At 39.0% G+C, this 72089-nt stretch overlaps 3 protein-coding genes across 3 annotated transcripts in view; all 3 read left to right on the forward strand.

Moving 5' to 3' along the window:
- Positions 1-4566, forward strand: part of LOC131351235 (pro-neuregulin-3, membrane-bound isoform) — a 305849-nt gene extending 301283 nt beyond the window's left edge. The window contains exon 9 of the mRNA XM_058386559.1: positions 2941-4566. Coding sequence (XP_058242542.1) covers positions 2941-3463 — 523 coding nt within the window. The 3' untranslated portion in view covers positions 3464-4566. The remainder of the gene's footprint in view (positions 1-2940) is intronic.
- Positions 4567-22783: 18217 nt separating this feature from the next.
- LOC131349521 (uncharacterized) lies at positions 22784-28892 on the forward strand. The gene is made up of 14 exons (XM_058385280.1): positions 22784-23162; positions 23852-23926; positions 24866-24967; positions 25132-25230; positions 25325-25462; positions 25676-25777; positions 26214-26324; positions 26730-26822; positions 26978-27061; positions 27217-27309; positions 27636-27734; positions 27977-27995; positions 28129-28171; positions 28524-28892. Exons 1-14 carry the CDS (start codon positions 22784-22786, stop codon positions 28554-28556), a joined length of 1470 nt encoding a protein of 489 aa, XP_058241263.1. The 3' UTR covers positions 28557-28892.
- A 663-nt stretch (positions 28893-29555) lies between these two features.
- LOC131351399 (uncharacterized) lies at positions 29556-34234 on the forward strand. Its single transcript, XM_058386840.1, has 5 exons — positions 29556-31274; positions 31383-31484; positions 31557-31649; positions 31733-31825; positions 32678-34234. The coding sequence occupies exons 1-5, from the start codon at positions 30791-30793 to the stop codon at positions 32770-32772; spliced, it is 867 nt and encodes a 288-aa protein (XP_058242823.1). The 5' UTR covers positions 29556-30790; the 3' UTR covers positions 32773-34234.
- Positions 34235-72089: the final 37855 nt, after the last annotated feature.

A 72089-nucleotide genomic window follows, 5' to 3' on the forward strand; every position in this document is an offset into this window, starting at 1 on the left:
TAATTGAAATGAAGTTTAGAATATAGCTGGGCTCTAGGTGTTCAGGAGTTCAGAATCTGGATGGAGGTGGATATTCTGCTGATGGCAGACTTTCAATTATAAGTGATGTTTAGTATGTAGGTGAAAGTTGGAGTTGAGAATATGGGTGGGTGAGGGAGGTGGAGGTTCTGCTCGAATAGTGTATGATAAATACACACACAAGTCTTGTAACTTAAATGAAAGAGAGCTGTTTTATTAGATTTTATAAGTGGCAAGTAAACCTACGACTTTTTCCACACCCTAACCAGAGATTTTTTCAGAGCAGGTATCCTGAGGTTTATAAAACCTGCAAGCAGGCTGTTCTTTATGTTGTTCTCTCATACTATATAATAAACTGGTAGTACATGGATCAGCATGGGTATTTGCCATAGGGCCATAGCGCTCTCAAGCACTACTGGATAAATGTGTTTGGGTGTTTACGAGTCTGCATGTGTCTCTGCGTTAATGCATCCCTGCGTACAGCAAACTTACTTCAAATTTTTCATTGCAGCTGAAATTCAAATGGTTGTTTACTCTCGGTAGCTGGGATGCTATGGACTGTGTATCACCACAAAGGTCTGATCACCGGATTGCACGAATAGATCATGAGAGCGGTTTGTAAATGTTGACCTATTTCTAGCTCTGGTCCTGGCAAAATCACCAAACGTGCACGAGAATAACACTGGGCTGAAGAACAAGCCTGTTTCCATGGAGACAAGCCGGGATGGAGAAGAAAGGAGAAAAAGAGAGAGGGAGAGGGATTCAGACTGTTTTGCATTTGGCCAATAAAAGAGAGAGAAAAATATGGCCAGGCTTGTCAGGAAGGCTTGCTGTAATTGACATGAAAAGATTAAATATGGAAAGCAATTCAGTTCTGTATTATTATTATTATTATTATTATTATTATTATTATTATTATTATTATTATTATTATTACTATAAATGTAGTACATTTGTATTTGAAAACTAATTTAATCACAACTTTTTGACTTGGATTAAATTGATGTATTTTTTAAAATAGCATCTAACTTGATATCTATAATATTTATAAAAATAAAAAATTATAAAATACTTTACAAATAATTTGCAGATCCATTTAAAGCACATTAAAAGAGATTATGCATTACAACACTAAAATAGGATTATTTACAAATAAAGTTATCGCTCAGAATAAATCTTTAGTATTTTATAAAACTTTTTTATTAAATAGGGGGAAAAATCTAAAGTCAAAATTAAAAGTCAAATCTATAATAAAAGCTGCGTTTTAATTTGTTAAATATTTATTGAGATTTGATTCATTCTGCCCCCAATTTATGTTATCGAATATCAGCTAATAATATTAATATTAGAGAATGTCATTCCCAGGAATTACGCACATCCTTTATTCTAATCCTTACTAACTGCCCACTTCATTTAACTAAATTATTCAGGAATTGCAATGAAACTAAACGGTAAGATTGTAATTACAGGACTGAGATGTAACTCCTGAGAGTTTATGACAGACAAGCTCAAGTCCATCTCTATTTCAGGCTATTCCTCATTCTTTCCTCAGCAGGTGAGAAAGAGAGAGAGAGAGAGAGAGAGAGGGAGAGAGGAGGGGGGGTATCTGGAGTGACATGCTGAGAAGGAGATTACAGGTAGTGAATCATTAAAATGAGATGAAACACTGCTGTACTTCACCCAGGATGACTTTTATTCCTTATCTTATCTGAAAGGCAGCTCATTTAATCTCAGCCTATGAGATTCTACTCATCCTCTAAGAGCTTTAGTCCTTGGAGCTTTATTGACAAAAAGGAAACTCATTAAGAGTGTAAAATATACATTCATAGATATGGGAAGTATGGATGGATCATGGATATCATTCGATTTTTTTTTTTTTCTTAGAAAAATCTCATATTTATGACTATTTTTTTTCAAGGCATCTATCATAAAACACCAAGGTTGCTTATAACTCCGCTAATAAAGCACAGCGGAAATGAAGGCTTGGGTTTTTATGATGGAACTCGTCTGGGAAGAGATCTATATTGAAAAAATAAACGATCCATAAAAAAGACTAAAAAAAAAAAAAATAATAACATAATAATGTTATTCAAATCTCAATATTAAGAAGATTATAGAGAGATGGATGTATAAATATATCAGTAATCTATTTATTAAAGCATTATTGGTTGTGACCATTTGCATTTTCTCTTGCATGCATCGTTAATCGTTAACTGCCACAAATGTGTTCATCCATTTACTTTTTGTGGTATCTTCGCTTACAGGCTTTGAGAGCCCTTAATATGGAGGTTTACATCTTATTAAGTATTTCAAAGGGAGAAGGACGCGGTTAAATACTGACACACGTTTTTGCATGGGATTATGGTCCCTTACCGGGAGATAAGAAGCAAGCAAGCACAATGCAGACAACTCCTGATTTGAGGCGATAATGTTACACAAGGTCTGTTTGTCACAAACCTCTTCCCTTTCCATCAACCATGAAAATGTTGCGCGTTCAAAATCCCTGCAGATCAATTTGTGAGTACATCTCAAGGAGAGACAACAAGCTTCGAGTCATGTTTTGTCATTCAGCTCTGAAAGAATGCAAATGAAGGGCGTCTTACGGGTACTGAACAAATGTCATAATTAAGCACTAGATGCCGAGCGGTCTCTCATGCGTTTGTTCATTCCGGAAAAGCCTCATCACTCAGTTTGTCACATTGGAGAGGGTGTTTACCTTTGTTGAAGCAACATTGAAGGTAGCAATTTAGTCTCTCAGATTGCAATTCTTTCATTTACACGCTCGAGCGACTTGCGCTTTTCAAAAGAGCATGACTGGTTTGTGATTGATGGATGTGCATCTTTCTGTCTTCCCACACTACAATCTATTATAAACACCGAATTCTGTTCCATTCTTTTCATTTTCTTTGTCTCTTTCCGCAGGAATATGATGAAGCCTGACGGCACCCTGCACCGGGATACTTTCCAATCCTCCCAACCCTCTCAACCGTGGTCGCCCCCCAGGAACCCTTGCTCCATCTCGCCGGGAAAGAGATCCCTGGGTCCATATCGGATCCCGATCATCCCGTCTGTCCACTCGCATCAAGACGAGACCTCATGTATGCAGACGACTTCCGCGGATGGTATGCACCAGAGTTTACCACGTCAAGGGGGTAACGGGGGTAGAGCGGACAACCCGGTAGCCAATCCTCTCTGTGACAGGGTGGGGGAAAAGTGGAAGGAAGGGGTCCGTGTACCAGAGGAGGCTCGGGAAAAGCTTAAAGTCAACACCAACATGAAGCAGGACGACATCGTGTTCTCTAATCCTCACGTGGCGAAAGAGACGGTTTGTATTCTTCTTGCCAACGGAGCTGGACACGGAGGCACAGCTCCTAGTGGACCAACAGAAACTCAGTTAGTGTATCCCAGAGATATTCACAAGGACTTTACCCAACCTAGACAATGAAAGGATCTTTGTCACACCTTGTGTCTTGAGAACAAGGCTGCAGAGTGTTTCTGCCAAAAATCAATGAATGGGAGTCTACGGAATACTGCAAACTCTCAGCACTGATGGTTTGAGATAGTAATTCTTTTTTTTCTTTTTTTTGAAAGAGTGACAGTCTAAAAACTCAAAAAAAACTAAAAAAGATAAATTATTTATATGCATTTATTAAAATGAGAAACTTAGAAAAAAAAAGAAACCAAATAGTCTGTCATCTCTATGGTGTTTTTAATTGTATAAAATATATATATATAGATATCTATATATAAATGGCTATAAATATATCTGAATGAAAATGGTGGTCACCAAGTGCACAAAAAAGACAAGGAAAATGGGAATGATACGATCTTTTTGTTTATTTTTTTCGCCTTTTTGTACCACCACTACCGCCGCCACCACATTGTGCAGTCTTGGTCCATTTTGTTTCCCGCATTCTCCCAAACGTTTTAAAAATTCCGTGTATTCGCGAGGGCTGCAGCTGAAACGACATAATGTTTCCAAGCTTCCCTGCCAAGGAACATCTCATTCTGCCTTGGAACTGGTGCACCACTTTTCAACTATGGACATGATTTACTAAGGAACTGAATTGAAATTCCGTAACTTGAGGCAGTGGGAATCTCACCCTTGAACACTGCCCCAAGACTTCACTCGGTTTATGGAAGTGTATCCTGTCCAAGTTATTTTTTTGTACTTTGGTGTTTCTCTCCTTTTTTTTCTTTCTTTTTTTTGTTCTCCTCACTTGTCAAATGGGGTGTTGGTTTCGATAGGAACAGCTCGAGTCCTTTCACACACACTTCACCTCATCCATCTGGAGCTCAGACTTTGGGCAGAGAAATGAAGTTCCGACCCCTGAATGAGGAGCTTCTGTGTTTTTATTTTATTTTTTTTCCGTTCGTTTCTGGTGAATTATCTGCTGCTTTCTTGGGGAGGGTAAAAAAAAAGGGGAGGGAGCGGTGGCTAAAAAAAATAATAATAATGAAGATGTCTGTGTGGTACTTTCGGATCGGGATGAATGCTTTCTGTTTGAATTTACAACCAAATGTGGGGAAAAAATAACAATGAATCTTTTGGTGAAAATATTTCTCTGTCTTTTCTTTTTCCTGGCTACAGTTTCTTCTTTTTTCCTGCATGTTCACACCATGGTTTAGAGCGCCCGTTTTTTTGGGGGTTTTTTCCACACTAACATTCGGGATAACTCACATGTACGATGGAAATGCTGACAGAATTTACTGAGATCTTAACATTGCACAGCAGGTCTATAATTAAACACACCACTTACAAAATGAATTAAAATATGATGGGGTGATAAAAAAGGTGGGGAAAAAACAGGTAAGAAGAGATATCTGTCTTCTATAATTTCTGTTTTCGGCATGGATTGCAGCAGCTGGCCCGCTTTCAGCAAGAGTTGCCAGTGCATGAGTTATTCATGCTTTTATTTGTTTTTGAAATGGTTTCATTTCATTTGTGGTTAGTTTTCTTTAGTGTTTTTTTCTCAAAATCGATAACACAATACGTGACTCCTTACAGAGAAGTGACTTTGTAACACACCAGAGGATCTGAGAGTGAAAGAATACACAAAGGAATAGAAAAAGAAGGAAAAAATAAGAAAAGAGGGAAACTTAAGTGCAGGAAGGGAGGGAGGAAGAATTAGTGGTAGGAAGGAAGGAAGGAAGGAAGGAAGGAAGGGTTGAAAGATGGATGGATGGATGGATTGATGGATGGATGGCCAGGACGAAGAAAGGGAAAGAAGGAAGTAAGGAAGGATGGATGGATGGATGGGCTGAAGGAATGAAAAAAGGAAGAAAGAGAAAGAAGCATAGAAGGAAGAAAGAATGGGTCTAGGAAAGGATGGATGGAAACATAGAAGGAAGGAGGTTAAAAGGAATGAAAAAAGAAGAAACAAGTGAAAGATGGAAGGAAGGAAACAGATGCTGGAAGCAAGCCAGGGAAGGAGAAAGGAAGGAAAGGAATATGGAAAAAAAAAACTCATTCAGAGAGAAAATTCTAAAAAATAAATCTAAAATAATGGAGTTATGGAGTGCTGTAGTTCCCACATTCCAAACACACTTCAGGTGTGAATGAGTGTGTGTGTGTGTGTGTGTGTGTGTGTGGTGCCCAGGGGTGTTTCTTCCCTTCTGCTCAGCATTTCTTGGATTAGCTCCAGCTCCACCGGGATAACAGTCTCTCTGAAGATGAATGGAAGAATAAAAGGTAAAGAAATGATACGAAGTGATGAAGCATCAAGGCACAAGATGGCTTCCTGATTAACGAGGTGCTGAAAGTGGTGGAGTTTTTCTAACGGTAAGATATGAATATTCTCAGCGTTTCAGAGAGAAGATTAAACGAGTCTCAGATTCATCTATTTTTTTTTACATTCCTCTCTAATGTTACATATAAAAAATTAAAAAGCCATCATTTGAGCCAAGGGATCAGGTGAAGGAACATTTCACCTTGTTCACCTTATTCCCTAAAAACAAAAAATATATATTTATTTTAAAAAATAATGTATTTCTTAATTTCAAGAAATATTATAAACATGTATAATTAAATATTTTTTTATTTATTATAAATATATTATAATGAACATGTAAAGGTCTGTTTCACCTTGTTATTCACTGGAAAAATAATAAAAAATATGAATAACATTTGTTTTAAAAAATAATTTATTTATTTATCTAATTAAAAAAATGTATTATAAAAATATTTATTTATTATAAAAATATTTTTAAACAGAAAGAAAATGAATGAATCATGTGGCAAAAATAAAGCAACGTGATTTATGTGAAACGTCATGACATCTTATTTGTTCCAGTCTTTCGCAGTCATGTAAAATCACGCGCTTAGTCACGATTCACAGCTGGAACAACGAATGAGCCCTGATGGCAACTTCGGGTTCCTGGAACAGCTTCAATGAGCTCATGCTGTGTCTCATTTCCTCCATCAGAGGGCACAATTTTATCATTTACTGAAGTCTTGACGCAGATGTGGGCTCAGGCTTCTTTAGCTTTTATGTGCATTAGATATGTAGTTTGTACAAAAAAAAAAAAAGAAGAAGAAGCTTGATTTCAGGATGAAATCATTTTTGCTGGTAATATCCGTTCCCTAGAGGTTAGCTTCTGAAGGTTTGATCGCAGTATAAAAATGTAAATCAGTGTCACGTTGCTTTCAAAGAAAAAGAAAACAAAATTCCTAAAATATTCCTAGAAAGCATTAAAGTGAGCAGTCAAGACATTTAATTATTTTTGAATGTAAATCTGTGTTTAATGGAATGATGGACTGTTTCTTTTTGTTTGTGTGTTTGTTTTGCTTTTTTTAAGATTAACACCACAATTAGTTTTAGAAATTGATTTTTTATAGCAGCAGCTTTTTAAAAAAAGTTTTATATCATTGCACTTGCTCTCATACGTTTTAAAAACATATCATTAATATGGTATTTATTTTACATTAATTCTGTATAAATAAATATAAATATAAATATTTATATTTATTTTGAAGCTGAAACAGTATTTTTTTAAGTCTGGTTTTGTTTTCAAATGTGATTTTTCACATTTTTTCCCACAAGATTTGTTTCTTTTCATGTGATTTTAAAACATAAGCATTCAACACTTGATTTCCCCTTGTTACATGATTCTATTATTTAAAAAAAAAATAAAAAATAAAAATAAATAGTAATAAAATTTTACCTATGATTTTTTCCATAGAAAATGGAAAAGTTTTTTTTAATATTTTTTTTTCCAACATGTAATTTTCGCGTGTTATTTTATTTGATTTTTTACATTTCATTCACGATTCATTTATTTATAATAGTCATGAGTATGCAAATGAGAAGTGAATTTTTTATTATTATTATTATTATTAAAAAATCAATTTGGTTGTAGGTTTGAGACAGTGTTGTAAAAAAAAAAAAAAGACACACACACACACACATACAAAAAAAAAAACTGAATGGTGGTTTTTCCAAAATCAATGCCGAAGACCAATTTTCCCTTCAAGCTGATTAAAAAATGGCAGAAATTCATGTTGATAAAGAAGAGCTAATCATTTCTAGATGACTGAAGTGCAAAGCCACAGGAAGGTGATTAAGAGAACACATGAGACACACACACACACACCAGGCTTCATTTCCAGTCAGATTTTGGAAGTCATTAAAATCCCTGACACAGGAATATTTGATTTCAGAGTCAGTGAATTTAGTGTATCCCCCGGTGTTAGTTTCTGAGAAGGAATAAAGGCTGTAATTCTTTCCAGACTAAAAGGCACCTTTGGAGCGAACCATCATTATTCAGCTCCCATAAATGTTTCTGAGAGTCCATGAAGGGATGCGTTTTATAGCATGATGAAGACGTTGTGTTCTGTAGCTCAGTGTTTGCTAGTGTAATTCCTCAGGGCTGGTCAACATTCATCTAGGTGTTTGTTCAGTCCCAGCTTCAGGTGTGGTCAGGTGTTGGAGGAAAAAAAAAAAAACTATGAAAGATTATGGAGTAATGAAACACTGCTGGAATAGAGACACTTTACAAAAAAAAAAATCAACTTGATTTCATTTGTGATCAAGTGAGCAGACTCTGAATCGACTCTTCTGGATCATCTCTGCCATGTTTTTTTTTTCTTTTCTTTTTTTTCTTTTTTTTAGCATACTACAATTATTGTGATTCGCAAAATGTTTATTTATTTATTTATTTATTTATTTATAATGATTATTTTAAAATACTAGTTATTTACACTACCAGTCTAAAGTTTGGACACACCTTCTAATTCCATGGTCTTTCCGGATGTTTATTTCTTTCTACATTGTAAAACAATGCTGAAGGCGGCCGAAATCCACAATAATGTCCTTTGAACAGTTGATATTGAGATATGTCTGCTACTGATGCTCTTTAAAGCCTTCATAACGCCTCTAATCTGAGGTGTTGTTAATTGGTGATTTCTGAGGCTGGTCACTCTAAATGAACTTCTCCTCTGCAGCAGAGGTCAGTTTTGGTCTTGCTTTCCTGGGATGGTCTTCATGTGAGCCAGTTTCATCATGGTGCTTGATGGGTTTTGCAAATGCACTTGACAATACTGTTCTTACAAGAACTATTCCAGAACACCTGACCTTCGTGTCTTAAAATAACAACTGACTGTTTTTTGTTGTCATTACATATGGATTACTGAAGTCCATGTGTGTTATTTCATAGTTTTGAAATCTCCAGTATTGTTCTAGAATGTAGAAAATAAATCCCTAAACAAAAAAACATTGGATTAAAAGGTGTGTCCAAACTTTTGACTGGTAGTGTATATTATTACCTAGTCATTTAGGCATTTTAGCACCAGCTTTTTGTTTTTCACACTCAGGTGACTTTTCCCTGAGCAAACAATGAAAAGCATCAAAAATTACATCAGCTTTTTTTTGTTTTACCATTTGTTTATTTATTTTTTGTTAATTTATTACCATGATTTGCTTTTATGTGCAATGTGAAATCAAACACAACCAAATAGCAGCTGAAACCAAAGTATAAATTTTGCTCTGATTTGTATCATTTCTATTTTAATGATCTCGTTTGCAAAACAGCAAATTGGGAAAAGTTCTGAATGATTTTCTTAGCAATATTTCAATCAGATGTAATGAGAATAGTGTAAAGTCGTTAACTCTCTAATTAGGCATTTTATTTATTAGTCACATTTTAGAGTTGATACTAAAGCTGTCTCTGATGCTTTTATCTGTAGGTAGGCTTTCCCTTCTTGACTTCTTCACTGTTTCACCATAAACAATCCTTTCCTAATTAGTGCTATCTAATATATTTCTGGATTTTTCTTCCATCATACGGTGACTTTCTTTCCTTTCTCCAAATAATTATCCAGCGTTGTCTGTTTACCTGCTTGCCCTTCATCATCTCTTTGCAAATCAGCTTTTTAAAATCTGTTAACAATTAATTGTAGCTAAAGGTCAACCATTCCAGAGTAATGAATGATTTATGACATCTATAAAACTGCTATAAAATCTTCGCTTTCGATTGAAAGTATGCTAATTGTTTATTATTTTATTTTCCCAATGGCACAAAGTGCATGATTAACAGCGATAACACAGAGGACCATAATGAGGAAGGAGAGAAAGAGAATCCTTTTAGAGGTAATAATTAAAGATCATTCGGGGTTTTTTTTTTTTTTTATTATTATTATTTCAGTCAAGTGCTCCTTATTATTCACAACTTTGTATTTCAATAGAAAGTGCATTTAAAGTGTGATCATTTAGCCTGGTTTTAATTAATGAACTAAAGTTTATTGCAACTCGAGAACTGAAGAATGCAAATGAAGTATCAGAGGTGATCAGATTCACTGTATGAGGCTCTTCGTTGCCTTTTCGGCAGTAATTAAGATGAAAAGACGGTCATTATCGCCCATCAAATATGTGCATCGTGACATAATTGGGAAAAAATGATGATGGATGTTGAAACGTTGCTGGTCATCTTCTTTCTTAAAGTTTCACTCCTTTCTGCCAAGAACAAGAATCTGAGGCTGTCAAACTCTTCAGTTGAAGACCAGGAGACATTTATAACCTGTTTGTGTAATCCTGTATACCAAAGTGTAATAACTACGACTGGTCAAAATGTCTTTGATGGAAAACCTAGAAATGTATAAAACTAAGCACAGGTTGATGAATCAGAGTGAAATAACAGACAGAATCAGGACTCTTCCTAACTGTAGTCCAAAAAGCAGTGGCTTATGGCCTCCAAGCCACAAGGGGGCTTTCTAAGTTCAAGAGTTTATTTACACACTAATCTAAAATTATTAGCAGGCTACTATCCAGAGTGGCATTACCCCCCTCGGGGCTTCAGGTGAGACCAACCAGAATTTCTATCTCTTTCCTTCTTTCTTCTGGATTTAGGGTCCCTCTGGGTAGAAACCTACTAGAACAGGAAGAGATCTTTTATCCACTGAGCCATCAGAGCTGACTAAATGCATTTATTTATGATTTTGCTAATAAGGAAGTCAAGTCAAAAAGCTTTTATTGTCATTTCAACTGTATATATTGCTGACGCAGTACATAGTGAAATGAAACACTGTTCACTCCAGAATCCTGGTGCTACATAAAACAACATAGAGCTACATAACAACACAGAGCTAAGGACATAAAGTAAGGTGTCCTAGCTCAAGTGGGCAACATGGGCAACCTAGTGCAAGACAAAAAGACAATACAAAACAAAACAGTAAAGGACAAATACACAAAATACACAAAATAGTGCCAATCAGTATACATTCCCTATAATATTTTATACAGTACAATGTGCAAAATAAGAGAACTGTAAACAAAGAGAGTTCTTGTAAACATATACACTTCTATATAGCAGCAGTTGGTGGCAGTATGAAATGTGTGCAAAAACAGCAACAGCAGCAACTGAGTAAATAGGCAAAAAACTGGATGTTACCAGTTGTAATATGGGTGGTGCTAGGAACAGAATGTAATGGTTTCTACCATGGTTTTCTGGAAAACCATGGTTTGTGGCCTGCAACTTGTGAGGTATGATCGAGGTTGGGGGAGTAAGTACAATATCACTTATGTCCTCCAAAGATTCATAAACTACCTGGTCTGCTACTCTGCCCAAGACATGAAACACATTTACCTTTCTGCCATTTGGCAGACGCCCTTATCCAGAGCGACTTACATTTCATCTCATGTTTTATACAACTGAGCAACTGAAGCTTGAGGGCCTTGCTCAAGGGCCCAGCAGGGGCAGCTTGGTGGACCCAGGATTCAAACTCACAACCTTCCAATCAGTAGTCCAAAACCTTAAACACTAAGCACCCAGAAACACTGTTTTCTTAAACATGAAAAAGGCGCTCATTCCGGAGTACAACCAGTATAATGCAGAACTTTGCTTTTCTTGGCTCTTTTCTTTTCAGACATATTTTAAATCCCTGAGTTTTCCAGTTTGATGAGCATAATTATAACATACCTCATCATTCATCCAACTTGGCAAGAATGGTTTCAGATGATCAGTCCACTTGTTCTAGCCATCCCGCCAGCTTATTTATTACCAGTTTGTCCACAAGTTTCAACCCACTTGTCAAACCTGACCTTTCTCAGGGCCCAATTCATGTCATCCAGCCTCGTCTACCCCTTTTCACCCCCCATATACCCTCTTCCTTCTGATACCATCATGTCCGGTGTTTTATAACAGCTGGTGTTTACATAAAGAATCCAGTTTAAAGCAATTTTCTGTGCCCTGGTAATTGCCAATCTGGTAGCCCCTGGGGTCATCATCATCAAATCCTTTCTTACCTCCCCTGAATGTCGTATGCTGAAAAGGAACAGGTTATGACCTCTTTCAGGTTGGTTGCCATTTATTTATAATAGCTGAACCTCTGAATTGTTCTGTTTATTAACATTTTTTCAGAGGTCTCTTTTATGTTATTGCCCACCAAAGCATCTTATAACAATATGAGGTCAAAGATCTTTCAAGCATGAAAAGGCTTTCATGGTTAATGACAGGACTGGGTTTATTTACGTGTGCAGCGTTTTTATGAAGGCTTCAAGAAGAACCCCTTTGGAAGGGTAAGAATGTATAGCTCTCCATAGAACCTTTGAGGAACCATGGGAATGAGACAGAATGAGAGTCTAAAAGGTAGGAACTCTGTTTGATATCATGTTTGTATATTCAGTTTGTCCATGTGAGGAATGTGTAACGTTTCTATGTAGAAGATGGTAGCAAAATGTCTACTTTACAGAACATGAAATCAAGGATCTCTTGAGCAGCAAAAAGTGCATTCTGAGACAATGATGTTTACTTACTGATGTAGAGTCTCTGATTTCATGCCAGGAATCATTAACCAAACTAAAGGCTTAAAAACTTACCAAAATAAACTGGAGCAATGTGGAAGTACACAGCAGAGATCCAGGATGTGGATTAAATATTAACCAGAGTGTATTTTCTAGGTAATATATACTTAAGGTGGGATAAACACGAACACCACCAGCTGAACACATTTGACTAACAAGCGAGTCTTTGCGAAGTCTCCTCCAGACCCTTGGTCTTAGTGACGTCATTACATCATACTGTAAGTCTGGAGGTTGTCATGTGTGTTCAAGTAGGCGGGACTGGAAATATAATGGACACTGAGAAAAAAATCATGTCAGAAAACGTATTCATTTATATTTTTTGTCTCACCCGACGGCAAGAAATTTACAGTGGAACCTCAGAATACGAATTTAAATCGTTCTGGAGATTTTTAAAGGCAAAAATTTGTATTGAGAAATGAATTTTTCCCATAAGAAATAATGTAAATGCAGATAATCCGTTCCGGCCGCCCAAAAATATGACCAGTGTGACCAATACGAAGCGTATGTAAACTGTATGGCTGCTTACAAACAACTGACCCAAGCCAAGCATTCCATGTCAAGTCTCCTCACAGGAAGTCGTGCCACCAAGATTGGGCTAAAAATAGAACAGACCACCCACGCCACCAATCTGTCAGCTTTTGAATGCATGCTGACAGTAACATAAGTATCGTGGGTTAACTCTTCCAAACAGATTTCACTGTCTGAAAAAGTAGTGAAATTCGTAAACTTGCTTCAGTTGGCTTTGCTTGGATTTCCACTGATGCTAACAAGTTTTGAACGGCTCCTGGACATATGCGCAATTTAGCCCCCGTTCCGTACAGTTCGTATGCCAAAAATGCTCCGCATCCTTGCAAAATTTCAAGTCTTAAGGTGAAAGAGAATTCGTAATGCCGAGGTTCCACTGTATTTTATCATGCACAATTACCAGTTAAATCTTAGCATCTGTTCTTGGAGTAACATTTAGGAGTAATTGTTACAGACACGCCCCCAGCTCGGAAAGTCAGGGATCGTAGAATGATATAATTATGTTGTGGGTTCAAGTGCTCTTGCTTTGTAATTACTATATTTCTGACAGAACAAAATTCAATCAAAAAAAAAGAAATTGAGATTTTTTTTTCACACTAAATGTGAGCCAAAAAATAAACACCTCACAAAATTTTTTTTTTTTTTAAATAAGACATACTTTTGCAGAACAATTGTGTGCAAAGTGCAAAATGTTGCTCAGTGCAAAATATCTCAAATGCTTTATAATACAAGTAATCATGATTATTGCTCTCATTAGCCATGAATTTCTCGTGACATGCAATTCGCTATTAAGCAATACAAAAGAAGTGATTATTCCAGATGCTGGCACCATCTGACACCTTTTACAGAAATAAGACTTTTAATAAATATCAGATTCCCAACACATTAACGTTACAGTAGTCATATGCATTCCTGTTTGATGCCTGAGAGTGTAACATGAAGAAAACCAGGTCATTTCCCTCACATCCACACGTCCTCATTAAGACTACCGCATGCATGAGTGAGTGACAAATAATGAGGGATTGAGAGAGGAAAAAGGTCCCAAGTGTCTTTTTTTCAGCATGATTAATGCTTAACACAGATTAATGAGCAACTTTGAGCAACAAACACTTTGATTTTACACAACCAGGATCACAAGCAGGATTCTCTAATCTTTTTTTCCAAAAACACACCCTGTGCTCAGACAGAGTCTTCTTTGGCACCGTGTCATAATTATGACATCAACAGACGGTCACTCAGAGGTGTAAAACTGGAAGATTTAATGCTTCTCTGAAGTCGTCATGCTGGTTATTTGACTTTCCTCGAAACAAAGACGAGTTAGTTCTCGTAACTCCTCGAAGCAGCCTGCTTCTTTTATTTTATTCGCTCCTGGAGTTAATAATACAGGTATGTTGTGCTACTGAGAAACCATGAAGACTTTCTCACTGGGAAAAAACTTCACATCAACAATTGCATACGACTGACAGTCTGGCATTCCTGCTAAGATCCTGTGATCAGATGTTACTAATAATATTAGATATTATTCCTGTAGAACGAACGTGTCAAATAAAAACCCAGAATTTACAGCTTCACTTTCATCAGAGCTGATGAATCAAACAAAATAAATGAATCAACACATAAAGGTTTAAGGAAGTGTTCATTTACGTTTACATATCTACCCGTGTTATTTCACACCTCTTCATGAGGCTGTTTGCTTGGAACGGCGGCACGACACCGCTTTTATCAGACCCCTGACGGATTTGGCAGAAACATATTTCTCCCTCGGAGAAGTATTGATTTCTCCACTAACTTCCCTTTGCTTCAGTATCGATTGGGTAGTTTAGCTTGAGGGCATCTCAATAGGAGCTTTATGGTGAAGCCTTTCTCTGGAGCATGCTTTATTTAGGTGCACTCTCCTGCTATACACATGAATGCTGCTTAATATCCCCGGTGGCTCACTAATGTACCCCAGGGATCGATATTTGAAATGATTTGAGAAGATAATACTCATTTCCTTTGGAAAAAAAAGAAAACAGCTACAAGGCAGACATTATCGTAATTTAATTGACATCGTAAACAAGTTCATCGAAGGTTTTTTTACCACTTTCTAAGACATCACAATCATTTTCAGATGCTTGAAATTTTACTTTGTTTTTTTGAGATTTAACAAGCGCACAAAGGCTTTTTATCACGCCAGAGCACTTTTGCAACCTTAAAAGTTTATGATGAGTTGTGGAATTAATCTTTGGTGGCTCTCAGAATCAGATCACAGCTTTGCAAAGACGTTGCGTCCTTGACTGAGGTTTATTATGTATCAAGTCTGTTATTTTATTTTATTGATTTTTTTTGTTGTTGTTGTTGTTGTTGATATTTCTGCTTTTATTTAAAATAAGTGGGATTTCAATTTCTGCACCTATGTGCACACATATGCATGCATGGTCTTCTGATAAGTCAGCAGTTAGTAATTAGTAATTAACTAGTAATTAGTTAAAATTATTAATCTCAAATCTGTCTTATTTGGGTCAATGTGGAACATAAAACGAATCATTTTTATCAATCAAGTAGTGTATCACGAGTGGAACAAAATTTTGTTTATGTGTTTAGTTCTCTGAATATTCATATATTATTTGCATAAGTAGGTGTGGCCAGCAGCCTACTTATGCAAGATTTGTAAAAAAAACTACATTTGTAAACACTTTATAGCTACAAATGTCATTTCGTAACAAATTTATTTGCCATTTTTTTCCAAAATAATAAAAAAAAGAACTTTAATTCAAATTGCTTGACCACGACCTGGCATTACTAAGATTAAAGAAATAAATGCTTTAGCTGAAAATGAATGCAGCATTCACATGTACATTAAACAACATGGCACAACAAGTTCAATTCTTATCCATAGCCGCATTCATCTGTTCGTTTGGAATGAAGGATTAGTATCCGGTTACCTTCTTAATCAAAATGCTGTCTGACTGAATCCCAGTAAACCATTCTCACTTTTTTTTATGGCTCAGCCCAAGAGTAAGACCATCTTGGGAAGCCGTGTCTGGAGTGCAGTAATGGTAAAGGATTGATTTTACTCGCAGGGTGACAAGGCCAGAGTCAGTTTACCATCTCTTGTTAAAGCCCTATAAAAGAAACCTTGTAATAAGTATGATAAAGTATGATATTCAATTCATATCATTTCAATTCAATTCAATTCAATTCAATATATAATGCCTTTTTCAACGGACATTGTCTCAAAGCAACATATATATATATAGAGAGAGAGTTTAAGTAAAAGTTACTGTTTTATTCCTAATGAGCAAGCCTGTGGTGACGGTGGCATGGAAAAACTCCCTGTGATGATCTGAGGAAGAAACATTGAGAGGAACCGGGCTCAGAAGGGAACCCATCCCATCCTCATTTGGTGACACTGAACAGTAAATAATGTAAAAGTAAATAAATAATGTCTTTTCTACTACAGCAACCTAATAGGACCTAATAGGAACTAATATATGATGTAATTGCAGCTGTTAATTTACTACTGTTGCTTGTTATTTTCCTTATATGGTAATGCTTCCTGATTTTGGTTTCCCTTGACAAATCTTGATTAATCAAACTCTCTGTGTTTATATCACACTGTATGTACCACAGCGCTCTTTAATTCCCAGTTCTGATTGCTCAGAAGGTTGATGATCCAAAACTCAATATCGCAGGTTTTTATTCTAATACGTTGTTGTTTCTATAGCAACAGTTCACTCAAAGATACTTCTAACTGGATGTAAGTTGGATATAAAACATGTTTTTAAACATGTGATGATGGGTTGAGATTTTTATCGTTTTCTCTAAAGAGACGTTTGTTTACCTTTGTCACCAGGTTTTTTTTTTTTAGATTTAGCTGTAGCTTGAACTGCTGTGTCCCGAGCAAGAAGGTAACTTCTCAAGGTCGAAACAAAAACATCATTTTATTTCCTGGTAACTGAATGTTCCCTTCATTACAGTTTGAGGACGCGGTAAATAAAAGCGTGAAATTTAAAAGTGGAGTGTTTTCGTTTTTACATGCCACCATGTTTTAAGGCCCAGAACTTAAACAGGTTTTTCTGCCGTACCTGCTCTGAGATATTTGATCCGAACCACTGAGTCAACGGTTCGTACATCAATACTTAGTGTTCAGCCAACTAGGAGATTACATTATGGAGAATTTCGATTGCCAGGGCAATGTTTTGTGAAATGAAAGCATAAAAATCAAAGTGATATTACATCTCAGAGGAGAGGAGCTGGCTGGGAGACAGGGTGTGTACTGTGTGTTGGGATGATAGAGCTGCGATGGTTCTAATGAGTGTTTTTAAGGATTTAAAGAAATCTGATGGTTAAACTGATTCTCTAATAAATAAAAATGCACCAGGATGAAAGGGCTGGAAGGAAAGTAGTCAAGAAAGAAACCACCATATGGTCAGATATTTGCCCTTGAAGCCTCTGTAATCTGTAACCATGAATGGAAAAATAACAAGCAGGGAGCTGATTGGTGTTTGTGGTATTACTAACAGATGCCTCCACACCTATGCGGTGACCCGAGTTCAGGCTGGAGGATGCAGGCCGTCACATACCATCATATCAGCGGCTCGCACCAGAAGGTTTTCGAGCAGGGGGTAAGTGTGTACTTTAGACAGTCAGCTGATGCATTCACTGAGGGATTGGAGAGCGACCTGTTTCTAATAAAGTGCATCCGGCTTTATTTTACAGTTAGTTTCTTATCTTGTGCAATGTAAATTGTCTGGATGATGTTATATCCTTGTTTAAAATGACAGAGAGAGAGACAGAGAAAGATCTCACAGACCCTCTAAGGTAACTGAAATGGGAAAGGTGGTGGATTTGTATTTGAACGACTTCTCACGTTTTGTCAATCCCTGCACACCTGCAGCTTATCCACTCTATCGCATTAACATTTAAAGATGCGCTCTTTGTGTTCTCCAATCTCTCTTAAGCCTCTTTAGAATCAGGAAATCTAATGAGAAAAGAGCGCAAGTTTCTCTCAAATGATACTCATACTATAGAGGTAACACTTCCTTTTTTTCAAATGGATTTTTTTTAGAGAATCTGAAATTACACATTCGTGTTTTTTCCCCATCAAGAGATTATATGAAAAAAAATACAAGAGCATTTCATGATATATGCGAAAATTAAATAAATCATGTGACGTGATGTTGGGAGTTTATTATGTGAAAAATGAACACTGCTTAAAATAAGGAAAGTGTGTGTGTGTGTGTTTAGAATGGAGTCTGTGTGTTAGACTCTGTATATATATATATATATATCATGAGGAGGTAATGAGGATTAATTTAGAGGATTAGAGGAAGCTGAAGTGACCGTATGTTCTGGTGATAAGAGACCTCCCACCATGCTGGGGGAATTTGGAATTGCCAGGTTAGGCGACTCTTCACAGGAACCACAGACTCCTGAAAATTTTTAAAATGGGATGCATGTATTTAAATAAAAAACTTCAAATCAGCAGACACTAAAGATTAAAAGATCTATAATCCATGAAGAATTAATTATCGGAGCCACAACTTCTTCCAACAGACTTTATAATGATATCATGTGGTGTCTGGATCTCAGCCGTTCTGTCACGACGACTCGTGTTTCACACTGCCGGGAGGGTCGACTGTTCTGCACCCGCTGTTGCTGCCCATGGGACAGCGCTGAGGAGGAGGTCTTTAAATAAATGATTTCCTCATGGGACAGCAGGGTCTGTTCCTGTGCAGAGTTCATATCTCCGGGCGTTAATCAGTTGCGGACGAGAGGAAGGAGGAAGGCATGGGAGCAGATTGCAGTTCGCTCGAGTTGAGGCAAGGTAGCAACTTCCAGCTTTAGTTCAAATATTGGCATTGTCTAATTTTATGTTTTGTACTGTCATGGGTTCTGAGGCAGTGGACAAAACACAAAAATAGGCAACGATTTGAGAAAGTATTAAAAATATTTTACCACTCCCACTTATTAATGTTAATAAACCACACCCACTTATCAAGGCTGATAAATAACTCCCACTTATCAAGGTTGACAAACCAATCTCACTAAATAAGATTAATAAACCACTCCCACTTATTAAGGTTAATAAATGACTCCTAATTATCAGGGTTAATAAACCACACCCACTTATTGAGGTCAAAAAAACACTCCCACTTATCAAGCTTAATAAACCACTCCCACTTTTCAAGGTTAATAAACCACTCCCTCTTATTAAGGTCAATAAACCACTCCCAGTAATCAAGGACAATAAACCACTCCTACTTATCAAGGTTAATAAACCACTCCCACTTATTAAGGTTAGTAAACCACTCATACTTATCCAAGTCAATAAACCACTCCTAGTTACAAGGAGTTATCCAAGGACAATAATCCACTCCCACTTATTAAGGTTAATAAGCCACTCCCACTTTTCCAAGGTTAATAAACCACTCCCACTTATTAAGGTTAATAAACCACTCATACTTTTCAAGATTAATAAACCACTCCCACTTTTCCAAGGTTAATAATCCACTCCCACGTATTAAGGTTAATAAACTACTCCCACTTATTAAGGTTAATAAACCACTCATACTTTTCAAGATTAGTAAACCACTCCCACTTATTAAGGTTAATATACCACTCCCACTTATTAAGGTTAATAAACCACTCCCACTTATTAAGGTTAATAAACCACTCCCACTTATTAAGGTTAATATACCACTCCCACTTATTAAGGTTAATAAACCACTCCCACTTATTAAGGTTAATAAACCACTCCCAGTTCAACCAGAAAAAAAATAATTTCAGTTTGAAAATCAAGATATATACAAAACACAGCTATGCTGATAAATATAGATTATGCATGGCATAAATGTTGCAGTTTTGTTTCTAAGCAGCAGGAGAAATTAAATGTCTTATGCTGGATGTTTAAATATATGCAGTTGTAGATCAGATCGCATCCATTCTTAGATATGTAAATATCTAAAAATCTTGGTGTGCATCTTGGTGTGCAAAGACCTTTACTTCAGAAAGACAGTAAACCAGCTCATGCAAATGTGCTTTGTTTTAGACCTGTAGATTAGCTAGTTATATCTTTCTATTATTTATTCCAGAAAGCAAATTTATGGACTTTTGTTCTCCTGATTGTACAAAGGTCAATGTGAAGAATCCCAGCCCTGCCATTCGTTTCTCAAAGCTGTTGGTTTTCCTTTTGAGGCGATTCTAACCCTTCTAAAAGTCATACTAGACACTAGAGTGTGTAGTGTAACTGCATGGTGTATAGAATGTCATTTAGGACACTGCTTGTGTTCCATTTGAGATGTGCACCCTTCTAAAAGTCATACACTAAACAGTTCATAGTGCATAGTGTAAGTCTGTAGTTGGTCATTTGTGACATATTTCGAGTCTTTTGTTTTGCCAGCAGGTGGCGTCAATGGCCTTGCAGGTGAATTAGGAGGAAATAAAGTTTGTAGAATGGATTTCTTTACCGAATATATCCAGGAAGCAATGCAGGACAATGTTGAGGACTGATATTGTTCTTTTTCACACTTTAACAGGTAAATGATTATATGAATATATACCAAACGCATCATGTTTTTTGTAAATCTAATGATTACGTAGGCTATGGATATGCTGTTTTTGTGAATGAATTAATAGAAAAGAAATGAGCTAAGGATCTACAAACTAGCTGGCTATTTTGCAATAGACACATTGGTACGTCATAAAACAGGTAACAAATATAAAGAAACACACAGAGTTCGATTTTGTTGTGATTGATTATTTCTGTCTGACTGACTTAAATGAAATGCATAGAAAAAAGTCTTGTGTCTGGATATTTTCATTGTCAACACAGCACAAGAGTTTCATAAAGTTATTACCAAACACTGGCTTTGGTAATTTAATACTGGGTAACTTTAGAAAAGCATTATAATAATAGGTATAATAGGTATTGGGTACAATAATTTCAATAACCAGTGTGTCCTTTCTGAATCTCAGCCAAACACTGTCTATAATAGTGAGCTTGTTTACTGCTTTAATAAACTTGTTTTCCTTTAGGCCTTTCTAAAATTACTCTTAGATGACTGCTTTGCTTGAAATATTTTGTAAATTTGATTAAGAAAAAACAAGAGATGCCTTTAAAATCGCAGCTAAGGCTTTTGGTTGAAAAAGTTGACCACCCTGTCTGTGCTCGCATGCACCTTGTTGCTATAGCAACTTTGACAGTAAGCCAGGTAGGATTTCGACACCTGAGGGGGAAGAAAAGTTTCACCTACCTGCTCATATGATTAAAAAAAAAACTTCTCACTATTTATTTACAATGAAATTTGCAATAAAATGGAAAATAGAAAGCAATATTTGTTTGCATAAATGTTATACTGTATATGTTGTGCAATAAAAATAGTATGCATTAAAAAATTTGTATCAAGGTAGTACTGATTTGTGTATGTTTTCATACTTTTTTAAATTGTATTAACTTTTATGTTATACAAAATTCATAGTTTAGACTGTACGCATTTCATGTTTATTTATTCGTAAATGTTTCACTCTGTGGAAGACTGCTGTTTAAAGCTTTAGTATACTAGTCTCATGAAGTTTATAAAGTCTTCTGTACTAATCTTATCTTTATCTGTACTTTAAACTCACCCTACTGGTTCACTTCACTTATTCATTGCATTCTACCAATTGAAAAAAGCCAGTTATATTCAGTTTCCATCAGTCAGTGGCTGACATGCCTGACATTTTTCACGTAGCTCAGTTTTAACTCACTGGATTGTTATGCTGAGTAAAACTGATGTCTTTTCCTTGTTCTTAGTGCTTGCATTTGCGGATGGACATGAAGGTAAGACTTCAATAGTTTGATATAAGATCGGTTACAGGTTTAACTGTAATTCTGTGGAAACCAGATATCCACCAATGGCAGTGTTTAACACCTGGACATGCTCTGTTGGGGTTGTGGATCATGCCATCGGCAAGTGATGTCCTACTCAGGACTTTCCTCAGGCTTTCGTTAAGGATCCAGGCGTTTTATTCTGTATAGGTTTGGATCCAGTGTGGCCTGTGAGCCTTTGATGGGCTTTGAACATTTGGTTTGGTTCTCCAGTCTCCACTGTTCTTCATTCAAGATTTTGAAACCTGAACTCTTATCATTAGGGCTTTTTTAGCCACAGGCCCAAAGAGCAGCGCCCTTTCCAGCGGTATAGAACATACCGGCTACACTAAACACCACATACTCTCAGACCCTCTTACTACGAATAGCTCTAATGGTTGTGAGTGAGAACTATGCATCATACCCTGATGGTCTAGCACAGCTTTAGAGGGCAGAATAAAACGTAGTTCTAACTGAGTCCTGAACCGGATCTTCAGATCTGACATGTTGTACAGCATGTATCATGATGTGAAGGTATTTATAGCAAATACTATGTCACTGTAGTTTATTATGTCATCTTTGTCCTGCACTTACATGACAAAAAAAATCAGGTGTTCAATTATAAGTTGTTGGTGAAGTCTTGGAAGCAGAGGTGTGATTAACATGGGTGTTTGCATGTTGATCTTGCATGGATCCAGGTCTCCATGTCCACGGCCCCTTGGGTCCGGTTGTGGCCCAGCTGGGAGGTTCAGTCCTCCTGCCATGCTTTATTGAAAGCCCACTGCCTCTGGAAGGTCTGCAGGTGGAATGGAGAAAGAAGGATTCAGATTCTCTAGTCAGCCTCTTCCAACAAGGAAAAAGTCGACCAGATCTCCAGAGTCAGGTGTTTAAAGGCAGAGTCGACTTTTTTCAAGATGAGCTCTTGAAAGGGAACTTCTCCATCTTACTCAAAAATGTGCTTTTAGAAGATGCTGGAGGTTACAGATGTAAAGTAAACACAAGCCAAGGCTTCACTGAGGTCATGATGGAAGTTAGAAATATCAGTAAGTAACCATCAATCAATTATCTTTGTTTATCTGTGTTACAATTACCATATAATACAATCTTCTTCAAAATGTCCGTTCTTTCAGAGTATTTAGTGGTGACAGGGGCAGAGCGAGCCATCTTTGCCACTGCGGGTAAGGACGTGGTGCTAAACTGCTCTGTAGATCCACGTGTACCAGCCAGCGAGATCGAAGAAGTGACCTGGAAGAAGATGGACAGAGAGAAACAAAGTGACATATCTGTCCTGCTTTATCAAGACAAGAGGATCTACTCAGACTTCTCACATGAGAGTTACCAGGACAGAGTTCATTTCTTTTCTTCAGAAATCCCGAAAGGAAACTTCTCACTAAAGCTCATGAATGTAAGGATGGAAGATAAAGGAGAATTCGTGTGTGAGGTCCACACCAGGAACATGTCAGGACTTACCACTGTGTTTCTGGAAAGAATTGGTAATAGCACTCATTTGTTTTTCATTGAGACATGTGTGCTAAGAGTTAGCCAATTAAAAATTACCACTCAAATTTTCTTCAGAAAATGTAACTTCTACTTTATCACATTCCTACAGGTTTCTCTGCACTTCATGTATCCATATTAGCTTTGTGCTCTGTTGCACTGTTGCTTTCAATGGGATTGTGTCTTCCTGCTTTCCACAACTTGAGAAGGAATGGTATTTTCACTGCACACTGTATATATATTAGTAGGAAATAATCTTGCTATCATATCAGTATGTAAATTATTTTCTCTCTCTCAGTTCCTAACAGGAAATGCATGATGATGTACGCTTTGCTTATTCTTTGTCCAAATATCTGCGTCTGTGCTGCTTTTGGATTGTGGTCATCAGAAGGTAAATTCATGTCCAGTCATTTTCATTTCCTAATAGATTTTGCTCTTTATGCATAATAAATATCAGAAATTTGGTTTGATTTACTGCTACAGGGATTTTCTCAGAGGTCATCATTTGTTCAGCTGTCAGTATCGGACGACCCATCATGCTGATGAAGACCGCGCCTTATCTTGACAGATTACCCTGTAAGAATCATTTAAGTATTTTGGTCTTATGATGTATAAAGCAACATGTTTGTATAAAATTGCATTACTTTTACATTAGAACAAGTAACTTTGCTAATTTATTTAACAGAGCATGTGCAAAAAGTTGTGAAGTCTTTGGCTGTACCGCTTTACTACTCGATTCTAGCAATAGCTACATGTTCAGGTGAGTAAAACATTTTATTTGAAATACATGTTGCTTGTCGTTGCTTGTCTGATAACATGTGCTAGTAAGTATATGTAAGGACGCGCCAGAGGCGGAAGGTTCAGAATCCATTTGCAGATTTATTTATACAAAAAACACAGCAGGCAAAATCTCTCTCTCTCAAAATCTCTGTGTGACGTGACAGTATAGAGAATTTATATGCAAACTCAGTATATAATTTAAATATAGTTTATATACAAATTCTGTTCTTAATAATGAAGTTTCCATTAATTAATGATTAAAATTTAACAAAGTTTAAAATATATGTGGATAATCACCCCTTTACTTGTGGCACACTTCTTACCATCAAAGTACACTAAAGCTCAATTTACGGAAATTTACTGAAAATCAAATACACAAATGCTTTATTCATAAAAATTATTCAGACCCTTAATTCAGTAGAATTTTGTAGAAAATGTCCTTTGGCAGCAGGTACATTTACTAATCTTGATTACATCCCCAAAAGCTTTGCACACATTGATCTGGGCAGTTTAAGGGTTCTAAATACCTTCATCGTGTATTAATCTGTGCCTTGACCCTATTCTGGGACAGACAAAAATACCACATTCTGCTATACATGAGATAACACGTTACAGTAATATACAAAAGAAGAGCACTGTTGGTTCAAGTGGTTAAGACTCTGGGTTGTTGATTGGAAGGCTGGGGGAAGCCCTTTTTCTGCCAAGCTGCCACTTTTGGGCCCCTGAGCAAGGCCCCTAACCCTGTCTCCTCCAGAGGCACTGCATCGTAGGTGCCACCATGCTCTGATCCGAACATCCTAAGCTGGTACATGTGAAGAACAGAATTCCACAGAGATGTAATGTATGTGTTGCAGTAATAAAGACTGCTTTTTTGTGCCCTTTTTATTATTGCTTTTCTTTGTTTTTACTTCACTTTTAGTTTTTTTTGATAAACTGCTTCAGGCTCAGACAGCATATGAACATATGATAACATTAATGGCGGTGGTAATAACCGTGTCTCTCATCGGCGCTGTCATTTTAGGTAAGGAAGAATATGCATTGTGTCTATTACATTACAATGTTCATGTGGATTTCTGGAAAATAACTCATTTCATTCTCTTACTATGCTGGTAAGAGAAGTTTAGATGGAGGAAGTTTGATGATTTTTATGTTCAACTAAGACTTCTTTCCTTTATTCTTCTGTAGCTATATTTGATCTGAGGATGTATTCGACTGTGTGCCTCGAAACCTTCAATGGCGCTTTGCTTGCTATTTTTCTCCATCAATCTAGAAAAGATTATTTTGGTAAGTCCTGTTTATTGTTTTTTTTTTTTTTTAATTTACACCAAAATTTGGGACGCTTCTGGATATTTATTGGTCACTTTTTGCCATCATTTAGAGCTCTGTTCAATCCGTATTGTGAACAATCCATGCATCGACCACATACCGATAACTGCAACATTGCCACCCCTCATCATTTCACTGATGATTCTTCTGTTTTTTCAAAAACATTACTTTCAACGGAAACCTTTCAGGTGTAAGTGTAAATTATTTTTAAGATATTTTAATATATAGTATAGAATATACTGTAATACATTTAGTATATTTGGTACATGACACATTAATACTAAATGTGACTAAAATAATTTAGTATATATTTTACTTTTCTTTGGGTATTTTTTGACTGGTGATATGTCAGAAACTGATCCGAAACATGATGCATGATGAAATAAAGGTTTTATTTTCTCAGGTCTGCATATTGCTGTGGCATCTGCTTTTGTGATTTCATACAGCCTGCTGGATATATCCTTTTTTGTGCTCATTGGATTTATCATTAGAGATTTTGCCACAGGTAAGATAAATATTATTAAATTGTTAAATAAATAAATATTAAATGAAATATTCTTAATCTTTCATTATGTACATTGTGTAATTTGTCGAGAACAAAATGATGTGAACAGGGGTCAATGGAAACCAAAATCATCAGGGAATCACTGAGTTCCTGGACTGTCAGTGCTGCTACTTGTCGACTTTTGGGGAATTATGATTTGATTTTACCATCACATTTTTATTAAAAATTCTGAGAAATACCAGTATTCTTGTAGGAAAAGTGGATAATTATTGATTACATTATAAAACATGGAGTGGCACACATTCATTTTAGAGAGTTTATTAAATATAGTTTCTATAATCTCATATCATTTCAATACAACTAAGGCTATTTATGTATATTTATGTAAATATACATTTTTTATCTATGTAATTCAAATCTATGTTCCTGGTTTCAGTATGGATTTTTCCTGTTGAGTCAGTAATCTATATCCTTGCATGGCTAGCAGTGATTTGTCTGCTGCGAAGCCAAAGACTGGGATGTTGCGCCCAACGGAGAGGGCTTGGATGTAAGTATGGCTCTCTCATAATAATCTCTAAAATTGTTTTATTTTTTTTATTTTAGCCAACACCCACCACCACAACCCCACCCAGCACCCCATTCACTGCCACCATCTCCACCACCTCCCCACCCAACACCACAACCACCACCATCACCACCACCAAACGACTCGATCACCGCCACCATCACCACCACCTCCCCACCCAACACCCCAACCACTTGCCATCTCCATCACCACCACCAAACACTCTACTCACCACCACCATCACCACCACCCTCCCACCCAACGCCCCAACCACCACCATCACCACCACCTCCCCACCCAATGCCCCAACCACCACCACCACACAATATTTAACTACAAGCTATAATTTGTAATTATGTTTTTGTTTATTTTTTCCCCTTTTTTCAGATTTGTGTTGCGTTGTCATTGTCATGTTTCTGATCATTGCAATCGGTGCACTCTGCCTTCATTTTTCTACAGAGGCAATGGAACATAAAAAAGGTACTGAATAACCAGTTATACACTTACTGTCAAAACATTTTCTCTGTCATACTGTCACTTATCTAACAGATTTTGTGGAAAATTAAAAAAGACGCTTTTGTCAGTTTAAAAGTTGCTTTTTATAATTTACATGAAATGTCTCGTGATACTTCTAGATCATGCTGGATATGTGGCTTTGGTAGTTTTACTTCATGTTTTAGCAGCAACATCCTTGTTCAAACATCCAAAACATTTGCCTGGTTAGTGTTAAAATATTATTATTATTATTATTATTATTATTATTATTATTATTATTATTATTATTATTATTATGTGTGATTTAAAAGAAAAAATAAAACATAGTTTTTTTTTTTACTTTAATTTTTCCTAAACTTTACTTTGTTCTTTATTACAGAGTTTCTTCACATTATGATCTACATGTTCGGATCCGTAGGACTCGTTGTTTTAAACTCACTCATTCTAGTCGTGGAATTATTTCTAAAAGCAGGTATCAGAACACTGTGTCATCCTACATAAACAGAAATTTTGGTATTCAATACTAAGTTGATTGCAAGATTGCCATGTCTTGGTAGTAGAGCATCAGTTTGGTAGATCTTCTCATCTGGTTGATGTATTCAGGAATGAAATTTTATTTTGAAATTTGTCTCTCTTTTTTTTTAAACATTATTTGATATAGTTGCCAGCTCATGTCCTGTGAATTGTCAGGTGTCATGTCAAGAGAACAGGAATCTTTTAGAAGAAAGCTATTCTAAAAGTTCAATGCCTGTGCTAATATACTGTTGGTATACAATAAACTGTGCCAATGGCTTCTAGGGAAAGGAGTACGGACTGTAGGAGATCTGCGTGTGATTGTTTTACCGTTTGAAACAGTGTTTGTTTTGACTTGGCTCGCTTTGCTAATCTGCAGTGCTTGTGAGTACTGTCCTGAACAATCAATCATTTGTTATATTTACTTTTATTAAAATCAACCATCACTATTGCAGTTCCAAACTAATTATACTGCTGTACTGACTTGATTGAAACTGTATTTAAAGTTTGAGATGTATTTTTAGAAAGAAAAATGTAGCTTAACTGGTATCTAAAGAAAATTTAGAATTCCTACAGTTTTGACTGGAATTGTAACAATAATTTAACGTGTTTTGTATATAATACAGGGAAGAGATTACAAGTCCGGTAAGTGTTTTTTTCTTCTCTTTTAACTTATATATAAATTTAAGTAAAGCTCTGTTGATCCCAGATAAAAAACTGAAGGGAAATTATGAATGAGTGACCTTTCCAAAAAGTCTCACTCTTATTCTTTAAACAGAATAAAAAAGAATTTTGAAGACGGGAAAGTAGCAGCAGCTGAGGTATGGTCTTTTTTTCTTTAATATTTATTTAAAGGTCTATTCATTTGATTTTGATTAAATTGATTTTGCATTTATTTATGATTTAAAAGTCATAATTTTAAATATAAATTATAAAGGCCTAGGCTAATATAACACAGAAGGCTTAAAAAACATTTATAACCTCCTCCATTTTTGTTTACCTGTTTCTAAAAAAAAAAAAGAATTCCTTAAAATTAAGAATTCTTTTTTCTTAAAAACTAAGAATCTTATATCATGCCAATCATTATCCAGAAAATAAAAAATGGGAAATTTTAATCTTACTATTCATTTGTTTGGTCATGTGACTCATTTGTTTGTTCCTGAACCTCCTCAGGAAATAGAGGTCCTTCCTGTCCGATCATCCTGACGTATCCAAGGAGATCAATAAAATATGAATCTGCCTGATATACTATACCTCATACCTTGTGAATGGATTACAGACGAATCTGGACAAATGTAGTAATGGAACATTGTGAAATTGTCTCACATTTCCAGTTCCTTCAGGACTTTCAGTACACTTTCTGTCCTAATCATTTTAGTTGAACTCTGCCTTAACAAACATGTGTACAGATGTGTTGTCTTTAATAATCTACAAGTAAGATACTTTCATTTAATTGTAGCTGTTTAACCCGTTCCATTTTGTTACCTCTTTTCATGTTGCTCCTGTTTTGTTTAATAAAAATAAAAGTTTGTTGTTTACAGTATATTAGATTATCAAGATGTCAATTCTATCCATGTAGAAATGGTGTTTATTGGAAATGTTGCAGTGAATGTGCCACCTGCTGTGCTGTGGGTGAGTGAACTTGATATTTTGTAAGCAGGACTATGAGAACCTTAATAGTCCAGCAGTAGAACTTAAAAACAACTGGGTTCATGTGCTCTAAAATATACTTCGGTGAAGCTTTAGCTAGTAATGCAACTAATCAGTAACACATGCTACAGTCCAATCTAAAGGTAAGAGATTTGATTCAAAGTAACAGGATAAGTAAATGTTTTATTTTGGATATTTAAATATATATAGCTGCAGACCCGATGGCTTTCATTTTAGGCATGTAAATCATTTTATATTATTAAAGGCATTTCCTTTAGTGTGCAAAGACTTTTACTTCAGAAAAACATAGAAACTCTAAGAGGTCATTAGAGTAAACCAGGTCATGCAGAAAGTCAGGCTACAGATTGCATTTGTTTATGTACACAACTCTTTTTATGGACAACTGCCAGAGGTGGTGTTTCAGGACCGGTATATCTTGTTTTTTGCATTTGCTCACATGTCATAGTGTGACTATACTGTATAACACTACATAACACTAGACTATAAAATGGCATCAGTTATGGCCAATATTTCCTCGCTGAGAATCTGATGGATATTCGAGGTTGATAGAACATGATGATGTAAATAATCTAAATTTCTTTTACCTCTCCTTTTAACCTCCAGGGCCTGGATGAAACCAGGAAGCTGTCAAGAAAAATCACTTTACTACAGAAACAGATGATTTGGTTTTAATGTCACATGCCACCATGAGCTTTCGAGAACAAATGCAGGAAGTGCAACAAAAGAAGTTTATTGGGAGCCAGAGGGGCAAAAGCAAAGGGGCAGAACAAAGAAAGGCACACACTCAATAAACAGAAATATAATTGATATCAATAAACCAGAGCACACAACCAGTGAGTGGAGAAAAAAACATTAAAATCGAACGTCCTGAAAGATGTATTAGAAACTTGTGGAAGTCACATAATCGGTGTCTTGACAGGTCTGTGGCCTAAACTAGCATAACTTTTAATCAATCAATATCAGCTTCCATCACAATAATATCATGCTTATGACCATGGTGATGACCTGCACCTCACCTAGTGACCCAAACCTCTGCGTAGAAAGGCATCTTGCTTGGTTCTGTGACCAGTTAAACCCATCATATAGCTCAACCACAAGGTTAAAGGTCTCCACACTAAAGTATGTACATGCAAGCAGAAGGTGTCCAGGTGTTTAAACACCACCTGTGGCAGTTTGAGGGGTAAGATAGAATTTTTCCTGCATTGGCATATCTTGGAAACTTCGCCTCACACCTCCAGCATCCTGGGTTCAAGTCTCGCTCCCGCTCACTGTGTGTGTGGAGTTTGCATGTTCTCCCAGTGCTTGGTGGGTTTCCTCTGGGTGCTCCGGTTTCCTCCCACAGTCCAAAGACATGCTTCTAGGCTGATTAGACCCGAGTATAGATCGGATAAGGGATATCACAAGATCCTGGCCTAGGGATGAATCTCCAGGGATGGCCAGCAGGTCAGTTTGCTGGGAATGAGTTTCAGCTAATGAGCCACCATACATAATGATATGTCCACCAGACATGCTGAGTTTGGAGCAGAAGTTGTGGTATCTGAAAGAGGGAAGCAGAATATAAGTTAAATTTCATCAGCATAGCAATTGTAAGAGAACTCATGTTAGGATATAACTTTGCCAAGAGAGTCGATATAGAGGGATAAAAGGAGAGGACCAAATTCTGATCCTTGTTGGACACCAGTGGAGAGTCTGCATGGAGCAGATGTCGATCCCCTCCATGTTACCTGATATGACCGACCATCCTGGTAGGTAGGTCGCAGGAAGTTTGGATGTTTCCAGTGTTCATGTTTCAAGATCTACTCAGGGTCAATTTAAGCAACAATACAAACAGAGCAATAAATACTGTGTTTAGATTTTACTATCAATCTTATCCTAGAATCCTATGCATTCTTTCAGGGCATCTTGTAGTGACAGGATCAGACCAAGCTGTCTTTGCCTACAGAGGTGAGGATGTCATACTGAACTGTTCTGTAGATTCACATGTACCAGCCAGTGAGATCGAAGAAGTGACCTGGAAAAGGACAGACAGAGACCCAGAGATCCTCGTCCTGTTTTATCAAAATAGTGAGATCTTCCCAGACTCCTCACATGAGAGTTACCAGGGCAGAGTTGATTTATTTTCTTCCGAAATCCCGAAAGGAAACTTCTCTTTAAAGCTGGTGGATCTAAACATGGAATATAAAGGAGAATTCACATGTGAGGTCCACACCAGGAACATGTCAGGATGTACCACTGTGCTTCTTCAAGGTGTAGGTAATGTGCCTGTCTGATCACTAATGAGATATCTTTTTGAAAAACAACTAAAAGTTCAGGTCTTCATCAGAAGTTTATGATGATTATTATTCATGCTTTTTCCTACAGGTTTTGCTGCCCTCCATATAGCAATATTAGTGTTGTGCTCTGTTGCACTGTTACTTGCAGTGGGATTTTGTGGACCTGTTTGTATCCTGCTGAGAAAGAAAGGTATTTGCCAGGAATTGTTTATTAAAAACACTGTTTACTCTTTACAATCTAAATATCAATCTTTTTTTTTAGTTGCTAGCAAAGAGGGCATGAAATGGCACATTTTTCTGATTCTCTGTCCAAACATCTGCATGTTTTTGAGTTTCTGCTTGTGGTCATCAGAAGGTAAATCATTTCCCTCTCTATTTTTATTATACATGGCACCTTCCATGTTCCTGACTGTGGATTGGTTTGATTCATTTTTCTAGGGTTTCTATCTGAGGTCATCATTTGTTCAACTGTTAGTATCATGAGGCCTGTTATCTTGATGAAAACATCATCTTATCTCGGCATGTTACCAGGTAGGTCTTTATTTAGTCACTAGTTTATTTTAGGATTGTGAGGAACATTACTTGGACTTCCTACTTGCCTTCGGTGCTACTATTAATTTAATCTTCATTAATACTGCATGTATACAGAACAGTCAATAGGGGGCGCTGGGGTGCTGTCCCTTTAAAATTAGCCAGAGAAGACTGCTGCTTTAACACTTTTACAATAGATTATTTATTTTAATAACGAAATAAAAGCATTTAGTCATATTATTCCACTGTTAGCCATATTATCATTTATTTAAAATAAAAAAAAATGCAAAATCAAAACTTTATTTCATTCGTGTGTGTGTGTGTGTGTGCGGGTGCTGGACAAATGAGTGTGTATGTAGGTCCATAAACTTTTGAAAAGCATGTGACTTGAGGCTCAGCTCTGATTGGCTTGATTAAAATTTTCCTCGCGGCACAGCACTCTCCGCTTGTTGAATCAATATTGTTTTTTTATATTTGGCCTCATGTGATTGGACCATTCTCAAAAGTCTCATTAAAGCTCAGCAAATGGTCAGTTAACTGGCAGGTACTGATTAATGTGGAAGCAAGTGAAATATCTCAAGATGAAAGAAAATTCGGTTACATCTTTACAAAAACAATACCCTTTCACAAGGTGTTCAGATGAAGAAAAGAAAAGAATCATGAGCCAGATCAACCCAATCTGCAAATTCAGCAGCAGTCAGGTGATGGTGGTCGAGCATCCACTCGGTGCTTTTCCAGCACTTCTGAATGCATTGGCCATGCTGTCCATGGAAAAGATTTTAGTACAAATTCAGTACGACATGAATGATTTTACAGAATATGTGTAAACAGCTCAATTATTTTATTTCACAGAGCGGATACAAAAAACAGTGAAGGCTTTGGCTGTTCCACTTTACCACTTAACTATATCAACAGCTGCATGTTCAAGTAAGTTTACACTGAAGTAAGTGTATAGTGCCTTTGTGCTCCTTTAAACTACAATCTCCTTCCTTCCTCGTTTACTTTCTTTCTTTAGTATTTAGTATATTGTATAATAAAACTCACCACAAGAGCTACAGTCGCGTCCTATAATATATGTTAAAATCATCATATTATTAAAAACTTATAAAAATATTCTTTGTTATTTATTTCCCTAATGGCCGAATGCAGCTGCTAGTCACATCAGTGATCCAAATTAATGTGCTCTTTCTTCAATATTTAATAAAAAAATAGTGAATTTTGCTTTGGTACAAAAGAATTATTTCTTAGTTATGGCTACATTTGTGTACACATACACAAACTGAATAAGCATACAACATTCCCTTCATTTCCTTCATTTTTTTCATTAACAAAGCTGCATGAAAATAAACATTGTTCTTATTTCCAATAAGGGGGGCTCAGGGAAAATCTGGACATTCTGCAACAGTATTGGCAATCATAGCAGTGGTGATTGTCATCAGTTCAGTTATATTAGGTAAGGCAGAATATATTTAAGAAAGAAGATTATTTGCTCTTTGGTGAACTTTCGACCTTCGTATTACACTGGTCAACAAATTTTATGGAAAACGTTGTTTCCTCTACAATTTTTGGTGAAGCCAATAGATTTTTATATGCTGAACACAAATGTGTATTGGTAATTTTTCTATCACGTAGGGTTTTTAAATAAACTGCATTAACACATTAACACTGTAATTGTCTTCAGTATTGCATAGGCCTACGCTATGATATTGCTAGAAAGCAACATGAGAGACAACTAGAAATGTTTTGCTGCAGATTTTCGCTTATAGTCACTGTCCGAAGCTTCACATATCAGTGTCCAACAATAGTCTCCCAGCATTGATGGACTCCACTTTCCCTGGTAGCATTTCTCCATAGTGGCAATGTCTTGGTGAAACCTCTCACCATGTTCATCACTGACGACTCCGAGATTGGCTGGGAAGAAGTCCAAGTGCGAATGAAGAAAATGTATCTTCAGTGACATGTTGCAGTTCATCGACTTGTATGCCTGAAGCAGTTTCAACCAGTTCAATGTAGTTTTGTGCCTTGTAGCTGCCCAAAAAGTTTGACACAACATTCTTGAAGGCAGTCCATGCAACACGTTCGGCACCCTGCAGAAGGTCATCAAAGTGACTATCCATCATCACCTCTCGGATTTGTGGGCCAACGAAAACGCCTTCTTTTATCTTTGCGTCACTGATGCGCGGAAACATTTGTTGCAAGTATGCAAACGCTTCACTTTGTTTATTCATTGCCTTCACAAAATTTTTCATTAGTCCAAGTTTGATGTGCAGTGGCGGAAGAATTATGTTCTTCGGATCAACCAGTGGGTCATGTGCAACATTCTTCTGCCCTGGCAACAATTTCCTGCGAGTAATGTGAAGTTCTTGCTCCGCTGTCCCACTCGCAAAGAAAACAACAATCCTTGGTGTATCCTAACTGTTGTCCCTGAGAACTGCAGCTCCTTCAATATGTTTACAACCTTTTTTCTTTTTCATTTACTTATGAATGTCATCTCCAGCTTGATAAATGAAGCCTCTGCTGCAAAGTGACTAGTGGCTAATAATACAGCATCTCATTCTCCTCTCAGGGAACCATACATAACCCGGTGTAGTTCCCTTTCGAGGGAAGTTGACGCTGCCTCATGGCTGATGCTATGGGAACGCCAATACCAACACCGTCACACGCAGGGAGATGTCTGCCCCAAACCTGATTAAGTGTGCTTAGAGGACCAACCTGCCACAGCACAAACATCCTGGGGGGAATGCCGCTAGCCAGGGTGCTGGACAAGGTGATACGCCTAGTGGAGCGAGCTGTAATCCCTAAAGGTGAAGCCACACAGTGCACCTTATAGGTCTACGAGATAGCTACCACTACCCAGCACAAGGTGCTGCTTGTTGAATTGCTTTGGTTGGGGCCACCAAGACAGATAAGAAGTGAGAGGACCTATGCCTTGAACTTGAACAATAGGCGCAAGTCCCAAAAACCCGAACTGGGCACAGCAGGTGCAGTCTCTCCTGCTCTGCCAACTCATGGGGTGGAGGGCAGAAGACCTGCAGAAAGTCTGGATGATCGGCTTATAGCAGAGCTGTGTTCAGGGTCAGAAACTTCTCAGAGATTCCATTGGCTCAAAGGGTTTGGAGAAGCCCCTCCAGGACCACTTAGAGGTCTTAGGAGGGGAGACACAATCTACAGGAAAGCCTCAGCCATTTGGCACTGCGCTGGAGGTGAGAGACCAGAGAACAGGCACGTGACTTGCAGCAATGGCTGCCATGTATACCTCAATGTAGAGGGTGATAGGCCCTCAAAGAGGTGTGTCTGCACTATACTAATAGGACAGTGAACTAGATCCTGACGACGCCAATAACACCAGTGGCAAAAGTTCAAAATAGTCTCCACAACCTCAGTTGGGAGAACAGAGTCTAAGAACTGGTCCCCCTCAGGGTGGCGGAAAAGAATCGCCCACATACCTGAGAGTGGAGGCTCCTCCTGATGGGAATCTCCCAAGGAGCACTATCCATAAGGGAAAAGAAAAGGCACAGGGCACAGTGGGTTGACTCCTCAGAGGTGAACATAGCCACTTCTGCCCTGCCAAAAATTGCCATATGCATTCCACCACCTACAGGTGGAAATGCCATTCCCCAGGCCTCAGCCCCTGCCTCATCAGGAAGCCTGCTTCCTGATCCTGTGCTCTGGAGGGTAAAAAGCTCTCAGCAAGAAAAATCTGGTCTCTACCTAGGGCCAGATCTGGTGCACCAACCTGAACAGGGGGTGCAAACACAAACCGCCCTAATGATTGAATAAGGGGACCTCGAAAGGTAGCCCCTGAGTGTCAGAAGAAAGTGTTTCAACACTAGAAACATAGCCCCCATCTTAAGGCAATCTGAGTACCATAAGAGACAGGAGCCCTCCTAAATGCCATGGGCAGGGTAGCCATTTAGGGCCGCTCCCCAGCCCAAGAGGGGGGAGTCTATCCAAAGATTCCTGTGACAAGGACACACCCCAAGAGTGGGATCCAAGGTGAGAACCAGGGTCTGTCCACATAAGAAGGGTACGAAGCTTGTGGCACATAACCTTTGTGACCCCAAAAAGGGTGTCTGCGGGGGTGAAGACCTTTATGGCAGAAAGGATGGAATTCCCACATTGTGGCTGAATCCCAAACTATACCACAGAAGGTGGTTCTCAGAGAGGAAGAAAGCACACACTTTAATGGGTTGAGGGCTAGGGACCTAATGTGGGAAAGCATGGCATCTCACCTTGCATAGTGCCCTGAAACAGCAAGCTTGCAGGGGAAAACCCAGGAGGTGGCAACACATGACTGAACACCGAAGCAGGTGCCGGGGTAGGCAACAGTGGAAATGGCCCTAAAAGGGGCATCCCTAAGAACCCTAGCTCTCATTAGGAGTCATTCCTGGCCCACACTGCAGAGATGGTTGTCTCTCGCCGGGGGACCTGCTCCTAAGCGCTAACCAGCCATCCAAATTTTACATGGGGTGGCTGAGCTGCAGCACTAGTCTTGTTTCCCTGCCTCAGCAGGCCAGTCTGGGGCTGGTGGGTACTGGCCTAGCCCTAGCTCCTCATAATGGGAAAGGAAGAACAGGCCCTTAGGAGACACAAGGATGTCTAAAAGAAAGGTTGTCCCTTTCTTTTATCTCTGACAGATTGCCTCTCTGTGGCAACTAAATGCAGTCATGAAACGGCCGATGGCATGGGCCATCTGCTTTGTGGGCATGTGTGATCACCTCCAGGAGCTTTTCGAACACCACAGAATGCGGTGGCAATTCAAATGCTGTTCGCTCCTTGTTGCCCATCACAAGCTCCTCAGAGTCCGATGAAGACAATAATTCCTCATTTGGGTCGGGAGAAATCGCAAAATGAGCTCCCGGAGCCGAGTCGGGAGAGAGGGAAAGAGAAAGGGATCCCCTTTCCCCTTACCCGTCTCTTATTCCGGGTCCACTAACTTGACCTGCGAGACCCATTATCTAAGTCAGCGCCACAAGGCACATGCACTTGGCTGGAGAAAATAGCCAAGCGAGAGTGGAGTTTACAGAGGAAAAGTTTCACAGCGAACGCAGCTGGCTCCCTTGAGAGCCGCGCATGCACACTCCACTATCAAACAAACAAAGCAGAAAAAGTGTGAGTCGTCCCCCAAAATTTAGTGGGGCATGGAGCACACACTTTCTGAACATGCCATCTTTTCTGATCTTTATATATATATATATATACATACACAGACAGGACAAACAATCAACACAAACATACACAGAGCGCTTCCTCTCGTGCTTCGGCGTGATTTCACACAGAGCTTCGGACATAGAAGTGTTCCCATAGTGTCAGCCATGATGCAGCATCAAGTTCCCTTGAAAGGGAACTACATTCTTAAAAGTCATCTTTACTGAATTGATGAGTTTTGTGATATCTGAATGTTGGTTTTAGTTTCTTCTGGATATTTGGCTCTGATGCCATTGGTCCATGTTCTGGCAGCAATTTGCTTGTTCAAACATCCAAAATATTTACCTGGTGAGTCAAGTAATTAATTTTTTTTTTCTCTCATCATGTGCACATTTGTTATCATTAGCTTGTTAATTAATCTTTTTTTTCTGAAGATTTTCTTCACGTTATGATCTACATGTTTGGAGCTGTAGGTCTCAGTACTTTAAATGCGATTGTTCTCGCTACAGAACTGATCCTCAAAGCAGGTATTGTAGGATTCTGTCAAACATACCACTATAAATGTGTTTAACTAAATAATTGTCTCAAATATTATGAAGAAGTCTTAATACAGTAGATTATAGTAGTACAGATTTATATTTTTCAATACACTTAATTTACAAAAGTTATATTTTCTCTAATTTTGGTCTCTGAAAATATACATACCTGCCATTGCAGTGTTTCATTGCCATGCACATTGAGTAAATCTCATTAACTTTTGTCACTTTCCAGTTAACCTTTGTGTTAATTTCCAGGTAATTCATGTTCACATGCAAATACAATGTGGAAAGAAAGAACTTTAATATATTTCCACTTTACATGCCTAAGCTACTCATAGGCCATGTGTTTCTCAGGGAATGTAGGTAATGCTTTGTGGGTAGGAGGAGCCTGCTCTCTCCTCTGTCAATCACAGAGACACCAGTTTGCCATCTTTGAGCTTATGTACTAATTTGGAAGAAGATAGACAGCACTTTACTCCAAGTTTGTTAACTTGGCCTGTGACATTGAATGAATATCAATTTAAAAATATTTTTAGCCTTCACCCACCAGTTCATGTTTTGAGTTGATTTACACTCACAGGTGAGATTTAAATGTCTTGGCTTCCAGGTAAAGGAACTCGAACTTTAGAATATCTCTGTATGATTGTTCTGCCACTTGATACAGTGTTTTGCTCTGCATGGCTCGTTTTGCAAATCTATGATTCCCGTAAGTCTTGTCAGAATCAATCAATTATTTATTAGTTTTGTAAACATTGTGCTAAAAGCAGTATGACACAGACATTGCAATTCCATAGCAAGTCACTTAACTTATATTAAGAGGTATGAGACATGATTAATTAAAAAATTTCCCCCTGGGATTAATAAAGTTATTGGAATTTTAAAAAATAATAATTTGCATTAATAATGAAAAGTAATAAAACAAAAATCTATTTAAAATAACTGGTATCTTAAGAAAACACGATTTGTTGTAAATTTCTACAAAATCTGTTTAAAATTTTGCTTTTTTTATATGAATCAGGGATAAAATTCAAAGACAGGTAAGTTTATTTTTGTTGTTAATAAATAAATGACAAGTTTTAAAGCAGTGTCTGTCAGTTAGCCAGCAGGATTAATTGCTGTATGTCAAATATTTATTTTAAACAGAACAAAATGTCATTTTGAAGATGAGAGAAGAACAGGACCTGAGGTACGAACTCCAAAAGCACAAAAGTGGCTATTATTATTATTATTATTATTATTATTAATAAGAAGAAGAAGAAGAAGAAGAAGAAGAAGAAGAAGAAGAAAACATAAATTGCGTTTCGTTTTTATTTACTTGTATGAATTATCCATGTAGATTGTTCAGGAGATGGAGGCTCTCAAAGTTCCTAACCCTAACTCTGGCTCATCAGAGGTGGTCAGGTCAAATTTCTTGAATCTCCTCCAGGATCAATAAAGCATCCATCCATCCATCCATCCATCCATCCATCCCAGGCATAAGCTCCCAGAAATATTCTCTCATATGCTTTGTCTTAATTGTCTTAGAAGAGCTATATTTCAGTTCTCGCAGGAGATGTTCAATAACAACCAAAACCAAAAGAAATTTGACAACTCTAGATTTTATCTGTTTTAAAATTGTTTTCATATTTTTATACCATAAAGCTGTGATGTTCTGTAAACTTTATATTACCCCAAGAACCTCTGTAAATAAAGATGATTTCAACCCTTTAGATTAGCTGGAAAGAACATTCTAGTAGTCATTTTAATAGGTTTCAGCATGGATATTAATTATCTTCACTTTATTTGTAGATACTCGTTAAAAAACCTTTTTTTTCTTCAGATTTATGCTGCAGTGTTATGGTTGTGTTTGTAATCGCTGTCCATTGCATTGTCTACTTCAGCTATGTAAACATCATTGTGGAAGCTAAAGGTACAAAATTATCTCTAAGATTTGAGATAAGATGTAACATTTATTTACAAATTGTAAATAATTATTTTTTTTTTTTTTTTACAACTTCAGCATCAGTTTTACTGTTTCAATGCACCTTCACCTTTATTTTATGCACTGTAAACTCTAATTAGCTCAGTTTATTTAAAAAAACTTTGGAAACCGATTGCCCTTATTTTTCCTAGTTGAACTTAAAGAGAATATTCAAGTTAAGTTATTAATCAGCTTTAAGTAAGTAGAACAAACTTTTCCTAAATAAATTAAATAATAAATATCAAGCAAGTTTAATATTTCAATTTCAGTTAATATACTCTTTAATGGTTACTAATGTTACTTAAAATATGATAGTAAGACTACTACTCTAATTTAATTTAATGTGATATATCTATTACTGCAACAACTTCAGTTGCAGTTTTTTAAGTAAAGTGAACATGTTTTTTATGTACAACTGATACAGAAGACACTCAACACTTGTCTAACATTGTCAACTGTTTATTTTTAATAAACTGCTAGAAAGACTCAGGAACATTACTTTACAATTAAGTAAATGCAAAGACAATGGTTTTGTCTGAACAGACCTCTTATACATCAATACGTAGCACTGTAAAATTACATTGTACAGCAATGAACAGAAAAAAAAATAGGCATTTATATACTGAAGAAAGACATTTGGCTGTAGAAAGGCTCAATTATTACTTTAAACCGTAACTGAGCCATTTGTAAGAAGAACTGTGTATTAAAAGTAGTATAATTCTAAAATGCCTAAAATACAAACATTTTGCTTTAGAAATAGTTCAGTTTTAACTACAAGTGTGCACTAGTTGTACTTCTTGTTCAGTTATGGTTTTGAAGTTAGTGCACTTACAAATTAAGTATAAACCTTTGCACACCTCAAACAAGTGTAATTACAAAATATGCCAAATATAAAACAGGCAGCAGAGGCATTTAGCTAAGGTTTAGCTTAAAAGCTGGTTTTTAAGGGTTTGGAGTTTGGGTTTAAGATTCTTGCCTCCCAACAACAGAAATACCCTCTGAATAAAATCAAATGTGTTCCTCATTGTCTTTGGGTAGTCCAAATTTAGAGCATAGATTAAAGCAAAGAGGAGACATACAGCATGTGGCAAGTTTGGAACGTCATCCATGACCAGTCTTCCCTCCAGAATGATTGCCCTTGATGCATCAACATGGAGAGCATTTGGAGTTTGGGCAGGTGTATCTTCAGGTAAAACTGTGAGCAGGCCAACATCAACTCCACTGAAGTCTGCATCTACATCTGAATCCTAAACATACAAAAAAAAAAAAGAAGGAAAGAGTGAGTTTCTCTCTACCTTATGAGAGAGAGCTTTGGGCAAGCAGGAAGTCTGATGACATGTAGGCAAGTTTTACATCACGTCTGTCTTAGAGAAATAATTAAATATATAGTGAAAGGCTTACAAAACATATTTAGGATGACAATGATTTAACCACTGACCATTAGTGTATTATATCTTTTGACTACACTGCTCCTAAATTCTCCCTATAACATGCCTTGAGATAACTTTCCTTTCTGAACTTCACAGAACTTAACTACTAAATCATTATTAGTCATTATGGTACTTTTCAAGCTCCAAAATTCACATGTAATTATTCAATGAAATGTTTTTTGTGCTTTTGAAGCTTAATATATAGGCACAATATACTGTCACAAAGGTGAGTAAGTAATGATTACATAATGATGATTTAGAAATTCAGAAAGCTTTTTAGAAGATTTAGAAACAAAAATATACTACACATACTTTATGATCCAGTGTCTGAATGTACATTTTAAGCATTTAAGCATTACCTAGCTAACAAAAGTATTTATAAAAACGCTCCTTAGAGGTTTTTTTTATTTTTTCTAATTCTGTTTTTTATGTTTTTGAAAATGTTGTGAATACATTCTAAATGTCACTTGTTTCATGTTTTAAAGGGATAGTTCACCCCCAAATTAAAAATTGTCATCATTTACTCACCTTTGAGTTGTTCCAAATCTGTACACATTTCTTTGTTCTGATGAACACAGAGAAATATATTTGGAAGAATTCTTGTAACAGTAACAGTTCTTGGTCCCCATTGACTACCATAGTAGAAAAATTTGCTTTTTTTGTTCTGTTGAATACAAAAAGAGATATTTTGAAGAATGTAGGATAGCAAAAAGTTCTGGGGTTCTTTTGACTACCATTGTAATTTTTCCTACTATGATAGTCAATTGGGGTCCAAGACCTGTTTGGTTACAAGCATTTGTCCAAATGTCTTTGTCTTCAACCAAACAAAGAAATTTTTTTCATGACAGAATTTTCATTTTGGGGTGAACTATCCATTTAAGAACGTTATAATGACATTATAATGTCCTTGCAGGATCAGCACCGTAGCACACAACCCAGATGAGATGAGTAAATCAAGCTACAAGATGATGGCAATTTCAATGACCACAAATCAACACCATTTGATTAAATTCTCATTTGGGAATTTTATGGGGGTTTTTTTTAGAATGTATTCAAAAACATTAAAAACCTTTTAACAAACTTTTGTTAGTTGAGTTAACTCTTTACTGCTATGATTGACAAAACACAATCTAAAGAAAGCAGAATAACATTTACTTACAAAGCACATCCTGAAAAACTCCTTGGAGTCATCCCCCAGGAGGACTGGAAGGCCATGAAGCACTGCGGTACGCACACATGTTACATCAGACAACCATGCAAGAAGAAAAACAGACAGAAAATAAGGGTAACAATCAAATTCAAATTATGACTTAAAGATAACAGTCAACATAAAGGAATACCTTTTTATCAACCTGATGCAAAATTTCATCGAGTGTTATTCCTTGATTGCCTCCTTTTTTCCGAAAAATATCCATCAAACGTGCAGTGTGTGTGTCTAATGCAGCGTAGAACTCAGATCTCAGATTTCTCCCGGATATGCGACTGAATTCTGCAAAGATCTAAGCACAAACAAAAATTTGTTATTTACATTAAAATTAAAAAGTCATTTAGGCTGTAAATAGAAAGGGAACACAAACCTGGATTTCAGTAAAAAAAGTGCTGGCCATTTCTCTAAGATCTCACACACAGCAGGTTAAGAATGAATGATTTCCTTTCGCCTCAAGGCAAAAGTTCTGTCCATATTCTTGCTGAACAGACTCATGTTCTGGGTCTTCTTTTCCATTTCCTCTAAAAGTGCAACTCTTGTGCATTCTTGACTTTCTTCATCCTCCCCATTGGGAAAGTTTGGCAAGAAATTTATCGTCTAGGTTTTTTAATGCCTTTCTTGAGCATCCCGTCCATTGTCGCACCTCTCTTTCCCTCAACAGCAACATCACTACAGCCAGATTTACACAGTTTTGTTCTGTAGTTTGACATTTTAAACTTCAGGCTGTTTTTCCAACCAGCTGAGCCTGTTGAGGAGCCTGGTTCGGTCAAACATGGGTGTGCTCTGATAAGCACTGCTGCAACTTGGGCAGACTCTTCATCTCTTGGATATGCCTTAAAATTGTACATAACCCCTGCAAGACTTTCCAGTATATCATGTTTTATGTCTCTTCCAACATTAAGAATTAACAAGTTCCATCTTTCATAAAAGCGAGATTTCCTTGACGAAGACGATATTGAACGTTAACAGAAAATTTGGGGATTTCAAAATCCTCGGGCCACTCACTCTGTCGTTCTGCAGATAACTGCTCTGATGCATCAGAACCTGAGCGAATGACAGTGTCTGCCTGACTTGAAGATGGAGATATGGATAGAGGAATTATTTTCAATGTCATCCTTTCTGGCAAATCATTAATGTCATCGACATTGCATAATGCATTATTAAAATCAGGGTCTTCATATTGAACGTGGAAAGTATATGAGACTTGCAGCTTCTCCTGTAGCATGTGCTTCAAGGCATCAACATCAGCTGGATTTTCGGGAATGACTACTTTTCGGATGTCACCATCATGCACAATAACGCGAAGTATCATAGCTACCTGAAATTCTAAAGAAAAACAATATAAAATAAGTAAAATACAGAAACAATAATGATAAACACATGCATGTAATTTAGCAGCAGAAGTAATGCTTCAATGTGACAAAGAACTGGCCTCGCACAATATATGCTGCCAATGGGAAGGGGTCGTTTAGTTCTGACGGCAGAATAACTTGCAGTGAATGCAAACTGCATAACTCATAAGAGCGCAAATACTCAACGTACCAAGCAGTCTGGGGTTTACAAAGGAATATTATGTCAGTATTGATGGCCAAAACCTTTTCAATCTGCATGAATTCTGGCAAACCTGAACAAGATCCAACTGAAACCACCATGTCTGGGCAATACTTAATGCCATCAATGGTAACACTGGGTGAAACAAGCACTGTGCTGCAATTAGGACTCCTCAGACGCAAATATTCTTGAACGTTCTCAGGGAAGGCTGTTACAAGTGAACTACTGACCCTATCCATTTGTATGCCTGGTTTGAAAATGGAACTTCCATCCATGTGATAGGCCATTGTCATTTGATGCTTCTTGGCCAGCATTAGGGGAACATTTTTAAAGTTTTGTGCATCCCGGATCACTCTCTTAAAAAACTTATGTTTCCCTTCAAATCTCCTCATCCAAAGATTTCTCAGTGGCCCGTACAACTGAGGATAGTGCTCTACATAGTGATGCTTTGGACGCAGAACAAAGTTTGGAAACACTTTTTGAAGCAAAGCTCTGTGTTCAGAGATCTTGCAATTCAAAAACTCCACAGTGTCATCAGTAAATTGGACAGACATACTCAATTCAACAATGTCTTTTAGCAACATCAGCACTTCCCAGGTATGTTCATTCTCTCCCACATTATGGCCAATCAAGAGTGGGAGGAGTCTCAAAAGGGCCCAATTCACATGGCCATTTCCTCCTATTGTTTTCTTGGTTGCAAACGATTGTGGAATAGGCTGTGGCTGGTCAGTCCTATCTGAAAATTTGTATGGGAATTGTTTGATGGCACCATTTAAGGACTCCAGGGAAAAGTAACATTTGCCAATTAAATCCTGTAAACACAATGCCATCTCTACAGGGACAATGCCCTCCAACAGATCATGCAACAGATCTGGAGGGAAACCACCAATTGCATGAAAGTGTCTCAAACTGTCACTCAAGGGACAGCTACTCTTCACACCATACTGTACTGTCAAAGTACTGTCCTGTTGAACATCTTGGACATGCTGCTGGTGTTTTTCTTTTGTCCTCATTTCAAAAAACCCTGACCTGACTTCCTTGACTTTAATGTCCTCCCTTGTGACCAGACAAAACCTACATGGGAAATTCACTCTAAAGCTTTCCCGAAAACCCGCTAATGAGTGGGCGCATTATCCAGATTATCCGCAAGGACATGCAGAACAGATCCCCTTACACAAGATCCCAACTGCTCAACATATACTCCCTGCTGTTCAAGACATTTCAAGTGTTCAATTAGATGGTGAAGTATTTTTGAGTAGCCATGCTTCTTAACTACATTTGATTTACACAGGAGAGCTAGCTGAATGGTATGTAGAGATGACGTGTTTTGCTGGCAGGTTTGCAAGAATCCAATAGATAGCACGCAATTTGTGCTTCTTTCGCAAGGTTCCAAGTGGATTGGCCACTTCGAAATCATCTATGTATAGGTTAAGAGATATTCTGTGATCATCTTCTGCAAAAAAGGAGTTATCCTTATAATGTGTGCCATCCCTGTAACTGCTGTATCCCCCTGAGGTCTCACCTGAAGCCAGCACCTTATCAAGAACTTCTTTTTTATTCAGAAATTTCTGCAACATTTGAATAATAGGGACATAGACATAAAATTGATCATCATCAACAATTTTGTATTCAACAGGCATGACCACTGGAAATTCTCCCAAGTAGTATGATGTTCTCCTCTTGGTTGTGGAAAGAGGACCTCCTTCTTTCGTGCACTGTAACAACATATTGCTGTCAATAACTGCCTTGACAAGCTCTTTTACAACTGAGCTGTCTGCCTCACCATAGTGTTTGACAATAATTTGCCATATTGTGCTATTTAACAGTGACTAAGACAATAAATTAATTTGATTTAACTGTTGAATAATTTCCTGTGTGGCGCTATCAGAAATATGCAAGATATGCAAGCCAAATTGTGTTCAAGCTTTTGTTTTGTATCACCCAACTGGCCTTTTTCCTCTGCCATATCACATTCCTCTTCACTGCCTGACCTGTCAATAAGAGGAAGGGCTGGACCTTCATCTGTGGTACCTTCCTCTGTGGGACCTTCATCTGGGGGGCTATCTTGTGTGCTTGAAACAATTCCCAATTTAAAATGTTCACAGGATTGGTGGTGGTGATGTGCCTTACTTTTATGGGCGTTAAAAGTGGAGTACACATTTGTCTCAAATGAACAGTCTTTAAAAGGACACAGAACTTTTTCATTATTCCTTAAATGAGAACACAAATGGGCAAAATAATCTGATTCACTGCATAGCTCAGCTAAGTCACAAACATGGCACTTGTAACATACTACAGCACTACTAGACCTCCCTGATAACACAGTGCTTTGCTGGGGATGGATTTTTGATAAATGTACTTTTAAAGCATTAAATGACTTAAAAGTGCATGGGCAGTCTGAATGGAGGCATGGTATTGGAGCAATTCTAGAATATGTTCCATGGTCTGTGCGATAATGCTTAAGAAGTTGTGCCCTGTTTTCAGGTGTAAAAATGCAGAACTTACATTTCCACTGCATGTCAGGGGATAAACAACAGGTAACCTAAAGAAAAAGAAAAAAGTTTTACATCAAAGCATAAACTAGTGTTTTTATACAGTGTAGGCCACTTCAGTAATGTAACATTAACATTATTTAATTCACAATTAACTGTAACAAACAATGAGCAATTCTATGGTACTGACATTGTTAAACACTGATAAATGCGGTAAATTGGGGTTGGTAATGTTACACTACTATGGTTGGTTTATAAAAAAATTAATTTAAAAAATCTGATATTGTCATATCCAACACCACTACTTAAACATTATAACTGACAAGATTATAAAAGGCATGCTAATAATAAATGTTCATAATGACAAGGGCAGATTGCAATTGAGACATGTTTACACACCCCTTAATGAATTTCACATTCTAACGTTAGCAAGTGACTTCCCACATTAGCATGGCCGATTACTCAAGTAAATAAAAACCAAGCTTTTTAAAAAGTAAGAGCAAGCATCCTGGCTGCAAATTTTACATTTATAATGCGGAAAACAACTAATTTAAGAAAAAACGTCGTATAACACTTATAATGACATGTATGGACCAAAGAGTGTTTGTGTAAAGACACGTTTTAAGTTCCTAACAAGACAAGATAAGATAACACAAAATAATATCAATTCAAATAAGTGCCATACGTATGAAAAAGCAAACAAAAAACAAAAATAGCAGTAATTACCTTAAATCAGACTAAGTTTACAATCCTCTGCTCAACCTGCTGCCTCGAGCAAGGTGTGGGGGAGGGGATGTGTTGTCTCGAGCAAGGTATGGGGGAGGTGAGTTGTGCTTCATTGCGCATGCTCAAAAGAACGTCTTAAACATTCTGAGTGATTTTACTTAATGTTTGTTAGTTATGTCAACTATATATTTTAAAAATTTAACAATTAACAATGTCTAGTAAAATCAACATTTTGGCCAAAATTAAGTAAACGTACTTGCACTTTTCTAGTTAAGTATACTATTTGGTTTTACAGTGTGGGAAACTTACTGATTTTTCTGTCCAAACTGGTGTAATTTGCTAAAGATTATCAAATACAGTAGTTGGCTTGTTTTTCTGACACTTGTGGGTTAGCATGGAAGATTGTTAACTGATTAGCGCACAAGTTTTTCCACCTCCTGACAGTGATAGATAAAATCTAAATAAATAAGTAAATAAATAATTTCACTGACTTCAACTGTTTTGTTGTAGAAAGCCGAAGAATACATGAAGTTCAAGGTTTTTTTTAAGTCTCAAAATTCTTTAAAAAGATTAATTGGAAACCCAAATTTTAAGGACTGAATAAAGCATGGATTTTTTAACCAAGTTGCTGAATTGCTATTCTAGATCGTTCTGGATATTTGGCGCTCACGCCATTGATCCACATTTTGGCTGCAATGTGTTTGTTCAAATATCCAAAATATTTACCTGGTGAGTCTAATTATTATTTTTTACTCTTGTAATCTTCTCATGTAACAAACCAGACTCTGGGGTATTGAGAGGATTCTTTTATAGAAGGTTTATCAGTATAATTAAACATGTCTAAGACACAGTGGACATAAATTAATTGCAGACTAGAGCGCAATCAGCGGATCAAGGAAAGAGACATACTGTTCTTATGGCCAAGTGAGTACTAGACAGCAGCTCAGAATTTAATAATTTGCAAATCTTTGTAATGGTACTGTGCTCTAAATAACCTGAGAACAAGAAATGAGCAGGACAAATGAGGAAGTGTCTCTAGACTCTTCTTTAGATGAGGGTGCCCACTGGGGGCGTGGCACTGAAATGTTCTGATTAGATGTGAAATGTTATCTTATTTCTAATAATATCATTAACTTTTTTTTAACTTAGTGTGTTCTGAATTACAGATTTCCATCATGTTATGATCTACATGTTTGGAGCTGTAGGTCTCAGGACTGTAAATGCCATCGCTCTCATCATAGAACTGACCGTGAAAGCAGGTAATGTAAAATACCATTACAAACTACAAATTCATTATAAAACAGTGTTTATTATCTTTCCCAGAACAAAGGTTTCACTGGTTCACCAGTTGGCTTTAAGATCAACATCAATTTATAGAACCAACTGTTCCCCTTCTCATTAATGTATCCCATCCCTTCGCAGCTCAATCAGTGATATTGACTTTACCTGGCAGTGGTTTTATGGTTAGTGTATGGATCTCAATTATATCCCTTTATTAGGTGTTGACTGGTGAAACTGCTTTCTTTCTTTCTTTCTTCTGAACCAGGAAATTCAGCCTAGAAGGTAAAAGAGGTTTTGGGATGAACTCATATTTAAAAAACCTCCTGTTTAATATACTCTAGAACCTCAGCATACAAATTTAATTTAGTCTGAAGGTGAGTTAATATAGGGATAATTTGTATTGCAAAACGAATTTTCCAATAAGAAATAATGTACATGCAGATAATCCGTTCCAGCAACCCAAAAATAGTCCCAATATACAAGGGTCAAGGGTCCTCACAGGAAGTCGTGCCACCAAGCTTGGGCTAAAAATAAAACAGACCATCCACGCCACCAATCTGTCAAAAAAAAAAAAAACGACTGAAAAATCATGTAGCTTTTGAACGAATGCTAAAGGCAATGTTGGTTTCGTGGGTTGACTCTTTCCAAACAGCTTTCAGTGACTGAAAAAAATTTGGTAAAATTCGTAAACTCGCTTCGTTTGCATTGTTTGGCTTTCAACTGACTTAAACAAGTTTTAAATGGCTCCTGCATGTACGCGCAACTTAGCCGGCGTTCAGTTTGGTCCAGTTCATTTGTATGCTAAGGTTCCACTGTATTAGCCTGTATAAGCTGATGTTTAATGTTGGTTTATGCTAATATAGGTGGCATGTAGCCCTATCTTCACTCTTTTGAAGCCCAACAACAATTCAAAGTTTGAATCCCTACTTTTAAATTAGATCAGGTTTCCTGTTTATATTTGTACATGAAATACAGTAAAATGTACATTAAAGTGTAAAATCACTGTATTGTTGTCTTCTAGGAGCAGGAGCACGGACTATAGGAGATATGCGTGTGATTGTCTTAACCCTTGAAACAGTGTTTGTTTCCTTTTGGCTCGTTTTGCAAATCTACGATGCCTGTGAGTACTGTCTAAAACAAGCAATTATTAATTCTATACACGTTTTATAAAGCATTGTACCATAATCTTTGTAATTCCAGAACAATGCTTTATATCTAATTTATATTTAAAGATAAGGATAAGGGGGATTTTTGTAATATTACAAGAATTTGAAATTTTGTTTAAAAAAAAAAAAACACAATACAAAAAATGTGTTACAAATTCACTGCTATGTTACAAATATATAACAAAATGCAGTTGTAATTTAGAATTTATACAAATTTGTTTGAAATTGTGTTGCATTTCTAATACTTTGTATATGACATATACAGGGATGAGAGTGAAAGACAGGTAAGATTTTTTTTTGGAAAGCTAAATGAGAGAACTTTCCAGAAAGTCACACTTATCATTTTTAAACAGAATAAAATGCAATTTTGAAGATGAGAGAGTAAGAACAACTGAGGTATGAACCATAAAATGTAATTTGTTTTATGTTCATTTGTTTGTTTGGTTTGATTTGACTGGAAAATTCCAAATTTTTAAGACTCATAAATTTTTTTCACTTACTGTTACATTTTGGAAAATTAAAAAGAATAAAATAAAATTTAAAAAAAATAAATAAAATAAAAATAGTTTTTTGCATGTAAACCAAAACAATTATATAGCTAGTCTTTTTTTTAACACAGACTTTTTGTCATCTTGTTCATTCAGAGCTGTCTTCCTGGTAGGACGTTTGATTTTCCTAAGATGACCAGTCTTTCAGTCCAGCCTTCCTGACTCATCTGAGGAGATTTGATCAGTAACATATAGAGTAGCTCACACAAAAGCTACCAGACCTGTGCCTTTTGAGGAGATTGTTCCCAAATTCATCAGGATGACTGTGATAAAGAGACATTTTGAAACCTTTCCTTTCACCATTCAGTGATGTCTAATTTTTTATTCCCAGATGTTTCTGTCCATAGTATTCAAATGTAGCTCAGTCTTAAAGATGTTAACAGATGTGTAGTTTTCAACAACCTAGAAAGAAGGTAATGAGGTCTTTCAGTCTTAGCTGTATATCTCATGCTGTTCCACTTTGTTTTCTTATTTTAAGTTGCAGATTTTTTTTAATGTCAAATGTTATATTACATAGTTTTAGGGGCAGTGGTGGCTCAAGTGGTTAAGGCTCTGGGTCATTGACTGGAAAATTGTGGGTTCAAGCCCCAGCACCACCAAATTGCCACTGTTGGGCTCTTGAGCAGGGGTGCTGTATCATGGCTGACTCTGCGCTCTGACCCCAACCTCCAAGGATGGGATATGTGAAGAAAGAATTTCACTGTGCTGTAATATGTATGTGACAAATAATCTTTTTATATTATCCTTATAAGTTTAAAAGTAATCAGCATTATTTTAAACCTGGAGATTTGCTGTTTATGTCCTCCATGTCCTCTAATTTCTTTTTCCACTTGAAATAAGAATGTTGACGTAGACAGACGAAAAAGAATTAACTTAACAGTTTTATATGGGTAACTGTTTTTGATTGTTTTAGTTGGATTGCAGTTATTTTTGTTTGATTAATTGTTTGGTTGGTTGGTTAGGTTTTTTAAAGGGTATTTTTAAAGGGTGCTGGTGTTTTGTGATTTGTGACAAATTAAAGCACATTTCATTCCCTACTGCTGTTCGAATTATTTGCTATCACATACATTTTAACTAAATAATATAATTTATGGATGTATTTGCACTTTAAAAGATTCACTCATAGCTTATAAAACCTTTAACATATAGTAGATAATGAAATAGTCTCCCATACACCCATAGTTCTATAAGATTTGTATAAGATTTCTATAAGAGCTGATTATTGGTGTCGTTGTGTATTCAAATGATCGTTGTGGTTTACCTGATTAATTGGAATAGACATTCATTGGATATTAGTACTACAGTAATCTTAATGTCCAGCATGAACCAATGCAAGACAATACTGACCAGTATATGTCTCATGTTTTAATGGATAGATAGATACTGTGATTAGATACTAAAGTGTTACCAAATGTGCTTCCAGTGAATGCAATAAAACTAGACCAGCAACAAACCTGGAAATGTTGCTGCAACTTCCTGGATTGGCTGCAAAATGATTTTTGCTCTTAATTAAATCTAACTTTGCTTCAAGTTCACATATAGAAAATACAGATTGTAATATATACACAATGGTATGCATTGGATAAATTCTGCATTTCAAAGTGTGCTCTAATGTGATTTATTACCTTAAATTACACACAGTATCAGTGGAATCTCACCATTTACTGATGTGGGTCTTATCACTTAACTTGCAGCACTAGTTCCTCATTGTGTAAGTTTAGATAAAAAAACAGAGTACTTTTAAATAGAGTTGTACATGAGTTGAAGTGAAAGTGGTGTAAAAACTTTGAGCCAAATGTATTTGACAGCATTCTTTGTGTTCATTTTTGCTGTTGGACTGGAAGGTAAGGCTTTTTATAGCTTTTACAATATTTGTGATGTTCTGAAATAACTAATTGACTGCATAACACTTTAAATGTTTCAATAAAACACTGAAATAGGTTTTGTGTAATGCAAAACTAGTTAACTCTTAGATGTGGGAGTGGTTACAAAATGTAGCTTTGCTTACCTTTAATGGTTACTCAATTAATCTGAAGTAAACCAAAGAAATCATGAGAAATTTCTTCACTAGGTTATGTATGTAACCTGGTTCCCTTAGAAGGGAACAAGACACTATGGCTGAGGATATGGGTATGCTTCATTGAGAAAGTTGTGTCTGAAGCTCTGTGTGCACACATGCCATTTTAACAAACACAACATTGGATTTACATTTCTGGCATTTGGCAGACACTCTTATACAGAGCAACATACAAAAGTGCTTTGAAGTCTCTGTCTGGTTTAACAGGGATTCCATCAGTCTAATAACTGTAAAAAAAAAACTGTAAAACACTGCTTTTTTTTAAAAAAAAAAAAAAACATACAACAATACATAAAACAAAAGGGGAAAGTAAAAGCTAGTTTAAGTTTTTTATGAAAAGGTATGTCTTCATCTGTCATTTGAAGATGGCCAGTGACACAGCTATTTGGACATCATGGGTAGGTTCGTTGCACCACCTCAGTGCCTGAACAGAGAAGAGTCTAGATGTATACTAGTACTAGTGCTAGTAGATCTGAGGGACCGTGGTGCAGAGTGAGCAGTAATATTGAAAAAGATTGTAGGCAAGCATCTTTTTTTTTTAATCTGATGCATGCAGCTACAGGAAGCCAGTGGAGGAGTGCAGCAGTGGGGTGGTGTGTGAGAACTAAGACAAGTCGTGCAGCTGCATTTTTAATCACTTGCAGAGGACGAATTGCATCCAGAGGTAGACCTGCCAGTAGAGAGTTGCAGTAGTCCAGTCTTGAAATGACGAGAGACTGAACAAGCACCTGAGCAGTCGCTGTGGATCAAAATGGCCAAATCCTTCTGATATTGTACAGAATAAACTGACATGAGCATGTGACATTAATAATATGGGATGAAAAGGACAGTTGATTTTCCATGGTTACCCCAAAGTTGCAAGCAGAGGTCAAAGGGGAGTTCGGAGAATTGTTCAGGGATATCACAAGATCCTGGCCTACGGATGAATTACCTGGGATGACAGAGCCACCGTCCATGATGATATGTCCACCAGACATGTTGAGATCTAAGCAGAATCCATAGTATCTGAAGGAGAGAAGGAGAATGTAAGTTGAGTGTCATCAGCATAGCAGTGGTAAGAGAACACATGTTAGGATATAACTTTGCCAAGAGAGTGAGTAAAGGAGAAAAGGAGAGGACCAAATTCTGATCCTTGTGGGACACCAGTGGAGAGTCTGCGTGGAGCAGTTGCCAATCCCCTCCATGTTACCTGACATGAGTGAACATCCAGGTAGGAAGGTCGCAGGAAGGTTGGATTTTTCCAGTGTTCATGTTCCAGGTTCTACTCAGGGTCAATTTAAGGAACAATACAAACAGAGCAATAAATTCTGTGTTTATATTTTACTATAAAACTTTTTCCTCTGCATTCTTTCAGGGGGTCTTGTGGTGACAGGTTCAGACCAAGCCATCTTTGCCTTTGGGGGCGAGAATGTCATACTGAACTGTTCTGTAGATTCACATGTACCAGCCAGTGAGATCGAAGAAGTGACCTGGAAAAGGACAGACAGAGACCCAGAGATCCTCGTCCTGTTTTATCAAAACAGTGAGATCTTCCCAGAGTCCTCACATGAGAGTTACCAGGGCAGAGTTGATTTATTTTCTTCTGAAATTGCAAAAGGTAACTTCTCTTTAAAGCTGAAGGATGTGAAGATTGAAGATAAAGGAGAATTCACGTGTGAGGTCCACACCATGAACATGTCAGGACGTACCACTGTGGTTCTGCAAGGTGTAGGTAATGTGCCTGTCTGATCATTGATGAGTTGTCTTTCTGAAGAACGACCAGAAGTTCAGGTATTAATCAGATCTTTATGATGTTTAATTTCCATGCTTTTTCCTACAGGTTTTGCTGCACTCCATATAGCAATATTGGTGTTGTGCTCTGTTACACTGTTACTTTCAGTGGGATTTTGTGGACCTGTATTTAACCTGCTGAGAAAGAAAGGTACTTGCCAGACATTGTTTATTAAAAACATCTTTTTTCCTCATTGAAATCTAAATATCAATCTTTATTTCAGTTGCTAGCAAAGAAGGCATGAAATGGCACATATTTCTGATTCTTTGTCCAAACATCTGTATATTTTTGAGTTTCTGTTTGTGGTCATCAGAAGGTAATTTGTTTTTCTCTCTTTTTTTATTATACATGGCACCTTCCATGTTCCTGACTGTGGTTTGGTTTGATTAATTTCTATAGGGTTTCTATCTGAGCTCATCATTTGTTCAGCTGTCAGTATTGTGAGGCCTGTTATCTTGATGAAAACATCATCTTATCTCGGCATGTTACCAGGTAGGTCTTTATTTATTTATTTATTTATTTATTTATTTATTTAGAGAATAACATTACTATACACTGATCAGTCATAACATTGTGAGCAGTGACAGGTGAAGTGAATAAAACTGATGGTCTCCTCATCATGGCACCTGTTAGTGGGTGGGATATATTAGGCAGCAAGGTAACATTTTCTCCTCAAAGTTGATGTGTTAGAAGCAGGAAAAATGGACAAGTGTAAGGATTTGAGCAAGTTTGACAAAGAGCCAAATTGTGATGGTGGATAGATGACTGGATCAAAGCATCTCCAAAACTGCAACTCATGTGGGGTGTGCCCAGTCTGCAGTGGTCAGTATCTCTTAAAAGTGGTCCAAGGAAGGAACAATGGTGAACCGGCAACAGGGTCATGGGCAGCCAAGGCTCACTGATACACATGGGGAGCGAAGGCTGGCCCATGTGGTCTGAGCCAACAGACGAGCTACTGTTGCTCAAATTGTTGAAGAAGTTAATGCTAGTTCTGATAGAAAGGGGTCAGAATACACAGTGCGTGATGGGTCAGGACTGTTTTGGTAGCAAAAGGGGGACCAACACTATATTATTGCAGGTTGTCATTATGTTATGCCTGGTTGGTGTATAATATTTTACTTCTTTGCCTTCAGTAGAGCTACTTTTAATTTAATCTTCATGCACACTGCATGTATACAAAATATGTGTAAACAGCTCATTTATTTTATTTCACAGAGCGCTTACAAAAAACAGTGAAGGCTTTGGCTGTTCCACTTTACCATATAAGTATAACAATAGCTGCATGTTCATGTAAGTTTACACTGAAGTAGGTGTATGCGGCTAAACCCCCTCATACCCCTAGTTCCCAAAATTAATTTGATTTATTATACTATTTCCTTTATTGCTTTGCTACTTTCTTGCTTTTTTTATTGCTAATAAAACTTTTAGCACATCACCACAAGGGTTACAGTTGTAATATATTATGAATATAAAAATCATACAGCACTGTCATGGTGTTAACAGAAACATTAACATTTTTTGTTATTTATTTCCCAATAGATATATGTAACAGGGGAACTCAGGAGGCAGAGAGAGAATCCAAACGTAATTTATTAACTCAGGCAGGTAGAAGGCAAAGCGTAACTCAGGAAAAGGCAAACAGGCAGACAGGAAAAAACGTAACTCAGGCAATCATGAAAAGCAGGCAAGCAGACAAACAGAACATGCACTTAAGGCACATACGCTTCAACTGTCTTAATACTCGCTGCTGCCCTTGGCGAGTGAGCGCTTTAAATAGCACCGTGAAATTGAGTGCAGGTGGTGATGATTAAAAGTCCGGTGATTGGGAGCGCGGGGGCGGTTGAGGTTGGTGATCCTGTGACGGTACCCCCTCCACTGGCGTCTCCAGACATCCGAGAGCGACCGCGGTGGCGACTGCGGCCTCTGGGAGCAGGTCGATCTGGGCGGCGCTGATGGAACTCGGCGAGCAGCACTGGATCGAGGACGTCATCCCGGTCCACACATGATCTTTCCTTGGGACCATACCCCTCCCAGTCAACCAGATATTGCAGACAGCCGCCGCGTCGTCTGGAGTTCACAGTCTCTCAGACCTGGTAGACAGAGTTGTCTGCGTCGACCTCAGGCTCTGTGGGAGGAAAGAGAACAGGGTTAGTATACGGTTTAAGGAGAGACACATGGAAAGTCGGTGAGATCCGTTAGCGCGCAGGGAGGATGAGTTCATAAGAGATGTCGTTAATGCGCCACCAGACATCGAAGGGACCGATGTAGTGAGGACTAAGCTTCCTACAGGGGATTTTGAGGTGGAGATCCCATGTGGAAAGCCAGACTCGATCGCCCGGGCGGTAGCTCGGTGTCTCCCTGCGCCTTATGTCGGCGTGTTTCTTCTGCCGGCAGGTGGACATGCACTGAAGCCCAGACCCTCTCACTCTCTCGGAACCAGTGGTCAATGGATGGTACTTCAGATGGCTCGCCGGACCACAGGAACAGAGATGGTTGGTAACCGAGTATGCATTGAAAGGGAGTGAGCCCGGTGGTCTCTTGATGTACTGAGTTTTGCGCATACTCGGCCCAGGGCAGGTATTGGTTCCAATCATGCTGGCATTCATGGCAGTACGCTCTGAGATAGCGTCCAATCTCTTGGATCTTTCTCTCCGTTTGGCCGTTAGACTGAGGATGATAGCCAGAAGACAAGCTCACTGATACCCCCAGCTGTTTTAGGAACCCGCGCCACACCCTGGAGATGAACTGGGGACCTCTGTCAGACATGATGTCCTCAGGGATGCCAAAGTGCCTGAATACCTGGTGAAAGAGGGCTTTAGCCGTCTCCATGGCTGTGGGCAGGCCTTTGAGGGGTATGAGTTTGCATGCCTTCGAGAACCGATGTACCGCAACAAGGATGGTGGTGAAGCCATCTGACGCGGGTAGATTGGTGATGAAATCTATTCCTAGGTGGGACCATGGTTGGTGGGGAATCGAGAGTGGCATGAGCTTTCCCTCTGGCAAACGGCAAGGTGTGGAGATGACGGCGCAAACGGAGCACCCCTTCACGAACCGATTAACATCTCTGATCATGTCCGGCCACCAGTACCTGCTTCGGATGATTGAGAGGGTGTGCTGTCTGCCCGGATGGCCGGAGCCTGGTGAAGAGTGTAGAGTCCAAGAGGGCAGTGCGGAGGGATGTTGGGACATACGTTTTGTCCTCTGGACCTCCTGGCAGAGCAGGTTCATCCAGGGTGGCAGCATGGATTTCTTCATCCAGCACCCAGAGGATGGGACATACGAAAAGGTCTGGAGGGAGTACTGGTTCGCTTTCTTCTGGTTGGGGGTCTGGTGAGTACATGCGGGAAAGCGCGTCAACTTTGGTGTTCTTACTGCCAGGGCGATATAAGACCGTGAATCTGAACCTGGTAAAGAAGAGCACCCAGCGTGCTTGCCGCGGATTAAGGCGTTTGGCCTCTTTGAGGTATTGGAGATTTTTGTGGTCCATGATTACCTCAAAGGGATGGATAGCCCCCTCCAACCAGTGCTGCCATTCTTCCAGTGCCAACTTAATCGCTAACAGCTCGCGATTCCCAATGTCATAATTTCGCTCCGCTGGGCTTTGGAATAGAAGGCGCATGGACGGAGTGCCAAAGGTTTACCTCCTTGTTGGGACATCACCACTCCTACCCCCAAAGCCAAGGCATCTACTTCTACGATGAAGGATTTATTGGGATCGGGGTGTAGTAGAGTAGGAGCGGAGCAGAAGGCGGCTTTCAGCAGTTGGAAGGCTTCAACCGCGGAGCTTGTCCATTTGAGAGTCTTAGGTTGTCCACATAATGCAGTGAGGGGTGCAGTGTGCATACTTTAATTTTGGATGAAGCAACGGTAGAAATTCGTGAACCCTAGGAAGCGCTGTAGCTCCTTAACAGTCTGTGGCTGTGGCCAATCCTTCACCGCCACTACTTTCGACTGGTCCTCCTGATACTTGTCAAGGAGATGATGTATCCCAGGAACTGAACGACAGTCTGGTGAAACTCCCACTTCTCTAGCTTGAGGAAGATGTGGTGACGGCGGAGGCGCTCGAGTACCTGCCAGACGTGGTGGATATGCTCCAACCGGTTTGGGGAGTAAATTAGGATATCATTGATATACACAATGACAAACCGGTGGAGCTGGTCACAGAAGATTTCATTCATAAAGTTTTGAAATACTGCTCGTGCGTTGGTGAGTCTGTAGGGCATAACCAGGTGCCCTGATGTTTTAATAAATGCCGTCTTCCACTCATCTCCGCGTCGAATACGGATGAGATTGTACATGCTCCTTAGATCCAACTTGGAGAAGACGTGAGCTCCACGTAGCTCTTCGAGGGCGGCTGGGACCAGAGGCAAGGGATAAGCAAATTTGACCGTCTGTGCATTCAGGTTACGATAATCAATACACGGTCGAAGCCCACCATCCTTTTTTGCCACAAAGAAGAAGCTGGACGCCACTGGGGAGGTAGAAGGACGGATGAACCCCTGGTGAAGCGCCTCTTTGATGTCCTTGTCCATGGCCTTATGTTCCGGGACAGACAGAGGGTAAATGTGCCCCTTGGGCATCTTGGCATCAGGCAGAAGATCGATTATGCAATCCCAGGACCAATGTGGTGGGAGCTTAGTGGCTTCGGCTTTGCTGAAAACATCAGCGTAATCCTGATACTCGGCTGAGAGGTCCACCTCAGTGCATGTTGGAGGGCTCTCGATGTTCATCGATCCCAGGAGAACAAGTTTAGGTGTCGGGGACGGAAGCGCGCGGAGGCAAGAGGTGAGACAGTAATCGCTCCACTGCTCGATATGCCCATTACTCCAGCGGATGGTGGGTTGATGTTGCGCTAGCCATGGGTGTCCTAGGACAATGTCCACTTTAGCCTTCTCCAACACCAACAGGGAGAGTGTCTCCTCATGCACACATGTCTGCACGATGCGCAGCCTTAGCTCCGGAGTTATCCACTGTACCAGTCTGTGACCCAGCAGTTTTCCCTGGATGGTCATGATCTGATAGAGCGTCGGGCTCCTTCGTTGTGGAATGTTGCATTTGAAGAGGAGACGAGAGGAGATGAAGTTTCCAGATGCGCCCGAGTCGAATAATACGCTGATGGAATAAGTATGAGAGTCAAGGATTAATATGGCATCATGGTAACGTGGATTATGGAGTATAGAGCTGAGGTGGATGGTACTCACCGCCGGGCACGGATTCTTCTCAGTACAGGCAGAGGCCCCACTGGAGTTGGTGCTGACGTTTTCTCACGGATTGCATTCCCTCAGGAATGTATCCAGGCTGGCCGTGTCATCGTAGACCACCATCTGCTGTCAGATCTCGGGCTGTAAAACCCGCCGGTACGCCACGAGCAGCGCTGACTCATTCCATCCACTGGATGCCACCAGTGTGCGGAAGCACAGCGTGTACTCGCGGATGGTGTTCTTTCTTTGCAGTAGAGTAAACAGCTCATTGTGCACCGAAAGGGCGGAGGCGCCCGCACCGAAAACCGCCTTAAAATGAGCCAGGAAGTCAGCCAGGGAGGCGAATACTGGGCTTTCGGATGTCCACAATGCCTCCGCCCGGCCAGACAGCAGCGATAGGATGAAGGCGATCTTTGCGCAGTCATCGAGAAACTTCTGGGGAACTCAAAATACAGGCATTGCATTATAAATCTGGCACATTCCGATACCTCACCTGAGAACTATGCAGGTTTGGCCACAGGGCAGGCCGGTGGAACCGTCACGGACAGTATGGCTCACTCTAGCGAGGCCGCCAGTGCAGCCACCGGATCAGGTGTAGGAGGCGGCCCGGGTTGCAGCTGCTGCTGATCAGGACTGGGCGGCGCGCCATTGTGCTGGCCTTCCATCTCACCGGTAGGACCTTGTTAATTCGTTGTTTTGGGCGAGTATTCTGTAACAGGGGAACTCAGGAGGCAGAGAGAGAATCCAAACGTAATTTATTAACTCAGGCAGGTAGAAGGCAAAGCGTAACTCGGGAAAAGGCAAACGGGCAGGCAGGCAAAACGTAACTCAGGCAATCAGGAAAAGCAGGCAAGCAGACAAACAGAACATGCACTTATGGCACATACACTTCAACTGTCTTAATACTCGCCACTGCCCTCGGTGAGTGAACACTTTGAATAGCACCGTGAAATTGAGTGCAGGTGGTGATGATTAAAAGTCCGGTGACTGGGAGCGCGGGGGCGCGGTTGAGGTTGGCGAGCCCGTGACAATATAAACACAGCTGAAGGCAGCTGCCATTCAAATCAGAGATCTCTATTAAATTGTTCATTCTTCAATATACCAAAAATATCTTTCTTGCCGAATTGCTATAGTTATGTCTAAAATATATATACTCTGAGTAATTAAATAAGCATTCATTTATTATTCATTTAATAATAATAATTATTATTATCATAATTATTAATTTATTCCTTTCATTTCCTTCATTGTTTCGTTAACAAGCTGCATATACTGTAAATAAACATGATCCATGTTTTTTAATTTCTTATTTAGTTTTCTTTGGAAACCTTACCTGGGTTCAGGTCATTTTCAAACTCATTCCAATCGTAGTGATATTCTTAGCAGTGCTGATTGCCATCTTTGCATTTGTCACAGGTAAGGAAAAATATAATTAGTATATTATTTAATTTCTGTAATCAATAAATGATTTAACATGTTTAATATTCCCAAATAAAAATAACATACACAACGAATATTTTTAAAATGCAGTACTGTGGCAAACCTGAACTTAACATACATGACGCACTTAATAAGCTTTCAAAAGCCTTTCCAGGTTTAGAGAATCACTACTTCACTTTACAGATGTTGAATCTGCTCATCTTATTCTCTCAGATTTTATTTATGTTGGAATATTTATTTCTGGCTGCTTTCTTATAAAAATTTCTGATCAGGGCTGTTATGAACAGTCAGCTCAAAACATTTTATTCATGAAAATGAGCATAAAATGAGTATTTACAATTCCCAAAATTGTGACTTCAATTTCAAAATCTCTCATGTCAAAATTTTTATTCAATTAAGTCTTATTTGGAATGTATAATTGTGTTGATTTCCACATTTTTAGTCGGCCAGAGAGTAAAATTTTGAGTCCAGAGTAATTTTTTAAAGTGTTTTTTTCCATATAGCCCAGCTTTGTGGAGTGGTTTCTATAATTTTTGAAAAAAAGGGGCTTTTCACACTGCACTTAACCCCGGGTTATCGTTGTTCAAAACACCTCTTTTAACCCTGGGTAAAAAAACGTTTCATACGTGTAATTTGAAAGTGGTGTTCGCACTTTTACCCGGGGTTATGAAACCCTGCTCCGGAGCATGGTTAGCACTGCATGTTAACCCTGCATTGCGGTGCTAAATTTGTTCAGTGTGAAACGGAGCGGTGTTTGCTTGTTGCTGCAGGACACTTAACAACAGACAGCCAATTGTAAATTGAGCAGTGAGGCTCATGTCACATCAGTAACAGGAAACGAGAGTCATGTAAACAGCAGCCGGTGAGAGAAAAGTAAGAAAATGTCAAAAAACAGAAAGTGTGTGAACTGGAGTGATGAGATTGTATTATTCTTACAGCATTTTTTTAATAACTGGCAAGACGCAGGAAAAGCCGTGTAAACAGGTTGCCTGCTGTTCATCCAATCAGTGACAGTAACACTGCAAACATGCAAATATGAACATTAACCCAGGGTTTAGGAATCTACAGTGTGAAACATCTGTTAATGAATACCCAGGATTAACTGTTATTCCGATGTATTGTATGAGCAGTGTGAAACGTTTATCCGGGGTTTAGGATGACCCAGGATTAACGATTCAAGTGTGAAAATCCCTAAAATGTACTATTTTTGCTGAGAACAAAAAATACAAAGTGGCCATTCTGCCCACAGCTATCCTTGGCTTCCAAACACATCTGACTGTGTGCCTTGAGATGTTGAACTTTACATTGCTTGGAACTGTTTTCGGAAGCTATATTGCAGATTTTGACTGTGAGTACTGCTTTAATGGTGTGTACGGAATATCCTAAAATTAAGAGGCTTAAACTGTGTAGAACTGTGTCTGTCCTACCTTCTCTACCTTCATGAACATCTCTTTCGACTTTTAGACAACTTTGAAATACCTTCTGTAATAACGCCTCAGATCATGGGGATGATGATGGCCCTCATTCTACAAAGTCACCTTTTTCACGGGAAACCTTTTGGATGTAAGCATTATAACTGCTTTCTGAATTCAGTATGTACTGAATTTTGTAGAGTTGAGATTCCAGGCCAATTGTTTAATGTGCTTTATTCACATGTATGATATATTTCCTTTTCTTCCTCAGGTGTGCATATTGTTATGCCATCAATTACTGTGGCTACATTAAGCTTTGGTGTAATTATTGCTTATATTCTTCTCTCAATCACACTAGAGAATTTTGCCAAAGGTACATCTGTTATTATAGTATATTACTTATGTAGGACTTATATAGTCATGTTCATAAATATTTGTACAAATTGATGTTATTGTAGCTGTCTACTATACTATACAATACAATACAAAGGGATTCTATATTCTTAATACAAATTTTGTTATTAGTGTACATTTTATGACTTCTGCATTATTGAGTTAGTATTAAAAAATGTAGAATTCTATTTTATAATTTTTTGAGAATGTAATGTTATATCACAAAGCAGATGCTAGTCGGTTGGATGCAAGTGTGGAGTTTTATTTACAGAAAGTAAAAAAAAAATTAAGAATAGTCAGAGTATTAGAAAACTGATAAAAAAAAATTGTAAATATACATTAGTGCAAAAAGTGAGTTATCAAAGCGATAGGCAGGCTGAGTAAACACAACAGAATGTATCCTTTTTCCAAGAGAGAACTGACAGGAAGATGCTTATAATGGGTCCCAAACCAAACATATATGATTTTACACTCAGAATGATGATTATCAGGCAGAGTTTGGGATGTGTTGTGACGTGTTACAGAAAAATCTTAGCATATCAGCAAAAAAGGGCAATATATTACATAATAGACCACTAGATGGGTTTTACTGAGAGAAAAGATGATTTCATTTCAATATTTTTGAAGGCTTACTTGATTTTTTTCTGGCTTTCAGGATGGATTCTTCTGTCTGAAGGTATAATGTATATAGCTGTATGGTTAGGAGTAATTTATCTATTGCGTCGTCAAAAAGGACTAAGACAGGGTTTAAACTATCAATGGAGAAAAATAGGACGTAAGTGTGATAACATTTTATCATACTTTTGTCATAGCAGTGGCGGGCCGTGCATTTCACACCTAGGCCTTCACTGGTGTCCTTCCTAAATTAATCCACCTCTATACCATCATTATGACGCCAAGGCAATAGATACTAATCAACTGTTAAATAGCAAAGTAAAAAAGAAATTAGGCTACAGTATTTCACACCTCTCAAGGAACAGTCAATTTTATTACGGTTACTTTTCTCAAAAAAGACATTCTTGATGCTGTATGCAGCAAACTGCAATCTCCGGAGGACGCAGCATCTGAAATGAGATGCAGAGAATATAGAAACAATGTATATGGGTGGTTTGCTGCCGCTAACTACTCCAATTATCCAATCAAAGGACGGGAAATTGCTGATGTAATCGTATGCCTGCTAGATGGCCCCAGTTATGCCAACTCGAAATCTGATTGGTTAATGTAACAATTTCATTGCCACTTATTTTATGCTATGGGCGCCTGCACTATTGATTCTGAAGGCCTTAAGGCAGATTTCTTTCACCCCGGCAACACATGATGTCAGCCACTGGCTGAAATACGATTGGATAAATACTCTTATCATAAGTATACACTACTGGAAACAGTGAAACCAAGAGAAAAGCTATGGAATGTAGAGAATAGGCTACTATAGGAATAGGCTCTATAGGAATAATTTAACACACATTCATGGAAAAATATATTAAATATATTGAAATGCATGTCAGTGATTCAGATCACTGCTGTTTAGGCCAGCAGAGAAGGCCTTGCTGGCCCTGACGGCCCACCATTGTGTCATAGTATGTTTTTTTCAATTGTGTTCATGCATGCTTAAAGTCTTTGCTAGATAATTTGCTTTGTTTTATATCTTCTGTATTTGAATCATTCCAGTTAATGTTACAATTAGTTAATATTAAGTTTTTAAGTTTAATCATCCATTACCATATCCATATCCTGTGCAGTCAGAAGATCAAACAATAACTTCAATAATTTATTCAAGCAATTTTGTGTAATTAATTCAGTAAAAAAATGTTAACGTTTATGAACGTCACTGTCATTGACTGTATATGTTGCTGATTTATTTCCTTTTTCAGATTTATGCTGCGCTGTCATCATTACAATTTTAATGATTTCAATTGCTGCCTTCTCCTTTCATTATCTAAACATTACCATGAAAGATAAAGGTACAAAATTTCACAATAAAAGAATACCTCCTCCATATTACACTGAGGCTTTACCTGTAGTACTGAGAAATTATACTTAGTTATTTAATAGGAATTATTATCTTTATGAATTACATAGATCAAAATAAGAAAAGGAGATATGTGAGATTTTTAACAAGTATTTTGCAGGTCTAAAAATATTTAAGATTTTGTTCTCTTGGTATACTGAAGTAAGATTGCAAGTATTACATTTTTTATAAATCAAGTTATAAAAGTCAGAAAATAATACTGATAATAATAGTAGTATTACTAGAAATATTCAAGTATTATAGACCACAGTAAAATAACATACTTAAAATTCAACGTTAAAAAATTCATGAGTTTGGTGATATCTGAATGATGGTTTTAGATCGTTCTGGATATTTGGCTCTGATTCCATTGGTCCATGTTCTGACAGTGATTTGCTTATTCAAACATCCTAAATATTTACCTGGTGAGTCGAGTTATTAATGATTTTTTGTTTCTCATCATGTGCACATTTGTAAGTTAATCATTAGTATATTAATGAATCTGTTTTCCCATAAAATGTTCTGAGTTACAGATTTCTTTCACATTATGATCTACATGTTTGGAGCTGTAGGTCTCAGTTCTATAAATGCCATTGTTCTTGCCACAGAACTGATCCTGAAAGCAGGTATTGTATGATTCCATCATAAACATGTGGTTAGAATCTTATTGAGACTGACAGAAATCAAACTGTAATATAACACATGGTTCTGATCAGCTATAACATTAAAACCACTAACACGTGGTAATTATCTCATTACAATGGCACCTGCCATGCAAGACAGTGGGATACATTAGTGAGGAAGTGAACAGACAAATCTAAATCACAAAACTTAAAAAAAAAAACGAGAAACAACGCACTGTTCATACAGAGGAAACAAACACAATGAATCAGATAAATGGCTTGGTATGTAGTAGAACTGACAATACTTTGTGCCAAATCCTGGCATGCATGCTGTTTAAATGACCCAATACCTCAAAGGTGACCTTGACCCGGAAGTGGTTCAATATTTGTGTGAGGGGCTTGGAGGAGGCAGTGCAGGTCACAATGCTAAAGAGCCCCCCCTCTAGGAACACCCAAAGGTGTTCTCTGACAGGGTCAGCCTATCGGGTCTTGGTGTGGGTCTGCTGGGATGTGTGTGGTAAAATTTGTTAGTAAGGGTTGGGTCCAGGATGTCATGGGGATTGAACCAAGATTTCTCCTCTGGGCCATATCCCTCTTTGTCCACAGGTACTAGAGTTGGCCTTGGCGATGTCAGGAGTCAAGCAGAGAACAAAGGTGTAGGCTGGGGCTCCCTCAAAAAAACAGGGCGGGTTCCCTGTTGGGATGGTTGTGAGCAGGCTTGAGGAGAGAAATACTGAAGGTTTGGGAGATACTGTAGGAGGATGGGAGCTGTAGGCGATATGACACTGGGTTGACTTGCCTCAGGATATTAAAAGGCCCAATGAAACAGGGGCCTAGCTTAGGAAGGGGAGCTTGAGTGTAAAATTTTTTTACAAATTTTTTGGCTGACTTGGAACAGATGGCGGCTGTTCAGCACATATTGTTTGGCTGGCGGGCACTCTGGACTGGGAACTTGTGATTGTTGAGAGCATTGGATTTCCTTGATGATGTCCCATCACACGGGTGCTAGGATGATCGCATAAGGCAGGATGCATTTAGGGAGTGGCCGTTGGTTTATGCGGTTGTGGAGGCATGAGAGTGCATTGGCCTTGCTGTTTTTGTCCCTGGTCGGTAGGTCACAGTGAATCAAGAGTGGTGAAATCATGTGAAAAATAGGGCTCACCCGAACTGATGGAGGTTAAGCTGCTTGCCATTTTTTATGTATTCAAGGGTTTTGTGGTCAGATATTACTTGAAATGGGAATTTTGCCCTTTTGAGCCAGTGCTGCCACTCCACCAAAATCTGCTTAATAGACAGATGTTTCCAGTTGCCAACATAATAGTTGGCTTTGGTGGGAGTTTTCTGGGAGTGGAAGGCACATGGATTCAGTTTACTGGGGTCACAATGGCATTGGGATAGCACTGCCCTCACCCCACTCCTGGAGGGAGTGACGAAAGGTTTGCGTAGGTCATGGTGTTTCAGGATAGGAGCAAAATTTCAAAGCACCTTTGGTGTTTTCTGTCGTGGAGATGCCTGGGTTTGCCCCATAGGAACCTGGTAAGCTGTCACAGTTCACACACACACACACAGGAAGCAGAGAGCAGTGCCACTTTAATCCAACACAGGCAGGCAGAAGGTAAAATGTAACTCAGGCTCAATGCGAACTCAAGCAGGCAGGCAAAAAAGGCAAAAAGACAAAAACAGAGAGGAGACTAGTGGCTTTAACTAATGCAGTCTTAATACTCGCCATTGTCACTGACGAGTGAGCGATTTAAATAGGCACCGGGTAAATTAAGTGCAGGTGGCGTGATCAGCAAACAGGTGACTATGAGCGAGGTAGTGCTGCTGGAACCGGTATGCCCGTGAAAGTACCCCCCCCACACACACACGGACGTCTCCAGATGTCTGGGAACGGCGACAGGGGCGGCCGCTGCCTCTGGTATTTGTGGACCAGTGATGGATCGAGGATGTCATCGGGGTCCACCCAGGATCTTTCCTCTGGTCCGTACCCCTCCCAGTCAACCAGATACTGCAGGCGGCTGCCTCGACGCCTGGAATTCAGGATTTCCTGGACCTGGTAGACGGTGTCGTCCGTGTCAATCTCGGGTGGTGATGACACCTGAGGCTCTGTGGAAGGAGAGAGAACAGGGTTAGTGAATGGTTTTAACAGTGAAACGTGAAAGGATGGCAAGATCCAGTCACTTCGTTGATTGGCTGCCGGATGGTGAAGGGGCCGATGTTATGTGGACTGAGCTTTTTACACGGGAGTCGGAGGCAGATGTCCCGTGTGGAGAGCCAGACTCTATCACCCGTATGGTATTGGGGAGTTTCTCTCTGCCGCAAGTCTGCTTGGCCTTTCTGTCAGCGCACCGCGCAGCGCAGGTGGATGTTTGCTGATTCCCAGACCCTCTCACTCTCTGTGAACCAGTGGTCAACAGCTGGTACTTCAGATGGTTCACCTGACCATGGGAACAGAGGCGGCTGGAAGCCGAGTACACACTGAAACGGAGTGAGTCCGGTGGCTTCCTGGTGGAATGAATTCTGTGCGTACTCGGCCCAAGGGAGATATTGGCTCCAGTCATACTGACAGTCATGGCAATATGCTTGGAGGTAGCGTGCAATCTCTTGGACTTTGCGTTCAACCCTAACCCTAAGCGATGAGAGGTTGGGACGTAGGTTTTCCCTTCCGGACCTTTGGCAGGTTCGGTAGTGGAGGCGGCACGAATTTCTTCGTCTATGGACCATAAGAGAGGGCAGATGAAAAGATCAGGAGAGAGTATGGGCATGTCTTCTTCCGGCTGAGGTTCGGGTGAATGGACTCGGGATAGCGCATCAGCTTTGGTGTTTCAGTTTCCCAGTCGGTATGAGACAGTGAAGCGAAACCTTGTGAAGAACAGCGCCCAGTGCTTGTCGCTGACTCAGGCGTTTCGCTTCTTTGAGGTATTGAAGGTTTTTATGGTCAGTGATAACTTCAAAAGGGTGGTTAGCTCTCTCCAACCAGTGCCACCACTCTTCTAGGGCCAGCTTAATGGCGAGAAGTTCCCGATTGCCTATGTCGTAATTCTGCTCCGCCGGGGACAATTTCTTAGAAAAGGAGGTGCATGGACAGAGTGCAAGTGGGTCACCTCCTCTCTGAGACAATACCGCCCCTACTCCTGAAGTCGAAGCGTCCACCTCCACTACGAAGGGTTGACTAGGATCTGGGTGGATTAAGATGGGTGCAATCGCTTTGAACCAGCTGAAGGTCGCTTTCAGTTTTTGGAAGGCTTTGAGCACCAATGGCATCCAGTGCAGTGATTTGGGCTTGCTATGTAGAAGGGAGGTGAGAGGCATGGTATGCTTACTGAAGTTTTCAATGAAGCGATGGTAGAAGTTCGCAAACCCCAGGAAGTGCTGAAGATCTTTAATAGTGTGAGGTTGTGGCCAGTTCTTCACTGCTTCCACTTTGGACTGATCCATCGCGATGCCCCCTGCGGAGAAGACATAGCCCAAGAACTGGATGATGGGTCGGTGGAACTCGCACTTTTCAAGCTTGAGCTCCAACCGGTTGGATGAATAAATGAGGATGTCGTCAATGTACACAATCACAAGCATGTCATAGAAGACTTCATTCATAACGTTCTAAAAGACCATAGGCACATTGGAGAGACCATACGGCATGACCCGGTATTCATAGTGCCCAGAAGGTGTAATGAAGGCCGTCCTCCATTCATTTCCACTCCAGTTATAGGCGCCCCGCAGATCGAGTTTAGTGAAAAGGCGAGCTCCACGGAGTTCCTTGAGCGCTGCAGGGACCAGAGGCAGGGGGTAAGTGAACTTTACTGTCTGTGAGTTCAGGTTTCTGTAGTCAATACACGGCCGAAGCCCTCCATCCTTTTTGCCCACAAACAAGAAACTGGAAGCCGCCGGGGAGGTGGACAGATGTATAAATCCTTGACGTAGCACCTCCTGAACGTACTCCTCCATGATGGACAGAGGGTAAACACGCCCCACGGGCATCTTAGCATCGGGCAGAAGGGTTATGGCACAGTCCCAGGGTCGACGTGGTGGCAGTTTCGTCGCCGGCTGTTTTACTGAATACATCCCTGTACCTCCCGTATTCCACAGGGATGTCCACCTCGGCATTCTGGTGAGGGCTCTCTACACTGGTTGCCCCCAGCATGCCTGTCATGGGAACCAGGATGGGGAGTGCTCGTAGACATGACTGGAAGCAATAGTTGCTCCATCGATTGATGCTCCCGGTGCTCCACCTGATGTAGGGCTGGTGGAGCACTAACCAGGGGCACCCCAGGATGATGTCTTCCAACACCAGGAGTGAGAGCGTCTCCTCGAAAGCCGAGTCGGAGGGTCAATTCTGGGGTGATCCACTGTATCAGCCCGCAACCCAGCGGTTTTCCCTGAATGGTCGTAATCCTGTAATGCATCAGGCTTCGTAGACGTGGGATGTGGCAGGTGAATAAGACACGAGAGGAGATGAAGTTCCCAGATGTGCCGGAATCAAACAGCACGGTAACTGCATGACATTGAGACCCGTGCATTAGTGTGGCATCATGATACTGCGGGTTGGTTATTATAGAACTAAGGTGGATTGTACTCACCACTGGGCGGGGAGGACGAACTGGGCAGGTCTGGATGGAGTGATCAGGCTCTCCACAGTACAGTCCATGCTGGAGCATGTGCTGCCGCTCGCTTGTGGACATATGGTACTCATCCATCTGCATGGGCTCTGGTGTGGAGAAATCCTCATGGGGTGAGGTATGGGATCTGTTGTTCCCTTTGACGGTGACTGTGGCGAGATGTTGGGACACACTCTGCGCCTTCAGCAGAAAGGACTGTAGGCTGGCAGAGTCATTGTATATCGCCATCTGCTGTTGGATGTCGGGCCATAAACCCACCAGTAAGCCGCGAGTAGCGCCGCCTCATTCCAGCCACTGGATGCCGCCAGCATGCAAAAGCGCAGCATGTACTCCCGGATGGTGTTCTTTCCTTGCCACAGAGTAAACAGCTCATCATGAACTGAGAGGGCAGACACGCTCGCGCCGAAGACCGCCTTGAAGTGGGCCAGGAAGTCAGCTAGGGAGGCGAAGACTGGGCTCTCGGTTGTCCACAGCGCCTCTGCCCAGCGTCTGGCCTCACCGGACAGTAGCGAGAGGATGAAGGCGATCTTCGCACGGTTGTTGGGGAACTGCTGCGGAACAACATCAAAATAGAGTTGGCATTGCATCACAAATCCAGGACATTCCGATACCTCACCCGAGAACAATGCTGGTTTGGCCACGGGACAGGCCAGGGGAGCCACTGTGGATAGTATGGCTTGCTGTAGCGCGGCCGCCAGTGCAGCAACCGGATCAGGTACAGGAGACAGGCCGGTTTGCAGCTGCTGCGGATCTGGTGTAGGAGGCGTGCCGTCGTGCTGACCTTCCATCTCGCAGGTAGGACCCAGTTAACTTGTTGAGGGGCGAGTATTCTGTCACAGTTCACACACACACACACAGGAAGCAGAGAGCAAGTGCCACTTTAATCCAACACAAACAGAAAGTAAAACGTAACTGAATGCAAACTCAAGTAGGCAGGCAAAAAAGGCAAAAAGGCAAAAACAGGCAGACTGGACAATACTCTTAGGCAAGAGAGGAGACTAGTGGCTTTAACTAATGCAGTCTTAATACTCGCCATTGTCACTGATGAGTGAGCGCTTTAAATAGGCACCAGGTAAATTAAGTGCAGGTGGCGCGATCAGTAAACAGGTGACTGTGAGCGAGGTAGTGCTGCTGGGACTGGCATGCCCGTGACATAAGTGGGTATTCTATGGAGCTGTAATTCCATAAGAAGTGCATGTAGAAGTTGTCAAACCCTAGGAAACATGGCAGTTTGCTCACATTGGAGTATATGGGCCATTTTGTCACTGCTCATACTTTACATGGGTCCATTTTCACCCTTTGCTGAATAATGATGTATCCCAGGAACAAAATAGTGTCTCTATGGAACTCACATTTTTCCACCTTCACATAGAGGTGGTGTCACATCAGGCATGTGATGATGGGGTGAACATGATCCTCCATGATGGGAAAATAAGCCAGAATGTCATTGATGTTGACGATTATGTAAAAGTTGATTAGGTCTTGGACTTTATTGATGAAGGCTTGGAATACCATAGGGGTGTAAGTCAGGCTGTATGGCATTTAGTGTATTCATAGTGCCCTCTAATGCTGTCCGGGAGTTGTTCCAAGGCTGATGGGACAAACAGAAGGGAATACGGGTAGCATACAGTAATTGCATTGAGGGCTCGATAATCAGTGCAGGGCTGCAAGCCTTGCTCATTTTTTTCCACAAAGAACACAGCAAATGCAAAAGACCTGGAGGGACAGGTGTACTCTTGGCTTTCTGGGAGTGATAGTTGGTAAGCTTGGGGGGCACTGTGTTGGACAGTCAATGGAGCAATCCCAAGGGCAGTTGGTCAGCAGCTTGTTAGCACTCTCCTTGCTGAAGACTGCTGCAAGGTTCTCAGGGATATTGACTTTTCCTCAGCCCAAGACTCAAGGACGTCAGGTATTGGCATGTCACTTGGCACTGGAAGCAGTGGCTTTGGCATAAGGAGGACCATTGAACGAACTTCTTATCTTGCCTAGATAGTTGGGGAAACCTCAAGTTGAAGGGGTTTGATGGAGAGGAGATGATGTAAAAGGCCAGATTTTCAGTGTGAAAAAGTCACATTTTGAGGGTTATGGGGGTGGTTTGATGTGTGACGTAGCTTTCTCTGACACGGTTGGGGGGTGTTCATTTATGAGGTGTCCATAAATCAGATTCACTGCAGCTCTGGAATCTACTAAAGTTGAGAGACAACAAAACTCATGAGCAAATTGTGCTTGTGTAGGAATAAGGAAACAGGATTGAAAAGAAATCCAGCCCACCTTAAGTGCTTGGGATGTCGGAGGCGGCATTGATGCTCTTTGGGGGACACATGTTAGCCTTCACACTTCCTGGTTGATATAGTAGCTGTTGTGTAATGCACTCAAATGTGAGATTTAACTGTATTATTGGCTTCTAGGGAAAGGAGCACGAACTATAGGAGATCTCCGTGTGATTGTTCTGCCACTTGAGACAGTGTATTTTTTTGCTTGGATTGCTTTGCAAATCTACGATTCCTGTGAGTACTGCAATTATGTATTAGCTCTATAGACGTTTTTTAATGCAATGTATCTATCTATCTATCTATCTATCTATCTATCTATCTATCTATCTATCTATCTATCTATCTATCTATCTATCTATCTATCTATCTATCTATCTACAATAATCTATCTATCTATCTACA

This window comes from Hemibagrus wyckioides, linkage group LG03 (assembly GCF_019097595.1).
Source record: "Hemibagrus wyckioides isolate EC202008001 linkage group LG03, SWU_Hwy_1.0, whole genome shotgun sequence".
Lineage (NCBI taxonomy): Eukaryota > Metazoa > Chordata > Actinopteri > Siluriformes > Bagridae > Hemibagrus > Hemibagrus wyckioides.

What these genes read in the sequence shown, in the direction of transcription:
- LOC131349521 (XM_058385280.1), top strand. Translation starts at nt 22,784, where the DNA reads ATGTCCGTTCTTTCAGAGTATTTAGTGGTGACAGGGGCAGAGCGAGCC. An exon ending in ATCTAGAAAAGATTATTTTG is followed by an intron (nt 25,231 to 25,324) that starts GTAAGTCCTGTT and finishes GCCATCATTTAG; the next exon opens with AGCTCTGTTCAATCCGTATT. An exon ending in GGAAAGTAGCAGCAGCTGAG is followed by an intron (nt 28,172 to 28,523) that starts GTATGGTCTTTT and finishes GAACCTCCTCAG; the next exon opens with GAAATAGAGGTCCTTCCTGT.
- LOC131351399 (XM_058386840.1), top strand. Translation starts at nt 30,791, where the DNA reads ATGTTTCCAGTGTTCATGTTTCAAGATCTACTCAGGGTCAATTTAAGC. An exon ending in TATCCTGCTGAGAAAGAAAG is followed by an intron (nt 31,485 to 31,556) that starts GTATTTGCCAGG and finishes CTTTTTTTTTAG; the next exon opens with TTGCTAGCAAAGAGGGCATG. An exon ending in TTATCTCGGCATGTTACCAG is followed by an intron (nt 31,826 to 32,677) that starts GTAGGTCTTTAT and finishes TTTATTTCACAG; the next exon opens with AGCGGATACAAAAAACAGTG.